The sequence below is a fragment of the Oncorhynchus kisutch genome, linkage group LG9, assembly GCF_002021735.2.
Source record: "Oncorhynchus kisutch isolate 150728-3 linkage group LG9, Okis_V2, whole genome shotgun sequence".
NCBI classification, from domain to species: domain Eukaryota; kingdom Metazoa; phylum Chordata; class Actinopteri; order Salmoniformes; family Salmonidae; genus Oncorhynchus; species Oncorhynchus kisutch.
Window position 1 is genome coordinate 41,670,664 of NC_034182.2, and position 60,948 is coordinate 41,731,611.

The window sequence follows — 60,948 nt, forward strand, 5'->3', positions numbered from 1 at the left end:
AATGAGGGAAATAGCCTTTGACAGAGTTTTCAAAACCCAAGGCCTCTGGCATTTGAGCCAATCTCATGGGTAAGAAGCTTAAGCTGTCAATGTATCTCTGTTTGAAGGCGGGGTCAACAAAGCATAATATTTTACTCCCTTGAGCTATGACACTGGGTGCCACGCCTTGCTGTATCAAAGGGTTCAGAAGCAGATAGGAGTCATAGGCCCTAGCATTGTGAGCTATAAACGTGAAGTTTCTGTACTGGGCTTTTCTAAAATGTTTTAGAAAGAGTCGGGCACAATCGGGTCCCTCGGCCGACCATTTTTCACCCTTGAAAGTCATGGTTGACACAAAAATAGGCAAATGAACCCCTGATTGCTGAGTTGTCTCAAAATCATAAAACACATATTTCTCTGTATGTTCATCTTCAGCCAAGGGCTGAATGTAACACTCATGTGTTACTTCTTGAACTGCTTCCGCGTCTCTGCTTTTCAAAGGACCTTTACAGATTGGGCAGTGTATAATTCCACAAACATGAGGTTTAGGGCTATCTATTTTAAGGTTGTAATTGCAATGACATTTTGGACATTTCTTGTTAATGTCACAACTGCTTACAGATTTACATGCCTTGGGATGCCATGTTTCAGTTTTGTGTTTTTCGTAACAGTAGGCCGAACGACATGTGCGGTGACAATCCGCACAGGGGGTCAAGTTTAGCGGCTGCATAGGGCAATGTTTATCCAGACATACTGAACAGTTGTAACGGCACGAGTGCCCCCCCATGCGTGTGTAGCCGGTATGACAGGCTGGACAGACATATGGCGCGCCTAAAAAGGCTGTGATGTTAGTTACGGCATAGTAATGCTCATTTTGCACATAAAAGTACATAGTCTTAGGATGTGGTTCGGGTATATTTTGGAACTTGAGGAGAGCGTCATTAGCCCTACTGTGGTACAAAACCACAATCTTGATGTTCAGAAAGTTTTCAAATTTGACTATGTCTGAGAAAGCCACAGCATCCTGTATACCGAGACCCACCGCAGTTTGTAGCTCGAGAGCTTTATGTAACGCGGCTTGATCCGTACATCCGGGGCTGAGTAAGTGGGCCAAACCTATGGCAAAACATAGCTTATTACCTGGATTGTGAACGTTTATGAGATAGGCCCTTTTATTGCTTATGATTTCGGACAGCATTAAACTCTCGAGCTTTCGTCTCTGACCCCCGCCCCCTTGTGGTTGGCGTACTAATTGTACTACAAGTTCGAGGGTCCTATCTGCTAGCACGTTTAAATTTGACTGTACAAGGCGTTCTAGCAGTTTAACAAATTGTTCAAGCTCTGCTTCACCATTCTGTAAAATAAGCGATACCTTGCTCTGTAGACTGTCTCCACAAATTTCCAACTGTAAGAGATCCCTAGGTTCGCTATAATCTCTAATCCTCGCTAACAGTTCATTCAAAGTGTCCATAAGCATTACGTAAAACACAGCATATTCCCGAATCTGACCCCCCCATGCGAAATTGAAAAACTGGCGAACCTCAATATTGTTGAATTTATTTCGACGCAAAACATGTACACTTCGATCAAGACCTCCCCCCTCCAGATTTACTAGGCAATTGTCCAACTGTTCAAAAACATCGTATTGGGTTTCAGACTCTTCGGACATTGGTGTTAAAGGCTGATTTATAGGTGTCTGGGGTGCCGAATTAAACCTAGCGCTCTCGTTCTGTACACTGATCTCAAGACCGCCCCCCTCCAGATTTGCTAGACATTTGTCCAACTGTTCAAAAACATCATATTGACTTTCAGACTCTTCGGACAATGTTGTTAAAGGCTGTCTTAGAGGTGTCTGTGGGGCCGAATTAAACCTAGGGCTCGCGTTAAGCTGGGTAATTAGAGATATGATGGTTTCGGGAATCTGTGTTAACATGTTTTCCTCGGAAGGCCCTGACTCATTCATACGTGTAATAATGTCTATGAGTTCGGAGGGAATCTGGGATAATAGATTTTCATCTATTGTCATTATGTCAATTACCCCCGAATCATTCATATGGTTAACTATATCTTGGAGCTCTGTAGGGATCCTGGCTAAGAGTGTTTCAATTGTCTCACTTTGGTCTATAGGGGGCGCCATCTGTCTAATTAAGGATGTGTGTGTGTGTGTGTGTGTGTGTTTACATGTGTGTTTTTTAACGGCGGTATTTGCTTGTTTTAGCCCTAATGTTTTTTAACATACGGGGTAGCTCGCTACGCCAGAATGACACATCCTGATTGTATTGATGCTCGAGTAGAATACACATGCGCCTCTGGAGTAGAGCCTTTCGTGATTTTAAACCCAGGGTAAACGCTTTGAAAAAACGTTCTTGGTCTATTTCAGAATCTGCTGTTTCCCCCACAGAATTGGCCGATTCAAGAAGGTTGGCAGCTTCACAGAACATCAAATCGTCTACCTCAGAAATGTCATTTAAATCTTTGACATCATCAGGTTTCGCTGGTGTCTTTGGAGCCTCCTCGGGGATGCTTGTCTGGGCATCCTCCGATGTTTGTGCGTTGTGTTCATAAGCCGGTGAGGAGTCTGAAATAAAAATAATACATACACAAATAGGTTATTAACCCTAAAATATGTTAAAAATGCCAAATACATTTCAGATATAAGCCTATATATTAACAATACATTAATTAAATACCTCGGCTTTTTTGACGAGGGCTGTTCTGAAGAAGCTCTGAAACCAGGGGCTTTTGTCTTTGTTCAACCTGTATTACAACATCTGCAGGTCCGGTAGATGGGGAGCCTGAAAAAAACAAAAAAACAGCATTAGGCCTTGTTTTAACATATTCCGGCATAAAAAAAATATATAAATATTAAAATAATAATATATATAAATAATAATATATAATTGATTCATACCTAGTCCTTGGAACGACGTCTCGTGAATATCGGCCAAGTAGAATTGTTCGGGTGAAGCGGAACTGTGGATCTGAGCACTAATTATCCTTTGGTGTTTAGAAATATGGGGGACAACGTTGTCCTGGCCAAGGGGAGTTGACCTGCCGTTTAAAGTCTCTGTTCGCTGCTTTTGTGTAAATACATCCTGGGAGTAGGGCAGAATTGTCTCGTAGTCATATGCTTCGCAGAAACCGTTCAGGCTCCATAGGGCATCGTTTAACCTTCTAGGCTTTAGGTCCTCTGTAAACATATAAAATAACTTTTAATATAAGATGCCCACACTTTTTGTTTTTAAGGTATAAATATTTTTATGTATGGAATTCTTGGAGCTTACTTACGTTGACAATTCAGGGCAGGCGTTTGTTTGTCGGCACTTTGTTTCGGAGCCCCATGGGATGATTCGAGCTCAGTTATACCTCGGAGTATCTGCGTGAATGCTTCAGAATCTATAAAACATTCGACAATATTAAAGCTATAATCACTTTAGCTAATATTGCCTTGTTATACGGTAAGCATACTGATCCTAATGATTGTTTAATATTTCTATAACATCCCACGCTTTTCAAACAATTCCCCACAACAATCAAATCTAATAAAGATTTATTTCAAGAACTCACCTTGCGATAGATCCATTAGACTGTTTTCCCCGATTATCTTTTTTAACGCTTCAGTCCGATAACGATTCTTGGAGTTTCTGGAGGTGCTGTTTGCATCGGAACTAAAACGCTGCTAACATTGCCCATGGTTTCTAGCGCTTTTGTACCCTACGACCTAGAGAAAAACCCCTGAATGATTTTTTTACATAGCATTTGGGGTTTGTCGTTTTTTTCGGGCTATACCCCCGCCCATGGTATATTTGACACATTTCAAACACATGGTATTGGGTGTGTCTAAACATTAGGATCCTTTTGGAGCTTCTAAAATCTCTGGGGTGCTAGCACCTAGATGCATGGGGGTGTGTTGTTCTCGACATCGCTGGGATGAATGACTTTTTAGCCCACCTAAAAAAAATAGTTTTATGAAAGGCCTTTAAGATTAGGAGTCGTAAGACACAATATTATTGTTGGGGGGTAGGCATCTGTTTTGCAGGCTAGTGTAAACCTTGGTTTCAAACGACCCACCAGGCATGCATGGGTATTTTTTTAACAAACAACCCGCCCCCCTTTTTCTGTTTTTGAAACACACACACACACACACACACACACAGCCACTACAGAAAACTCCCTCACGCACATGCGCGCGCACATGGCTTTTTCCGCAAGATTTTTCTCAGGGACAGACTGCGCTAAGAGTGAACAAACGCGAGAGTTCATAACGTGGTGAGATTCTGATTTTAAAACCATTTATTTCATTCAAAATATTTAGTACATACATTTTATATCGTTACATTCTTAAGGTATTTTACGATGCCTTTCTTACAGATCCTGGGAGCTTATGCAACCAACCGCAATTGTCCGTGTCGAGTTCACCCTCAAAAGGCAAGGCTCTCTTGCTATGTCCATCAACACATGGTAAGTTTTCACTCCAGGGGTAGATCCGCCGTCGGGCCTTTTGGTCTTGACTCTGTCTCAAGGAAAGCCTCGCCCAGCGCTTTAACTGTTCCCCATTTTGGAAGAGAATGTCCAGCTTATTCATAAGTGTTATGAAAATTGGATAATCCACCCATTTAAAACTAAACACAGGAATAAAAAAGTTTACATGTTTGCGGGCTCTGGAAGCTACCGGAGAATTGACAGACTTTGTAGCATTAGCCTTATCATAAAGGTCACAGGCTAAAATTGTCACTTTGTTGTCAGGGCTATAGTCCATTGAAGCAATTCTTAGAGCCTTGAGATCACTGCGGCCGCAGACCTGTTCTTCCAACGCATATCCTGGCACATTTGTAACACTTAGGACCTGTTCAATTTTACAAAGAGCCAGCCTGATGTTTAGCCATTCTCTCATCCCCAGAGCCGGGGGAAAACTCCCAGGTTTTGCAGGATAAAGGGGTTTGGGTCCACGGTCTGTGAATATCTTTACCGTAGAATCCTCCGGGTGGAATATGTAAGACATGTGGCCCTCACTCGTACCCAAAAATCCTTTAAAACATTCTGGAGCTTCACACAGAACTTCTTCAAGGCTTTGGTCACTGGGTTCATGACAAGCCGAGCATAACATCCCTAAAATTGGCATAGGTGTCATTTTTGTTTAATATTCAGGGGGGTTATCATGTACAGTCTTAAACAGGTATTGTTCAGCGGCTTTATAAGGGGCCTTAACCAACCCAAACCGTGAGAAACAGTAACAGGTTGACCTGACACATGGTCACTTACTCAACCCAGGGCATGCACCCTTCTACATGACATAGGGTCATAAATCATTACATAGGGTCATAAATCAGGCTTGGGTCATCAATCATTAACGGCCTGTCAAAGGGACCCTTACTCACCCCATAGCCCCCACCTAACCAGGCTTGTCTATCAGGCTTGGGTCATCAATCATTAACGGCCTGTCAAATGGACCCTTACTCACCCCATAGCCCCCACCTAACCAGGCTTGCCTGACCAGAAGACATGCACACGTCATCACTACATAGGGTTCACATAGAGTTCACATAGGGTCATCAATCAAAATTTTGACCCGTGACATCTACTCTATTCTCTCTCTACCATTGACTGAGAGAACAACAGTTATTTGCAACCCCTATTACCTCTTTGACAAAAATCTCTGTTTTGCCAAAAATGGGGGGGGGGGGCATTAATCTAACATATGAACATTCAGAGTCTTGTCCCGAAGCCATACCTGTGTTGTCTAGGCTGTGTGCTTAGGGTCGTTGTCCTGTTGGAAGGTAAACCATCCCCAAAATCTGTTGTCCTGAGCGCTCTGCAGCAGATTTTCATCAAGGATCTTTCTGTACTTTTCTATGTGAATCTTTCCCTTGATTCTGACTAGTCTCCCAGTCCCTGCCACTGAAAATCATCCCCACAGCATGATGCTGCCATCACCATGCTTCACAGTAGGGATGGTATTTGCCAGGTGATGAGCGGTGCCTGGTTTCCTCCAGACGTGATGCTTGGCATTCAGGCCCTTTCCAAAACAGACTGCAACTCTTTGTCAATTAAGGGTTTCAGTGACTTCCTTAGCTGTGGTTGCTGATGCATATGTGGTTGAATGATCAGCATACATGGACACACATGCTTTGTTTAATGCCACTGGCAGGTCGTTGGTAAAAATAGGAAAGAGTAGAGGGCCTAGAGAGCTGCCCTGCGGTACACCACACTTTGCATTTTTGACATTAGAGAAGCTTCCATTAAAGAAAACCCTTTGAGTTCTATTAGATGGATAGCTCTGAATCCACGACAGGGCAGAGGTTGAAAAGCCAAAACACATACACTATTTTTTTTAAAAGTTTGGGGTCACTTAGAAATGTCCTTGTTTTCCTTGAAAACATACATGAAATGATTTGCAAAATTAACAGGATATATATTCAAGATGTTGACAAGGTTATAAATAATGATTTTTAATTTAAATAATAATTGTGTCCTTCAATCTTTGCTTTCTTCAAAGAATCCTCAATTTGCAGCAATTACATTCTGGCAGACCTTTGGCATTCTAGTTGTACATTTTTTGAGGTAATCTGAAGAGATTTCACACCATGCTTCCTGAAGAACGCTACAACTTACAAGTTGGATAGGCTTGATGGGCACTTCTTACGTACCATACGGTCAAACTGCTCCCACAACAGCTCCATTATAGACAGAATAACAGCTAACTGCTTCTTCCCTAAATAGTTGTACAAGCATTTCGCTACACTCGCCTTAACATCTGCTAACCATGTGTATGTGACATTTTTTGTTGTTGATTTGATTTAGTTATTGCATAGTTTGGAGCTGTGCTTTGGGTCATTGTCCTGTTGTAGGAGGAAATAAACTCCAATTAAGCTCTGTCCACAGGGTATTTATTGCATGCATATTGGAGTGACAGCCTTCCTTCTTCAAGATCCCTTTAATCCTGTACAATCTCCCATTTTACCACCAACAAAGCACCCCCAGACCATCACACTGCCTCCACCATACTTGACAGATGGTGTCAAGCACCACTCCAGCATCTTTTCATTTTTTCAAACTTAGATTAGTCTGTCAATAACACTTGTTTCAATCTTCCTCTGTCCAGTGTCTGTGTTCTTTTGCCCATCTTAATATTTTCTTTTCATTGACCAGTCTGAGATATGGCTTTTTCTATGCAACTCTGCCGAGAAGGACAGCATCCCGTAGTAGCCTCTTCACTGTTCTCGTCGAGACTGGTATTTTGCGGATACTATTTAATGAAGCTGCCAGTTGCGGAATTGTGAGGCATCTGTTTCTCAAACTAGACACTCTAATGTACTTGTCCCCTTGCTCAGTTGTGCACCGGGGCCTACCACATTCTAATCTGGTAAAATTGCGCTGTTCTGTGAAGGGAGTAGTACACAGCGTTGTATGAGATCAACAGCTTCTTGGCAATTTCTCGCATGGAATAGCCTTCATTTCTCAGAACAAGAATAGACTGATGAGTTTCAGAAAAAGTTATTTGTTTCTGGACATTTTGAGCCTGTAATCGAACCCACAAATGCTGACGCTCCAGATACTCAACTAGTCTAAAGAAGGCCAGTTTTATTGATTCTTTAATCAGGACAAAAGTTTGTAGCAGTGCTAACATAATTGAAAAAGGTTTTGTAATGATCAATTAGCCTTTAAAAAAAATTATAAACTTGGAGTAGCTAACACAGCGTGCCATTGGAACACAGGAGTGATGGTTGCTGATAATGGGCCTCTGTACGCCTATGTAGATATTCCATAGAAAATCTGCCGATTCCAGCTACAATAGTCCTTTACAACATTAACAATGTCTACACTGTATTTCTGAATAACTTGATGTGATTTTTATGGATTTGTAAAATGTTCTTTCTGAAACAAAGACATTTCTAAGTGACCCCAAACTTTTGAACGGAAGTGTACATTTTTCTTCACTAGATTTCTTCCTAGGTTCCTGCCTTTTTAGGGAGTTTTTCCTAGCCACCGTGCGTCTACATCTGCTGCATCTGGTTCTAACAGCAGACCTATAAGCTTGCTGCCAGCTCTTAGCAAACTGTTGGTGGTCAGTAGTATCAAAAATCTAACAATACGGCTCCCACAATCTTCTTATTATCAATTTCTTTCAACCAATCATCAGTCATTTGTGTCAGTGCAGTACATGTTGAGTGCCCTTCTCTATAAGCATGCTGAAAGTCTGTTGGTAATTTGTTTACAGAGAAATAGCATTGCATTTGGTCAAACACAATTTTTTCCAACAGTTTGCACTCAATCCTAGAACCTACTGAAGTGATGAGTCTTTAATAAAGACTTAAAGGTCGAGACAGAGTCTGCGTCTCTCACACATAGGCAGACCATTCCATAACAATTGAGCTCTATAGGAGAAATCCCTGCCTCTAGCTGTTTGCTTTGAAATTCTAGGGACAGTAAGGAGGATTGCGTCTTGTGACCGTAGTGTACATGTAGGTATGTACGGCAGGACCAGAATTAAGAGATAGGTAGGAGCAAGGCCATGTATGGCTTTGTAGGTTAGCAGTTAAACCTTGAAATCAGCCCTAGCCTTAACAGGAAGCCAGTGTAGAGAGGCTAGCACTGGAGTAATATGATCAAATATTTGGGTTATTTTCAAGATTCTACCAGCCGTGTTTAGCACTAACTGAAGTTAATTAGTGCTTTATCCGGGTAGCCGGAAAGTAGAGCATTGCAGTAATCTAGAAGTGACAAAAGCATGGATTAGCTTTTCTGCATCATTTCTGGACAAAAAGTTCCAGATTTATGCAATGTTACAAAGATGGAAAAAAGCTGTCCTTGACATGTTCGTAAAAAGAGAGATCAGGATCAAGAGTAACGCTATAGTTATTTGTGACTACTGTACAACCATCAAGGTGAATTGTCAGATCCAACAGAAGATCTCTTTACTTCTTGCGACCTAGAACTAGCATCTCTGTTTTGTCCGAGTTTAACAGTAAAACATTTGCCTCCTTCCTTATGTCTGAAACACAGGCTTCCAGGGAGTGCACCATGTTTCATTGAAAGGTACAGCTGTGTATCGTCCGCATAGCAGTGAAAGTTAACATTATGTTTCCGGATGACATCACCAAGAGGTAAATATATATATGTAGTGAAAACAATAGTGGTCCTAAAATGGAACCGTGAGGAGCACCGAAACATACAATTGATTTGTCAGAGGACAAACCATCCACAGAGGCGAACTAATATCTTTCCTACAGATAAGATCTAAACCAGGCCAGAACATGTCCGTGTAGACAAATTAGGATTTCCAATCTCTCCAAAAGAATGGGGTGATTGATGCAGTCAATAGCACCACTAAGGTCTACGAATACAAGGACAGATGCAGAGCCTTGGTCTGATGCTTTTAAAAGGTATTTGTCCACCTTCATGAGTGCAGTCTCAGTGCTATGATGGGGTCGAAAATCAGACTGAAGCATTTCGTATACATTGTTTGTCTTCAGGAAGGCTGTGAGTTGCTGCGCAACAGCTTTTTCTAAACTTTTGAGAGGAATGGGAGATTTGATATTGGCCACTCGTTTTTTAAACATTTTCTGGTGTTAAGGTTTGGCTAAAGGTTAAAGAGAGGCTTTATTACTGCTACTTTTAGTGAGTTTGGTACACATCTGCTAGATAAGGAGACATTTATTATGCTCAACAGAATAGGGCCAAGAACAGGAAGCAGCTCTTCCAGAAATGTAGTTGCAGCATGAAGGGTTAGGGTGTATCTGTCAACCAAAAGACTAATTTAAATAAAACAACAATCTCAGGAATGTCAACCAACAGACAAAGTACAGCAACATTCTCAGTTGTGACAACCAACAGACCATATTAACTACAGCAACATTCTCAGTGAGTGTTTCAGAAACGTTTTACTTCTCACTTTTTACATGTGGTTGTTTATATACCTTTGTCGATTGCACCAACTGAAGTCGCTCTGGATATAAGCGTCTATTAAATGACAAATATAAATTTAACTGTTGCAAGCATGCTGGGTATTATTCTAACTTTTAAAAAATGATTCAGCGCTGCAGACTATTACATCTTCAACATCATTAGGACCAATGGCAACCATTTCACCATTCCAACCAATATCAGCTTCCTTCATTTTCTAAATTACACTGCAACCAACAGCGTTTTCTCTATGCCAACAACATCCTACATATTCCACAGCACCATCACAAACTACAACCATTGTGAAATCAACAACTTCAGCCTTTCAGCCAGAATTAGTAGAAAAACAAACTGTGGCCACACATAATTTTTCAGGCTCCCAAATCCCCCCAAATCCTCCCCAGCTGCACCACTTTACAACCAACATCAAACTTGGTTCAGAAGACCCAGAAGGCCCATTTTACCCAGATGAAACACACACCCAAACTGGCTGTTGTTAGGCCCATTTACTTTGCTTATCCAACTGTTGTACTAGGTTCAGACCCCAGTTATTCATGCGTAAATGGAACTTCATATCCTTTTTGCGCACTTTTCTCTGTATGCTTATTCTGACCTTGAACTGAAGCGTAGGGAAATGGCTCGTGCCAACAAGGAACTTGTTGTGGAGGAGGTGTGTCTACTGATACACTGTATTCTGACCTTGATTTAATTCCCTAATAATTATACCACCTTTATGCGCGAGGAAATAATCTCAAGAGAACCTGTCTGTTCCAAAGTGAAAAAGCATCTACTTAATATTTTCTGATAGAAATAACAGCACACTCTGTGTACTGTAATTTATAGATTGATAATGGCTATTGATAAGAGTTATGTCAATTGGTCATCCGTTTGGAGAAAGGGGATTGTAAATATACATAGCAATTGGTTTAGAAGATATCTCCTTATGAAGATATCTCCTTATGAGACGAATGTGAAACCGGTCATATGGAAGCAAACTGAAACTGAAATCAACATGGCATGTATTGCGGCCGTTTTCCACAGTGAATTAGGATATAAATAGTTGTGCTGTTATTCAGAATTTTAATTGTATGCCCTCGTAATTACCGAATCTGCCGAGTTTATTTATGTGCTTTAGAACGTTTTATTTGTATGCCTGGGCTTTTCTCCGGATTATTTTACAATTTGCATCATGTTACATATCAGTCACTATCGGTAGCCACCATCAGTAATACCCACTTATATTTATGACTGTCATTTTACTCTTTGTAGCCTACATTTTTCATCCATCCCGTTCTGTTTTCCTTTCTCTCCTCTGGCACTTCTGTCTAGTAGTTCCTGAGGGTCGCTAGCATCAGTGGATTATATTAGGCTAATGTTGTGCGATAATTTGGGACATGTAGCCTATTTGAATCATTATGGAACGCAGACCACACCTAGCGGTTTAAACGTGGGTCCTGGCGCACAGTTCAGGACGAGTGGACCGTTGTCATACAGTTGCATGATTAGTGAGGATTAGGGTAGATTTATAGGATTATTGTTGTGTGTGGGTGCAAACTACATTATACAGTGTGTGCTATTTGTGTGTGTTTTGCACTCATGTTCACAGGTTAGCCATGCTTTCAGGTTAAGGTATCCAACAACATTCCTCAATCGCACATAAAATACATGCAGGTGAGTCCTCGAAGTTAATTGCCTAACACTTTCTGATGATCTCTACAATTTCACTTGCTGTATTTCTCTATGGAGGAATGGCTCTGTGGTTGTGGATGAATCCCTTACTTACAGTACATTAATTAAGGAACCAGACAGTAGGTCTAAGCAGCACCACAGACATTAGAGATTTGACAGATACAATGAAAACAGGGAAGACCTCTGAACATTATTCCAACCAGCATAATTGCATGCAAGTGCAGACTGAATCATTAAAACAATAGATCATGGTATAAGCCAATACTTGTTCTGTGTGGCTGACTTGCTAGAGCGTGGTGCTTGCAATGCCATGGATCATGGGTTCCATCCATCCATTTTTTAAATGTATTTATGCATGACTAGTGATGTTGCTGTGACCATATTACCGCCACACCCGGTCAGAAGTCATGAAGGCAGTCAAATTCTACGTGAATATTTAGCCACTGTAATTAGTCTTCTCCAAGCTCTGATGCTGCTGATGGTTATTAGTAGCCTACCAAAATTGCTAAGTGCCTTGTACCCCGCACTCTATTGTCCCTCTAATCACTCTGACATCAATGCAAATATAATTGAAAATTGAATCAAATACTTCATGAGAGTCCATGAGCTCACGTTGCGCAACATTTCTATAGGCTATGCAATTGTGCGAGAAAACAGAGTGATGGCCTCTATTAAAAAGAGTTGGATCCCATCAGCTTTCTATAAGCTATGCAATTGTGCGAGAAAACAGAGTGATGTTCTCTATTAAAAAAAGAAGAGGTGGATCCCATCAGCTTTCTATAGGCTTACTATATTAATTTCTCAACATTTCTAATAGTAAGCACATTGCTTATCTTTACAACAGAAGTATAGCCTACCTGGCTGGCATGAAAATGAACCACAAGAAAAGCATCCTCCATTGGCTATTGATGTGTATATTATCATTATACTGTATATATATTTTTGACCTTTAATTAACTAGGCAAGAACAAATTCTTATTCACAATGACTGCCTACCCCATCCAAACCCAGATGACGCTGGGCCAATTGTGCGCCACCCTATGAGACTCCCAATCACGGTCGGATGTAATACAGCCTGGAATCAAACCAGGGACTGTAGTGATGTCTCTTGCACTGAGATGCAGTGCCTTAGACTGCTGCGCCACTCGGTCTATATTTTCCCCTGGCAATGTTTCGAGACAGGTGCATGATAATGGCCCATTCTAAAGCAAAACAAATTTCACACACATAGTTGAAGTTGGAAGTTTACATACACTTAGGTTGGAGTCATTAAATCTCATTTTTCAACCACTCCACAAAACTATAGTTTTGGCAAGTCGGTTAGGACATTTACTTTGTGTATGACACAAGTAATTTTTCCAACAATTGTTTACAGACAGATTATTTCACTTACAATTCAGTGTATATTCCAGTGGGTCAGAAGTTTACATACACTAAGTTGACTGTGCCTTTAAACTGATTGGAAAATTCCAGAAATTTATGTCATGGGTTTAGAAGCTTCTGATAGGCTAATTAAACTAATTTGAGTCAATTGGAGGTGTACCTGTGGATGTATTTCAAGGCCTACATTCAAACCCAGTGCCTCTTTGTTTGACATCATGGGAAAATCAAAAGAAATCAGCCAAGACTTCAGAAAAATAATTGTTGACCTCCACAAGTCTGGTTCATCCTTGGGAGTATTTTCCAAATGCCTGAAGATACCACATTCATCTGTACAAACAATAGTCCGCAAGTATAAACACCATGGGACCACATAGCTGTCATACCGCTCAGGAAGGAGATGCATTCTGTCTCTTAGAGATTAATGTACTTTGGTGCGAAAAGTGAAAATCAATCCCAGAACAACAGCAAAGGACCCTGTGAAGACGCAGAAGGAAACCGGTACAAAAGTATCTATATCCACAGTAAAATGAGTCATATATCGACATAACCTGAAATGCCGCTCAACAAGGAAGAAGCCACTGCTCCAAAACCGCCATAAAAAAAGCCAGACTACGGTTTGCAACTGCACATGGGGACAAAGATCGTACTTTTTAGAGAAATGTCCACTGGTCTCATGAAACAAAAATATAACTTTTTGGCCGTTATGACCATTATGAACACTTTCCCAACCGTGAAGTGGCAGCATCATGTTGTGGGTGTGCTTGGCTGCAGGAGGGTCTGGTGCACTTCACAAAATAGATGGCTTCATCGGGTTGAAAATTACGTGGATATATTGAAGCAACATCTCAAGACATCAGTCAGGAAGTTAAAGCTTGGTCGCAAATGTGTCTTCCAAATGGACACTGACCCCAAGCATACTTCCAAAGTTGTGGCAAAATGGATTAAGGACAACAATGTCAAGGTATTGGAGTGGCCATCACAAAGCCCTGTCCTCAATCCTATAGAACATTTGTGGGAAGAACTGAAGAAGCGTGTGCGAGCAAGAAGGCCTACAAACCTGACTCAGTTACACCAGCTCTGTCAGGAGGAATGGGACAAAATTCCCCCAACTTATTGTGGGAAGGTTGTGGAAGGCTACCCGAAACGTTTGACGCAAGGTAAACAATTTAAATGCAATGCTGCCAGATACACTCAATTTGTATGTAAACTTCTGACCCACTGGGAATGTGATGAAAGAAGTACAAGCTGAAATAAATAATTCTCTCTACTATTATTCTGACATTTCACATTCTTAAAATAAAGTGGTGATCCTAACTGACCTAAGATTTTTTACTTGGATTAATTGTCAGGATTTGTCAAGAGTTTAAATGTATTTGGCTAAGGTGTATGTAAACTTCTGACTTCAACTGTATATAATTTACTATATGTAAAGACAAGATTAACTCAAGAATAGTCTGATGGGTGACAATATTAGCCTATCACATGTGAATTATATTTCATCACTTGTGAATGATGTCCAGCGTAAGGCAAGACACAAAGCCTTTGTTGAATCATAGTCACACACCTCATGTAGCCTACCCATTGGCCTATTTGTTTTGATAAGGTTTGTATCACAACTAAAGTGTCCAAATAAATTCTTAAAATGAAGCACATTAATCCGCTTTACAAGAGGTGTAAAGGCTAACTAGCAGACATAAGCAGTGAGAGAGTGTCATGTTTGGGGGAAGATCATTTTCACCATAAAAATGCACCTTTATAATATAAGCATTACATGCATAATCACATTTGGGGTCACTTTTGATAATGGTGTTTTCCTGTAAATGACTCATGTGCGCTTATAGCCTACTGCCTGAGCATAGCTGTGCTTATAATGTAAAGAAATACCCCAATATTTTATCACATATTAAACTAAATATCCGCCTCATTAAGTAGATCAATATTTTTATGCTTGTGGTTGTATTCATTTGGGATCTATCGCATCCCACACCTGTCCTAGACTATGTTTGGAATATTTATTTATTTAGGTCAACTTTTGTACTAGGGGGGATAATAGATTGAGATAGTGCTTTTGCTGTTCGTTAGGCCTACTCATCTTGATTTTTCTTCCATCAGGGGTTACGAACCAAAATACTACAGCAGAGGACACGGATCCCCTCAATGTGACAATAAAGCCTTGGATGATGTAATTCATTTTTTTTGGAGAAGGAACACGATTAGAAGAGTCTACAGTACACCAGTTTGATACGAGATCCTATACCCAGAGCAGTACTCTGCAGAACCCATTGACTCATCTGAGCAGTACTCTGCAGTAACCATGAACTCATCTGAGCAGTACTCTGCAGTAACCATTGACTCATCAGAGCAGTACTCTGCAGTAACCATTGACTCATCTGAGCAGTACTCTGCAGTAACCATTAACTCATCTGAGCAGTACTCTGCAGAACCCATTGACTCATCTGAGCAGTACTCTGCAGTACCCGTTGACTCATCTGAGCAGTACTCTGCAGTAACCATTAACTCATCTGAGCAGTATTCTGAAGTAACCATTGACTCATCTGAGCAGTACTCTGCAGTATGCATTGACTCATCTGCACGTGAATCTGGAAGACTGTACTCTTGTATGTAACATGGTGGAAGTTGAAAATATGCCTTTATGTGTGACAACTGCAGGTTTTCTGTGAATTTATGTCAATCACAAGGCTTATTTGATTTTCCTGTGGTGCGGGAAAACACTCAGCGACAACAGAGTGATGAAATAAAGATACGACTTCTGTAGGTACAATGGCACCTTGTTATTGAACACAGGAGGAGAGAATTATAATATCAGCATGACTTCCTCCTGCATTTATGTATGAGTGAGAACAAGGTGGCATTGTACATAGTGCCATGAAAAATAATCTTTCTGAATTTCTCAATTTATGCCAATTTTTGATAAAGGGAACCTGAGTTTAAAAATAACACAAAAAAAATCTAGTCATTTTATTTATTTAACTTACAAAAATAGGCAACGCCCAATTCCCCTGTGTGAAAAGGTCATTGTCAACTTACACTCAATAACTGGGTGTGCCACTTTTAGCAGCAATGACTGCAAACAAATGTTTCCCGTAGTTGTTTTTCAGTCTCTCATGTCACTGTGGAGACATTTTGGACCACTCAGGCATGCAGAACTACTTTAAATCAGTGACATTTGTGGGTTTTGTTAAGCAAGAAGTTTTTGTTTTAAGTCCTGTCACAACATTCTCAGTTGGGATTAGGTCTGGACTTTGTCTAGACTTTTTATATTTTAGAATATAATACATGTATTTAATAATTAATAATTAATAATTAACACACTACACAGTTTTGATTTTATTTATATATTTGTTAATCTTTATTTAAGTCAGTTAGGAGCCCAGTGGGTTAACTGCTTTGTTCAGGCGCAGATGTTCAGATTTCTTACTTTGTCAGCTTGGGGATTTGATCTTGCAACCTTTCGGTTACTCATCCAACGCTCTAACCACCAGGCTACCTGCCGCCAGAATAGCAATTTATGAATAGCAATGATGAGCAATTTATTGTTACATTCTATCACAAATTAGCCGATTTTTCAGATCTATATGTCTGTGTCCGATAATTGGTTTGGTCATTGTTAAATTCAAGGAATACTGTAGAGTTATAAAATGAAGGAATGTTGCCAACTAATCACCTACGTTTGTAATGTTTAGTGGACAAATTTGTATTGTAATATAATATTCATGCCTGGATTCTAGGACATCTGATTTCATACTCAAATTACACAATAAGTGCAAACTAACTGTGGCAAAACTAGTACTTTTGACGTGTAAATTTTTTATTGTATATTATGACTGGCACCCCTAATGTAATAATATGCTTTCTGTTTAGCCTAATGACCGGCACACAGAAGTAGAGAACAGGTTAAGGCAGTTAAAAGGAATGCATCAACACAACACCTTAGAAATGAGACACATCGCCTTATATAAGTGCCCACAGTCAAGATTAAGTCATCTAAGGGTGCACCACGGATTCTAAGACAAACTACTCCTGAACTTCTGAATATTGCACTATAGATACTGGATACATATAACTTGGTGTAGCTCTAGTCATATATTTATTACGAAATTATGATATCAACCATTAAGACATTTTAAAATGAACAGAATTTCAATTTCACAATAATGGGTAAGTATTTGAATATTCATTATAATAAGCCACATTTTTACTATTTTCAACAAAAGAAAAATCTGTCAACTCACTTTTAAATACATTTTCTGTCAATGATATAGAAAAGGGTCCTTAGGCTATGCATTATTTCAGTACAATGCCGTTGAAATGATGCATGAAGTTATTTCATGGAATATCTCAGAAACCTTATTTTATTTTAAGGCCAACCACCATAGGCTGAATTTTCTTTTCATCTACTTATCAGTGATCTACAGTGTGCTACCATTTTGGGGACATATGCTCCTACATATGTTGCTGTGCTACCTGAAATTATTATTTGGGAGCACCAGTGACCCTAGAAAAAAACATCACTCAGATAATAAATGTTGTAATGATTTCTTCGCTGTCCCTCAGCCTCAGTAGTAAGCAAACATGTTGTGGCACAGAAAGTTCGGAAAATGGAGATGAGCTTCAAAATGAACTAGGATTCATATAGATCCAATGTAGGATATATCTCAATCTTTAAAAAAATTATGCTGGTGCTCCTAAACCAGCAATCTGCAGATGCTACGCAAAATATAAGGTTGTTTTTCCAATGTTTGTAAAGTAAATGTAAACAAACACTGTATGGCAAGGGGTACCGGAGCTCCAAGTCTAGGTCCAAAAGTCTAATTTTACCCCCAAGCCATAAGACTTCTGAACAATTAATCAAATGGCCACCCTACTCTCTGTTTAATGTCTATGCACAGTCACTTTACCCCTACCTACATGTACAAATTATCTCGACTGTACCCCCGCACATTGACTTGGTACCGAAACCCCCTGTATCTATCCTCATTGTTATTTTATTGTTACTTCTTTTTACTTTAGTTTATTTCTTAAATATTTTCTTAAATCCATTTTCTTAAAACTGCCTTGTTAGTTAAGGACTTGTAAGTAAGTGTTTCATGGTAAGGTCTACCTACACCTGTTGTATTTGGCGCATGTGATAAATAACATTTGATTTGATTCAAACTATAATGTTGATATCATGGATGAACAGACTTTGCATCCATAGCTGTGTTTATGAATTGGAGTGTGGGTATATTTCTCCAGCACCATCCTTCAATCTTTTACCAGATTGTCGCTTTAATACCTCACATACTTTTCACTGTGCTCCTAAATACATGTATATGTTCCTACATTTTTCAACTTATGAACACATGTGCTCACCATAGAACCCTGATTATACATTTTGGTACTTAAATTTTTTATTTTACCTTTATTCAACTAGGCAAGTCAGTTAAGAACAAATTCTTATTTTCAATGACGGCCTAGGAACAGTGGGTTAACGACAGATTTGTACCTTGTCAGCTCGGGGATTTGAACCTGCAACCTTCCGGTTACTAGTCCAACGCTCTAACCACTAGGCTACCCTGCCGGTCCAAGCACACCAAGACTTGCAAACTAGTCCACTAGTTTAAAAAAGAAACATAAAAATGTCAAAAACCTGATAAAGGTATATTGTCTTTAATTTATCATACTATAGCCCAGTGGCAGTTCTAACTTGTATGGCTCCCTGGGCGAACCCCCCCAATTCAGTGCCACCCCCCCAAAAAAAGCATCTGTCACAGTCGTGTGTATAGGTGGCAGGGAAGTCAGGTGCAGGAGAATCAAAACTTGGTGGAATGGAGTATTTTAATAACTTAAAAATCCTAACTCCAAAACTATGTGATACAATGAAACAAAGTGGGTACGAGGACCTGTCACACACCAAATACAAAACACGAATACTGAACATGTAAACAGGTTTTCCTTAGGTGAAAGAGAGTCAGACCAAAATGCGGCGTGGCTATTGAGATCCATGTTTAATGAGACCAAGTAAACCTGATCAAATACAAAAACAAATAAACGTAACACGAAAACCAAAACAGCCCAATACTGGAGCAAAGTAACAGAGACAGAACAAGGACAACCACCCACAAAACCCAACATCAAACAGCCTCATACTGGAGCAAAGTAACACAGAACAAGGACAATCACCCACAAAACCCAACATCAAACAGCCTGATACTGGAGCAAAGTAACAGAGACAGAACAAGGACAACCACCCACAAAACCCAACATCAAACAGCCTCATACTGGAGCAAAGTAACACAGAACAAGGACAATCACCCACAAAACCCAACATCAAACAGCCTGATACTGGTGCAAAGTAACACAGAGACATAACAAGGACAATCACCCACAAAACCCAACATCAAACAGCCTGATACTGGAGCAAAGTAACAGAGACAGAACAAGGACAATCACCCACAAAACCCAACATCAAACAGCCTGATACTGGAGCAAAGTAACACAGAACAAGGACAATCACCCACAAAACCCAACATCAAACAGCCTGATACTGGTGCAAAGTAACACAGAACAAGGACAATCACCCACAAAACCCAACATCAAACAGCCTGATACTGGTGCAAAGTAACACAGAACAAGGACAATCACCCACAAAACCCAACATCAAACAGCCTGATACTGGTGCAAAGTAACACAGAACAAGGACAATCACCCACAAAACCCAACATCAAACAGCCTGATACTGGTGCAAAGTAACACAGAGACAGAACAAGGACAATCACCCACCAAAACCCAACATCAAACAGCCTGATACTGGTGCAAAGTAACACAGAACAAGGACATAAGGACATAAGGACATAAGGACATAAGGACATAAGGACATAAGGACAATCACCCCAACACCCAACACCAAACACCAAACCCCAACACCAAACAGGCTACCTAAATATGGTTCCCAATCAGAGACAATGATGAACACCTGCCTCTGATTGAGAACCATATCAGGCCAAACATAGAACTAGACAAACTAGACAATTAACATAGAATGCCCAACCAGATCACATCCTGACCAACCAAAACATAGAAACATACAAAGCAAACTATGGTCAGGGTGTGACAGAACATAAAACAATCTCTGACAAAGACATGAGAGGAAACATAGGGTTAAATACACAACAGATAATGCATGGGATTGAAACCAGGTGTGTAGGAAGACCAGACAAAACCAATGGAAAATGAAAAAATGGATCAATGATGGCTAGAAGACCGGTGACGTCGACCGCTGAGCACCGCCCGGACAACGAGAAGCAACGACTTGTCGTGACAGCCCCATTCTGCACTAACTAGTTTTTATTCAGACATTTGGAACAACACAAATAAATAATCATAACATTTAAAACTATATAGATATAAAAAATATATACAAAGATAAGACTCATAAATATAAAAAATATATACAAAGATAAGACTCATAAATATAAAAAATAACTAACATAGACAAGTAGAAACAAATTTGTGTTGATTTGGCACTCGAGCATCAATACATTACCCATTCCCCAACACTGTCATCTAAGAGCCAAGACTAAACCCATTCACCTTAGTGGTGTGCAGCTTGTTTTTATGTTATTCTTAACGATTTCACACAAACCAGAAAGAAATGCAACAATATGTCTGTGAAACTATATTTTCACAGTATTATGAATGAATTGTGGTTCATTTGGTAGCATTTCGTTGTGTGACTGATTTTACTAAATGCATTAGTACTGTACAAAGTTAGGAGTGCGGTATTTGATAGATTACCCCGCTCCCCCTATCTCAGGTTTTCAGTGGGGAGACCTGAGGTCAACCTACCCCCGCCCCCCTATCTCGGGCTTCCAGAGGGGAGACCTGAGGTCAACCTACCCCCGCCCCCCTACCTCGGGCTTCCAGAGGGGAGACCTGAGGTCAACCTACCCCCGCCCCCCTACCTCTGGCTTCCAGAGGGGAGACCTGAGGTCAACTTTCCCCCGCCCCCCTACCTCGGGCTTCCAGTGGGGAGACCTGAGGTCAACCTAACCCCGCCCCCCTACCTCTGGCTTCCAGAGGGGAGACCTGAGGTCAACCTACCCCCGCCCCCCTACCTCTGGCTTCCAGAGGGGAGACCTGAGGTCAACCTACCCCCGCCCCCCTACCTCTGGCTTCCAGAGGGGAGACCTGAGGTCAACCTACCCCCGCCCCCCTACCTCGGGCTTCCAGAGGGGAGACCTGAGGTCAACTTTCTCCCGCCCCCCTACCTCAGGCTTCCAGAGGGGAGACCTGAGGTCAACTTTCCCCCGACCCCCTACCTTGGGCTTCCAGAGGGGAGACCTGAGGTCAACCTACCCCCGCCCCCCTATCTCAGGCTTCCAGAGGGGAGACCTGAGGTCAACCTACCCCCGCCCCCCTACCTCGGGCTTCCAGTGGGGAGACCTGAGGTCAACTTTCCCCCGCCCCCCTACCCATCTCGTACTTCTGAGTGGGAGACCTCCCAGTCAGTAGCCTGCCTATCTCACTAACTAGAATCAGGGACGCCCACTCGGACAAGGTTTATTGACCCACAGTCCCACACGGTGACACGATATCATTGATGTGACGTGCAAATGAGCGATAGAGAACCGATCTCGCAAATGTCACAATCCCGAAATGTTGGTGCAGCCGCTCCGTGCCGCTCCCGGCAAGATGCCGCCCCAGGCGGCTGCCCTTGTCGCCTATACCTAAATCCGCCACTGCTACCGTCACCAAAATGTCATTATTTTTACCCCCTTTAAAATGTACATACATACTTTCAAAGCTCACTATATTCAATCCCACATAATGTAAAACCCAATTTCATAGAGAATGTTACAAACTGGACTATATGTAGTAACTTTGGATTGGATCTAAATTAGCATTTGGCAATTGGTAGGCTAAATTCTGTTTGATTTTCTTTAACTGACATTTCCCATTTCTCAGCTACATTCACCAACGTTTGTGTGATTACCTTTAGATCATGTCAGACTTTTACTGATGGAATTGTTTATATGTTGTCAAATTTGTATCAATATAACATTTTCTTTGAAGAAATGCAATAAAGAGAATATACGTTTTTGCATTTTAGAGATTTAAAGATGAAAAAGTGTTGATCCATAATCTGCTGGTTAAATCCCTATACTGGAATGTCTTAATATTGATTTAGATTTTGCCAAATATTTCCTTTTAAATACAATATTTCAGAAAATGTGTCATAAAAAAAGTATAATATTTATATCTACATTCGACTGGTAAAAATGTATTGTGATTTAGGGGGGGGGGGTGTACCTTTAGGATAGGATAACTGCAGAACTCATTTAGCTGAAGGCTGTCTCAATTCATTATTGTGGAATTATACTATATCTTAAGCTATAGCTACAGTGGTTGAAACACGAGATGCAGTAAGTGAACTGTCAATTGATTTATGATCTTATTGCTAGTTTGTATGTGGTTTAACTTAATTAAGGATCGGACCATTTTAATAAAATGTTTTGGCTAAAATGACAAACTGTCAGTAACTCAGGACCTGAAGCAAGGATATGAATACTATTGATACCATTTGAAAGGAAACACTTTGAAGTTTGTGGAAATGTGAAACTAAAGTAGGAATAACACATTACATCTGGTAAAAGATAATACACAGAAAAATAACTTTGTTTTCTGTATTTTTTTTGTTCCATCATCTTTGAAATGCAGAATATATATTTTGGCCACTAGATGGCAGTAGTGTATGTGCAACGTCTAGCTTAGATTGTAGGACAGACAGACAGGGTGTTAAGCATGTCCCAGTTTAGGTCACTAACAGTGCTAACTCTGAAGATAGATGGGAGGCAATCAATTCACATATGGTATACAGGGCACAGCTGGGGGCTGAAGGGGGTCTATAACAAGTATCAACAGTGAGAGACTTGTTACTGGAAAGCTGGATTTTAAATGTAGGAACATGAATTGTTTGGGTACAGACCTGGAAAGTATGACAGAACTTTGCAGGCTATCTCTGCAGTAGATGGCAACTCTGCCCCCTTTGGCAGTTCTATCTACTTGGAAAATGGAAAATGTTATAGTTTGGGATGGAAATGTCCATTTTTTAGTGGCCTTCCTAAGCCAGGATTCATACACTGCTTGGACATCCGGGTTGGCAGAGTGTGCTAAAGCAGTGAATAAAACAAACTTAGGGAGGAGGCTTCTAATGTTTACATGCATGAAACCAAGGCTTTTACGGTTACAGAAGTCAACAAATGAGAGCACCTGGGGAATAGGAGTAAGAGGAGTGGTGCAGGGGGCTGCAGGGCCTGGGTTAACTTCTACATCACCAGAGGAACAGAGGAGAAGTAGGATAAGAGTACGGCTAAAGCCAATAAGAACTGGTTGTCTAGTGCATTCGGAACAGAGAGTAAAAATGATATGGTAATAAAAAAATGTAAGTTTACACACTCCCAGAAATTTCATAAATGATGCATAATTAACTGTTTTCTAGTTTTTCCCGATTTCGACCTTTCTGCCTGCCCTGAGCCTGCCTGCCATTCTGTACCTTGCCACACCACACTGGATTATTGACCCCTGCCTGCTCTGACCATGAGACTGCCTGCCATTCTGGACCTTTTGAACCCTATCTGGATTACTGGCCTCTCATTTTGCCTGCCCCTGTATTAGTAATACACGTTTGTAACTTTGACACTGTCTGCATCTGGATTTGAAACGTGATAGTATGAACTGGCAATGACTGACCCAGCAGACTAGGACCATCTCTGCAGTGCCATCTCCTCCCAAGGAGCCACTGTTGGAAGGCACCAGGAGTTGCTTCGTGGTCTTATGGAAGAGTTCAAGACCTTGGCCCGAACGCCATGACCAAGCGTTGAACACATTGCTGGAGCAATTCCGCAGGGTTGTCTGTTAGGCAGCCTACCACGATGGTAATCTCCCAGCCCTTCAGTAATCCGGCTGTTAGCAGCGCCACCTCCCCGGTCACCCCCAGAACCCAGCTTACCTTTCCCGGAACGCTTCGATGGAGAGTTGGGCACCTGTCGAGCGTTTCCCACTCAGTGTTCCCTCATCATCGAGCTGCAGCCCTCTTCCTTCCCCTTGGACCGCTCTCATCACACTGATGTCCTGGAGGGATCTCGCTACGGCTACAGGGCTACGGCAGTATGGGAAGAGCTGTTTGACATGTTCCTGCACTGAGTATCAGAGGAAGTAAAGGATGAGCTTGCAGCCAGGGAACTACCGACGGATCTCAACTTGTTCATTGCCTTGGATATTCGGATCGATGGGCAACTAAGGGTACGAAGGAAGGAGAGGAGAGTCGATTCCACCTCGCCTCCGAGGCATCCCGGAAGTCCCCAATGGATCCATTGCTGAGAGAACCCGAGGCTACCCAAGTTCCTCCGAGAGCCTCCGAAGACTGCCGATTCACCTCTTCCCGAGCCTATGCAATGAGACAGCTGTCTCCAGCTGAACAGCTATACAGTCTTCACACTAAGAGTTGCCTGTATTGCGGGACTGCTTGTCATTTCATCTCATCTCATTTCAGACTCACCGGTAGTACTCTGACGAGCCATATGGAGAACTTTTCCTTTCCCCTTACTCGCACCACTTTTCATACCATTTTGCTGTGGCAGAACCAGTCAAAATCTCCCCAGGTACTCATTGACTCTGTGGCCGATGAGATCTTTATGGACGCTACCCTGGCTTCTGAGCCGGACATCCCCACTCAGCCCCTCTCCATTCCCACGGACGTTAGAGCACTGGACGGGCGCTCTATAGGCCGGGTCAACCACAATACCACCCCCATCAATTTACGTGTGTCAGTGAACCACAGCGAGACGATTCAATTCCTGCTCATTAAGTCTCTTCAGGTTCCTGTATTATTGGGATTCTCCTGGCTCCAGTGACACAATCCTCTCACTGATTGGTCTGCTGGCGCCATCATGGGCTGGAGCCCATTCTGCCATGCCCATTGCCTGAATTCAGCGCAGCCTGCCCCGGGACGTCTTCCTGGGGGCTCGGAAGTTGCCCCGGACCTTTCCGCCATTCCCATGGAGTACCAGGCCCTCCGGGAGGTGTTCATTAAGGCCCGGGCTACTTCGCTTCTGCCGCACCGACCCTATGACTGCGAGATTGACCTTCTCCCATGGACCACTCCGACCCGGGGACGACTGTGCTCTCTGTCAGGTCTAGAGACCAAGGCTATGAAGACCTACATTGAGGACTCCCTATCTGCAGGGTTCAACGGTCCTTCTGCCTCCCCTGCCGGTGCAGGGTTCTTCTTTGTGGAGAAGAAGTACAAAACCCTGAGCCTGTGTATTGACTACCGGTGTCTCAACGACATCACGGTGAAGAACCGCTGCCCGCAACCAGTCATCTCCTCGGCCTTCGAGCCGCTCCAGGAGGTGACCATGTTCTCCAAGTTGGACCTAGGGAATGCCTACCACCTGGTGCGGATACGGGAAGGGGAGGAGTGGAAGACTGCCTTTAACACAGCCAGCAGTCACTACGAGTATATGGTCATGTGATTTGGCCTTACCATCCCCCCTGCTTTGTTCCAGGCTCTGGTTAATGTTCTCCATGACATGTTGAACCATTTGGTCTTCGTCTTTCTCGATGCCACCCTCGTCTTCTCCCTCTCCACCCAAGAACATGTGTTTTACGTCTGACAGGTTCTCCAACGCCTCCTGGAGAACCACATTTTTGTCAAAGCAGAGAAGTGTGAATTTCATCACTCCACCATTCCCTTTCTGGGTTACATCATTGCCGCAGGGAGTATACAGAATGATCCCGGGAAGGTGAGAGCGGAAGTGGATTCACAGCAGATGCGGACGTGCGATATCAGTGTATTTGGTCGATTGAGACATTTCCAATGCAAACCCCCCGAATATATTAAACTGCTAGATTTTTATGGAGAGTTCTTATTATGCTAATTAGATTTTCGCAGGGGGCATGGACATCGACTCTAGGGGGTTTAATAGCTGTGATAGGAGAAAACAGAGGATGGATCAACAACACTGTAGTTAGTCCATAATACTAACCTAATTAACAGATTGGGATGGCAGGGTAGCCTAGTGGTTAGAGCATTGGACTAATAACTGAAATGGTTGCAAGTTCAAATCCCTGAGCTGACAAGGTTGTTCTGCCCCTGAACAGGCAGTTAACCCACTGTTCCTAGTCTGTCATTGAAAATAAGAATTTGTTCTTAATTCTTAACTGACTTGCCTGGTTAAATAAAGGTTAAAAAAAGAAGGAATCCTGTACATAATGGAAATATTCTGTTTGCAATAAGGCACAAAAGTAAAACTGCTCATTTGCAAATAAATGTACTTTATATCCTGAACACAAAGCTTTTGGTTTGGAGCAAATCCATCACAACACATCACGAGGTAATTCTCTTCATATTTTCAAGCATGATGGTGGCTGTATCATGTTATGGGTATGCTTGTCGTCGGCAAGGACTAGGTCATTTTTTAGGATAAAAATATATGAAATAGAGTTAAGCACAGGCAAAATCCTAAAGGAAAACCTGGTTCAGTCTGCTCTCCAGCATGCGCTGGTTCCACGACTTCCGCCGAGACGAACAAGGTGAGGGACCGACTTCGGCGGAAGTCGACGTCACCGGCTTTCTAGCCACCACCGATCCACTTTAATTTTCCATTTGTTCTGTCTTTGTCTTATCACACCTGGCTTCACTCAACCAATTACTTGTTTCTTATTTAACCCTCTGTTCCCCATGTTGTGTTTGTGAGTGATTGTTTATTGTAATTCGGTCCGTCTTTGTGGGCTCGCGATGTCACTTTGTAAATGTGTCTTTTTGAGTAAAGTACGTTGATTACTCATATCTGCTGTCCTGCGCCTGACTCTCTACACCAGCTACGCACAGGACCCTTATAGCTGGAGACAAATTCACATTTCAGCAGGACAAAAACCTAAAACACAAGGCCAAATATACAGTATACTGGAGTTGCTTACCAAGACGATATTGAATGTTCCTAAGTGGCCTAGATACAGTTTTGACTTAAATCGGCTTGAAAATCTATGGCTGTCTAGCAATGATATTTATTTGATATTTACTACCCCACAAGACATGCCACCAGGGGTCTTTTCACAATCCCCAAATTCAGAAAAAAATCAAGAAAGCGTACAGTATTATATAGAGACATTATTGCATGGAACTTCTGTCCATCTCATGTTGCTCAAATGAACAGCAAACCGGGTTTAAAAAAACAGATAAAGAAACACCTCACGACACTACGCCTCTCCCCTATTTGTCCTAGATAGTTTGTGTGTATATATTGATATGTTGTCTTCGTGTGCCATTTTTAAATTGATATACTTTTGTCCTTGAGCTGTTCTTGTCTATTAGTGTTCTGTATTATGTCATGTTTTATGTTTTGTGTTGAACCCCAGGAAGAGTTGCTGCTCCTTTCGCAGCTGCTAATGGGGATCCTAATAAAATACCAAGTTATCAACAACCAACTTGACAGAGCTTGAAGAATTTTTAAAATAATAATGTGCAAATATTTTAAAACCCAGATGTGCAAATCTCTTAGAGACTTACCCAGAAAGACTCACACCTGTAATCATTGTCAAAGATGATTCTGTACCGCTTTGAAATATGAATCTAAAATGTATTAACGCAGGGGTGTGAATACTTATGTAAATTTGATATTTCTGTACTTCATTTTCAATAAATTAGCAAACATTTTGAGAAACATGGGTATTGTGGTATCTTTATGGGGTATTGTGTGTAGATGGGTGAGAAAAAAAACATATTTAAACCATATTTAATTCAGTCGGGTTTGAACTGTACTGTATTTTGGTCAAGGCTCATCCTATATAACTACTGCTGTACACACCTTTCTATGGGATGGCAGGGAGCCTCGTGGTTAGATTGTTGGGCGAGTAACCGAAAACCTGTTGGAGTGAATCCCAAGATGACAAATAAAAAATCTGTTGTTCTGCCCTCTGACCAAGGGGCAATGATGCCGTCATTGAAAATAAGATGTCACGTTCTGACCTTTATTTCCTTTGTTTTGTATTCGTTATTTAGTATGGTCAGGGCGTGAGTTGGGTGGGCAGTCTATGTTTGATTTTCTATGATTTGGGGTTTTCTATGTTTCGGCCTAGTATGGTTCTCAATCAGAGGCAGGTGTCATTAGTTGTCTCTGATTGAGAATCATACTTAGGTAGCCTGGGTGTCACTGTGTGTTTGTGGGTGATTGTTCCTGTCTTTGTGTTTGCACCAGATGGGACTGTTTTAGGTTTTCTCACATTTGTTGTTTTTGTTAGTTATCTCATGTGTAGTTTCTTTATAAATGAAAGAATATGAATAACCACCACGCTGCGCTTTGGTCCGCCTCTCCTTCAGATGAAGAAATCCATTACATAAGAACTTGTTCTTAACAGATAGATTTGCCTAGTAAAATCAATTCCTGACATGGCTCGTTCTGATATTTCTTAATTTCTTTATATTTATTTGGGGGATTTATGTGTATTGATTTCTATTGTTAGTTATTAATGCACTGTTGGAGCTAAAAACATAAGCATGTCGCTGCTATAACATCTGCAAAATATATGTACGCAACCTACACATTTTTATTTTATTTGGGTATTGACTGAAGTGATTAGGGAATCTGATTTGATTAGTGAAAACATGACCTATTTGGATATATTTGTGTTGAGCTAGTGATGGAGCAGTTTATATGTGGAGGTAGCTAATAGGTCACAAGCACTGTAGGTCATATTTTCATGGTATTAGAGTTACCTCTCCCAATTTGAACAGTTGTTGTGCTTTAACCAAATCCATTGTATTGTATATTTATGTCTTCAGATCATAATTCTCAAAGAACACATATGATGAGTCTATACCAGGTTATAGCAACAGCGCTCCTTCTAATGGGTAAGGGACGTGTATTCATAAGAATTAGACATTTTGGAATATATATCTATGATGTCATTGTTACAATTTTAATCAGATACATTTTACTCTGTTTATGTTGAACAATAGTGGCCATTACTATGAATCCTACAACTGCAACAGCTACAACCGTCAAAGATGCATCAACAACTGGTGAACCCTTTACAACCATCAAAGATGCATCAACAACTGGTGAACCCACTAAAACCGTCGCTGATGCATCGACAAAAACTGGTGAACAACTACAAACGTCACTGATTCACCAAGAACAACTCGTGATCCCACTACAACTACCAATGAGTTATCAAAAACTAATGGTGAACCCATTACAATCGTTTCTTGTTCATCGACAACAACTGGTGAACCCACCACAACGATCAATCATTCATCCAGAAAAACTGGTGAAAAAACTACAACCGTCACTGACACATCGACAACGAATGGTGAACACACTGCAACAGCCATTGATGCATCGACAAAAACAGGTGAGGCCAATACAACCGACAATGATTCACCACCAACAACTGGTGACCCCACTACAACTGTCACTAATGCATCGACAACTATTAGTGAAATCACTTCAAAAGGCACTGGCGCATCAAAAACAACTTATGCACCGACTACAACCAAAACAGGTGTTGTTATCAAAAACAACTAGTGAACCCACTACATCCGTCACTGAGACAACAAAAACAACTAGTGAATCCACTACAACCGACACTGTTTCATCAACAACTGGTGAACGCACTACAACCATCACTGTTTTGTCAACAACAACTGGTGAACCCACTACAACTATAACTGAGTCATCATCAACAACTGGTGAACCCAATACAACCATCACAGAGTCAACTAAAACAACTGATGAACCCACAACAAAAGTCACTGCTGTGTCGACAACAACTGGTGAAACAACTACAACCGTGAATGGTGCATCGACAACAACTGTTGAACCCACTACGACTGTCACTGAGTCAACGAAAACACCTGTTGATTCCACTACAACCACCACAGAGTCAACAAAAACAACTGGTGTACCCACAACAACAGTCACTGTTGTGTCAACAACAACTGGTGAACCCACTACAACCATCACTGAGTCTACAAAAACAACTGGCGAACACACAAGAGCAGTCATTGGTTCAACCACAACAACTGGTGAACCCACTACAACCATCACTGGTGTGTCAACAACAACTGGTGGACCCACTACAACCATCATTGATGCATCGACAAGAACTGGTGAACCCACTACAACCATCGAGGAGTCATCAAAAACAACTGGTGAACCCACAACAACAGTCAGTCTTGTGTCAACAACAACTGGTGAACTCACTAAAACTGTTACTGGGGCATTGACAACAACTGGTGAACCGACTATGTACGTCTTGGTTTCATCAACGACAACTGATGAACCCACTACACCCATCACTGAGTCACCAAAAACAACTGGTCAACAAACTAGAGCAGTCACTGGTTCATCTACAACAACTGGTGAACCCACTACGACCATCTCTGAGTCAACAAAAACAACTCTTCAACCAACAACAACAGTCACTGCTGTGTCGACAACAACTGGTGAACCCACTACGACAATCACTGGTGATTCTACAACAACTAATGAGCCTTCTACAACCATCACCGGTGTGTCAACAACAACTGGTGAACCCACTACAACTATCATTGAGTCTTCATCAACAACTGGTGAACCCACTACAACCATCACTGGTGTGACATCAACAACTGGTGAACCCACTACAACCATCATTGATGCATCGACAAGAACTGGTGAACCCACTACAACCATCGAAGAGTCAACAAAAACAACTGGTGAACCCACAACAACTATTACTGGGGTATCAACAACAACTGGTGAACCCACTACGACCATTACTGAGTCAACAAAAACAACTGGTGAACCCACTACAACTATAACTGAGTCATCATCAACAACTGGTGAACCCACTACAACTATTACTGAGTCTACAAAAACAACTGGCGAACACACAAGAGCAGTCATTGGTTCATCAACAACAACTGGTGAACCCACTACAACCATCACTGGTGTGTCAACAACAACTGATGAACCCACTACAACCATCACTGGTGTGTCAACAACAACTGGTAAACCCACTACAACAGTTACTGGTGCATCGACAACAACTGGTGAACCAACTACGACCATCACTGAGTCAACAAAAACAACTGTTCAACCGACATCAACAGTCACTGCTGTGTCGACAACAACTGGTGAACCCACTACAACTGTTACTGGGGCATCGACAACAACTGGTGAACCCACTACAACCATCACTGAGTCAACAAAAACAACTGGTCAACAAACTAGATCAGTCACTGGTGCATCGACAACAACTGATGAACCCACTACAACCACCACTGAGTCAACAGAAACAACTTTTCAACCCACATCAACAGTCACTGCTGTGTCGACAACAACTGGTGAACCCACTACGACCATCACTGGTGTTTCTACAACAACTGGTGAACCCACTACAACCATCACTGGTGTGTCAACAAAAACTGGTGAACCCACTACAACTATCATTGAGTCTTCATCAACAACTGGTGAACCCACTACAACCATCACTGGTGTGTCAACAACAACTGGTGAACCCACTACAACCATCATTGATGCATTAAAAAAAACTGGTGAACCCACATCAACAGTCAAAGCTGTGTCGACAACAACTGGTGAACCCACTACGACAATCACTGAGTCTTCATCAACAACTGGTGAACCAACTACAACCATCACTGAGTCAACAAAAACAACTGGTGAACCCACTACAACCATCACTGGTGTGTCTACAACAATTAATGAACCTTCTAGAACCATCACTGGTGTGTCAACAACAACTGGTGAACCGACTACAACTATCATTGAGTCTTCATCAACAACTGGTGAACCAACTACAACCATCACTGAGTCAACAAAAACAACTGGTGAACCCACTACAACCATCACTGGTGTGTCAACAACAACTGGTGAACCCACTACAACCATCACTGGTGTGTCAACAACAACTGGTGAACCCTCTTCAACAGTCACTGCTGTGTCGACAACAACTGGTGAACCCACCACGACAATAACTGGTGTTTCTACAACAACTAATGAACCTTCTACAACCATCTCTGGTGTGTCAACAACAACTGGTGAAACGACTACAACCATCATTGAGTCTTCATCAACAACTGGTGAACCCACTACAACCATCACTGGTGTGTCAACAACAACTGGTGAACCCTCTACAACCATCATTGATGCATCAAAAACAACTGGTGAACCCGCAACAAAAGTCACTGCTGTGTCGACAACAACAGATGAAACAACTACAACCGTGAATGGTGCATCGACAACAACTGTTGAACCCACTACGACTGTCACTGAGTCAACCAAAACACCTGTTGATTCCACTACAACCATCACAGAGTCAACAAAAACAACTGGTGAACCCACAACAACAGTCACTGCTGTGTTGACAACAACTGGTGAACCCACTACAACTGTTACTGGGGCATCGACAACAACTGGTGAACCCACTACAACCATCACGGTTTCATCAACAACAACTGTTGATTCCACTACAACCATCACAGAGTCAACTAAAACAACTGGTGAACCCACTTCAACAGTCAAAGCTGTGTCGACAGCAACTGGTGAACCCACTACAACCGTCACAGTTTCATCAACAACAACTGATGAACCCACTACAATCATCACTGAGTCAACAAAAACAGCTGTTCAACCCACATCAACAGTCAAAGCTGTGTCGATAACAACTGGTGAACCCGCTACAACTGTTACTGGGGCACTGACAACAGCTGGTGAACCCACTACATCCATCACGGTTTCATCAACAACAACTGATGAACCCACTACAAGCATCACTGAGTCAACAAAAACAACTGGTGAACCCACATCAACAGTCAAAACTGTGTCGACAACAACTGGTGAACCCACTACGACAATAACTGGTGTTTCTACAACAACTAATGAACCTTCTACAACCATCACTGGTGTGTCAACAACAACTGGTGAACCCACTACAACTATCATTGAGTCTTCAACAACAACTCTTGAACCCACTTCAACAGTCACTGCTGTGTCGACAACAACTGGTGAACCCACTACAACCATCACTGGTGTGTCAACAACAACTGGTGAACCCACTACAACCATCACTGAGTCAACAAAAACAACTTGTGAACCCACTACAACCATCACTGAGTCAACATCATCTGGTGAACCCACTTCAACTGTTACTGGGGCATCGACAACAACTGGTGAACCCACTACATCCATCACGGTTTCATCAACAACTACTGATGAACCCACTACAACCATCACTGATCCAACAAAAACAACTGGTGAACCCACTGCGACAATAACTGGTGTTTCTACAACAACTAATGAACCTTCCACAACCATCACTGGTGTGTCAACAACAACTGGTGAACCCACTACAACCATCACTGAGTCAACAAAAACAACTGGTGAACCCACTTCAACAGTCACTGCTGTGTCGACAACAACTGGTGAACCCACCACGACAATAACTGGTGTTTCTACAACAATTAATGAACCTTCTACAACCATCACTGGTGTGTCAACAACAACTGGTGAACCCACTACAACCATCACTGGTGTGTCAACAACAACTGGTGAACCCACTACAACTGTTACTGGAGCATCGACAACAACTGGTGAACCCACTACATCCATCACGGTTTCATCAACAACAACTGATGAACCCACTACAACCATCACTGATGCAGCAAAAACAACTGGTGAACCCACTACAACCATCACTGGTGTGTCAACAACAACTGGTGAACATACTACAACTATCATTGAGTCTTCATCAACAACTGGTGAACCCACTACAACAATCACTGAGTCAACAAAAACAACTGGTGAAACAACTACAACCGTGAATGGTGCATCGACAACAACTGTTGATTCCACTACAACCATCACAGAGTCAACAAAAACAACTGGTGAACCCACTACAACCATCACTGATCCAACAAAAACAACTGGTGAACCCACTTCAACAGTCACTGCTGTGTCGACAGCAACTGGTGAACCCACTACATCTGTCACAGTTTCATCAACAACAACTGATGAACCCACTACAATCATCACTGAGTCAACAAAAACAACTGTTCAACCCACATCAACAGTCAAAGCTGTGTCGACAACAACTGGTGAACCCACTACAACTGTTACTGGGGCATCGACAACAACTGGTGAACCCACTACATCCATCACAGTTTCATCAACAACAACTGATGAACCCACTACAACCATCACTGATCCAACAAAAACAACTGGTGGACTCACATCAACAGTCACTGCTGTGTCGACAACAACTGGTGAACCCACTACAACCACCACCGAGTCAACAAAAACAACTGGTGAACCCACTACGACAATAACTGGTGTTTCTACAACAACTAATGAACCTTCCACAACCATCACTGGTGTGTCAACAACAACTGGTGAACCCACTACAACCATCACTGAGTCAACAAAAACAACTGGTGAACCCACTTCAACAGTCACTGCTGTGTCGACAACAACTGGTGAACCCACCACGACAATAACTGGTGTTTCTACAACAATTAATGAACCTTCTACAACCATCACTGGTGTGTCAACAACAACTGGTGAACCCACTACAACCATCACTGGTGTGTCAACAACAACTGGTGAACCCACTACAACTGTTACTGGAGCATCGACAACAACTGGTGAACCCACTACATCCATCACGGTTTCATCAACAACAACTGATGAACCCACTACAACCATCATTGATGCAGCAAAAACAACTGGTGAACCCACTACAACCATCACTGGTGTGTCAACAACAACTGGTGAACATACTACAACTATCATTGAGTCTTCATCAACAACTGGTGAACCCACTACAACAATCACTGAGTCAACAAAAACAACTGGTGAAACAACTACAACCGTGAATGGTGCATCGACAACAACTGTTGATTCCACTACAACCATCACAGAGTCAACAAAAACAACTGGTGAACCCACTACAACCATCACTGATCCAACAAAAACAACTGGTGAACCCACTTCAACAGTCACTGCTGTGTCGACAGCAACTGGTGAACCCACTACATCTGTCACAGTTTCATCAACAACAACTGATGAACCCACTACAATCATCACTGAGTCAACAAAAACAACTGTTCAACCCACATCAACAGTCAAAGCTGTGTCGACAACAACTGGTGAACCCACTACAACTGTTACTGGGGCATCGACAACAACTGGTGAACCCACTACATCCATCACAGTTTCATCAACAACAACTGATGAACCCACTACAACCATCACTGATCCAACAAAAACAACTGGTGGACTCACATCAACAGTCACTGCTGTGTCGACAACAACTGGTGAACCCACTACAACCACCACCGAGTCAACAAAAACAACTGGTGAATCCACAACAACAGTGACTGCTGTGTCGACAACAACTGTTGAACCAACTACAACTGTTACTGGGGCATCGACAACAACTGGTGAACTCACTACATCCCCCATCACGGTTTCATCAACAACAACTGATGAACCCACTACAACCATCACTGAGTCTTCATCAACAACAACTGGTGAACCCACTTCAACAGTCACTGCTGTGTCGACAACAACTGGTGAACCCACCACGACAATAACTGGTGGTTCTACAACAACTAATGAACCTTCTACAACCATCACTGGTGTGTCAACAACAACTGGTGAACCCACTACAACTATCATTGAGTCTTCATCAACAACTGGTGAACCAACTACAACCATCACTGAGTCAACAAAAACAACTGGTGAACCCACTACAACCATCACTGGTGTGTCAACAACAACTGGTGAACCCACTACAACCATCACTGAGTCAACAAAAACAACTGGTGAACACACTTCAACTGTTACTGGGGCATCGACTACAACTGGTGAACCCACTACATCCATCACGGTTTCATCAACAACAACTGGTGAACCCACTACAACCATCGATGATCCAACAAAAACAACTGGTGAACCCACTACAACCATCACTGATCCAACAAAAACAACTGGTGAATCCACAACAACAGTGACTGCTGTGTCGACAACAACTGTTGAACCAACTACAACTGTTACTGGGGCATCGACAACAACTGGTGAACTCACTACATCCCCCATCACGGTTTCATCAACAACAACTGATGAACCCACTACAACCATCACTGAGTCTTCATCAACAACAACTGGTGAACCCACTTCAACAGTCACTGCTGTGTCGACAACAACTGGTGAACCCACCACGACAATAACTGGTGTTTCTACAACAACTAATGAACCTTCTACAACCATCACTGGTGTGTCAACAACAACTGGTGAACCCACTACAACTATCATTGAGTCTTCATCAACAACTGGTGAACCAACTACAACCATCACTGAGTCAACAAAAACAACTGGTGAACCCACTACAACCATCACTGGTGTGTCAACAACAACTGGTGAACCCACTACAACCATCACTGAGTCAACAAAAACAACTGGTGAACACACTTCAACTGTTACTGGGGCATCGACAACAACTGGTGAACCCACTACATCCATCACGGTTTCATCAACAACAACTGGTGAACCCACTACAACCATCGATGATCCAACAAAAACAACTGGTGAACCCACTACAACCATCACTGATCCAACAAAAACAACTGGTGAACCCACTTCAACAGTCACTGCTGTGTCGACAGCAACTGGTGAACCCACTACATCTGTCACAGTTTCATCAACAACAACTGATGAACCCACTACAATCATCACTGAGTCAACAAAAACAACTGGTGAAACAACTACAACCGTGAATGGTGCATCGACAACAACTGTTGATTCCACTACAACCATCACAGAGTCAACAAAAACAACTGGTGAACCCACTACAACCATCACTGATCCAACAAAAACAACTGGTGAACCCACTTCAACAGTCACTGCTGTGTCGACAGCAACTGGTGAACCCACTACATCTGTCACAGTTTCATCAACAACAACTGATGAACCCACTACAATCATCACTGAGTCAACAAAAACAACTGTTCAACCCACATCAACAGTCAAAGCTGTGTCGACAACAACTGGTGAACCCACTACAACTGTTACTGGGGCATCGACAACAACTGGTGAACCCACTACATCCATCACAGTTTCATCAACAACAACTGATGAACCCACTACAACCATCACTGATCCAACAAAAACAACTGGTGAACTCACATCAACAGTCACTGCTGTGTCGACAACAACTGGTGAACCCACTACAACCACCACCGAGTCAACAAAAACAACTGGTGAATCCACAACAACAGTGACTGCTGTGTCGACAACAACTGTTGAACCAACTACAACTGTTACTGGGGCATCGACAACAACTGGTGAACTCACTACATCCCCCATCACGGTTTCATCAACAACAACAACTGATGAACCCACTACAACCATCACTGAGTCTTCATCAACAACAACTGGTGAACCCACTTCAACAGTCACTGCTGTGTCGACAACCACTGGTGAACCCACCACGACAATAAATGGTGTTTCTACAACAACTAATGAACCTTCTACAACCATCACTGGTGTGTCAACAACAACTGGTGAACCCACTACAACTATCATTGAGTCTTCATCAACAACTGGTGAACCCACTACATCCATCACTGAGTCAACAAAAACAACTGGTGAACCCACTTCAACAGTCACTGCTGTGTCGACAACAACTGGTGAACCCACTACAACTATCATTGAGTCTTCATCAACAACTGGTGAACCCACTACAACCATCACTGGTGTGTCAACAACAACTGGTGAACCCACTACAACCATCACTGGTGTGTCAACAACAACTGGTGAACCCACTACAACCATCACGGTTTCATCAACAACAACTGATGAACTCACTACAACCATCACTGATCCAACAAAAACAACTGGTGAACCCACTTCAACAGTCACTGCTGTGTCGACAACAACTGGTGAACCCACTACATCCGTCACAGTTTCATCAACAACAACTGATGAACCCACTACAAGCATCACTGAGTCAACAAAAAATACTGTTCAACCCACATCAACAGTCAAATCTGTATCGACAACAACTGGTGAACTCACTACGACAATCACTGGTGTTTCTACAACAACTGGTGAACCCACTACAACAATCACTGAGTCAACAAAAACAACTGGTGAACCCACTTCAACAGTCACTGCTGTGTCGACAACAACTGTTGAACCCACTACGACAATCACTGGTGTTTCTACAACAACTGGTGAACCCACTACAACAATCACTGAGTCAACAAAAACAACTGGTGAACCCACTTCAACAGTCACTGCTGTGTCGACAACAACTGGTGAACCCACTACAACTGTTACTGGGGCATCGACAACAACTGGTGAACTCACTACATCCCCCATCACGGTTTCATCAACAAGAACTGATGAACCCACTACATCCATCACTGAGTCAACAAAAACAACTGGTGAACCCACTTCAACAGTCACTGCTGTGTCGACAACAACTGGTGAACCCACTACAACTATCATTGAGTCTTCATCAACAACTGGTGAACCCACTACAACCATCACTGGTGTGTCAACAACAACTGGTGAACCCACTACAACCATCACTGAGTCAACAAAAACAACTGGTGAACCCACAACAAAAGTCACTGCTGTGTCGACAACAACTGGTGAAACAACTACAACCGTGAATGGTGCAACGACAACAACTGTTGAACCCACTACGACTGTCACTGAGTCAACCAAAACAACTGTTGATTCCACTACAACCATCACAGAGTCAACAAAAACAACTGGTGAACTCACAACAACAGTCACTGTTGTGTCAACAACTGTTACTGGGGCACCGACAACAACTGGTGAACCCACTACAACCATCCATGTTTCATCAACAACAACTGGTGAACCCACTACAACCATCACTGAGTCAGCAAAAACAACTGGTGAACCCACTACAACCATCACTGATCCAACAAAAACAACTGGTGAACCCACTTCAACAGTCACTGCTGTGTCGACAGCAACTGGTGAACCCACTACATCCATCACAGTTTCATCAACAACAACTGATGAACCCACTACAAGCATCACTGTGTCAATAAAAAATACTGTTCAACCCACATCAACAGTCAAAGCTGTATCATCAACAACTGGAGAACCCACTACAACCATCACTGAGTCAACAAAAACAACTGGTGAACCCACTATAACCATCACTGAGTCAACAGCATCTGGTGAACCCACTTCAACTGTTACTGGGGCATTGACAACAACTGGTGAACCCACTACATCCATCACAGTTTCATCAAAAACAACTGATGAACCCACTACAACCATCACTGATCCAGCAAAAACAACTGGTGAACCCACTACAACCATCACTGATCCAACAAAAACAACTGGTGAACCCACTTCAACAGTCACTGCTGTGTCGACAACAACTGGTGAACCCACTACATCCATCACAGTTTCATCAACAACAACTGATGAACCCACTACAAGCATCACTGTGTCAATAAAAAATACTGTTCAACCCACATCAACAGTCAAAGCTGTATCAACAACAACTGGTGAACCCACTACGACAATCACTGGTGTTTCTACAACAACTAATGAACCTTCTACAACCATCACCGGTGTGTCAACAACAACTGGTGAACCCACTACAACTATCATTGAGTCTTCATCAACAACTGGTGAACCCACTACAACCATCACTGGTGTGTCAACAACAACTGGTGAACCCACAACAACTATCATTGAGTCTTCATCAACAACTGGTGAACCCACTACAACAATCACTGAGTCAACAAAAACAACTGGTGAACCCACAACAACAGTGACTGCTGTGTCGACAACAACTGTTGAACTCACTACAACTGTTACTAGGGCATCGACAACAACTGGTGAACTCACTACATCCCCCATCACGGTTTCATCAACAACAACTGATGAACCCACTACTACAATCACTGGTGTGTCAACAACAACTGGTGAACCCACTACAACTATCATTGAGTCTTCATCAACAACTGGTGAACCCACTACAACCATCACTGGTGTGTCAACAACAACTGGTGAACCCACAACAACTATCATTGAGTCTTCATCAACAACTGGTGAACCCACTACAACAATCACTGAGTCAACAAAAACAACTGGTGAACCCACTTCAACAGTCACTGCTGTGTCAACAACAACTGGTGAACCCACTACAACTATCACTGGTGTGTCAACAACAACTGGTGAACCCACTACAACCATCACTGAGTCAACAAAAACAACTGGTGAACCCACAACAAAAGTCACTGCTGTGTCGACAACTACTGGTGAAACAACTACAACCATGAATGGTGCATCGACAACAACTGTTGAACCCACTACGACTGTCACTGAGTCAACGAAAACAACTGTTGATTCCAACACAACCATCACAGAGTCAACAAAAAACACTGGTGAACCCACAACAACAGTCACTGTTGTGTCAACAACTGTTATTGGGGCATCGGCAACAACTGGTGAACCCACTACAACCATCACTGTTTCATCAACAACAACTGGTGAACCCACTTCAACAGTCACTGAGTCAACAAAAACAACTGGTGAACCAACAACAACAGTCACTGCTGTGTCGACAACAACTGGTGAACCCACTACAACTGTTACTGGGGCATCGACAACAACTGGTGAACCCACCACATCCCTCACGGTTTCATCAACAACAACTGATGAACCCACTACAACCATCACTGAGTCAACAAAAACAACTGGTGAACCCACTTCAACAGTCACTGCTGTGTCAACAACAACTGGTGAACCCACTACAAACATCATTGATGCATCAAAAACAACTGGTGAACCCACAACAACAGTCACTGCTGTGTTGACAACAACTGATGAACCCACTACAACCATCACTGATGTGTCAACAACAACTGGTGAACCCACTACAACCATCACTGAGTCAACAAAAACAACTGGTGAACCCACTTCAACTGTTACTGGGGCATCGACAACAACTGGTGAACCCACTACAACCATCACTGATCCAACAAAAACAACTGGTGAACCCACTTCAACAGTCACTGCTGTGTCGACAACAACTGGTGAACCCACTACATCCATCACAGTTTCATCAACAACAACTGATGAACCCACTACAAGCATCACTGTGTCAATAAAAAATACTGTTCAACCCACATCAACAGTCAAAGCTGTATCAACAACAACTGGTGAACCCACTACGACAATCACTGGTGTTTCTACAACAACTAATGAACCTTCTACAACCATCACCGGTGTGTCAACAACAACTGGTGAACCCACTACAACTATCATTGAGTCTTCATCAACAACTGGTGAACCCACTACAACCATCACTGGTGTGTCAACAACAACTGGTGAACCCACAACAACTATCATTGAGTCTTCATCAACAACTGGTGAACCCACTACAACAATCACTGAGTCAACAAAAACAACTGGTGAACCCACAACAACAGTGACTGCTGTGTCGACAACAACTGTTGAACCCACTACAACTGTTACTGGGGCATCGACAACAACTGGTGAACTCACTACATCCCCCATCACGGTTTCATCAACAACAACTGATGAACCCACTACTACAATCACTGGTGTGTCAACAACAACTGGTGAACCCACTACAACTATCATTGAGTCTTCATCAACAACTGGTGAACCCACTACAACCATCACTGGTGTGTCAACAACAACTGGTGAACCCACAACAACTATCATTGAGTCTTCATCAACAACTGGTGAACCCACTACAACAATCACTGAGTCAACAAAAACAACTGGTGAACCCACTTCAACAGTCACTGCTGTGTCAACAACAACTGGTGAACCCACTACAACTATCACTGGTGTGTCAACAACAACTGGTGAACCCACTACAACCATCACTGAGTCAACAAAAACAACTGGTGAACCCACAACAAAAGTCACTGCTGTGTCGACAACTACTGGTGAAACAACTACAACCATGAATGGTGCATCGACAACAACTGTTGAACCCACTACGACTGTCACTGAGTCAACGAAAACAACTGTTGATTCCAACACAACCATCACAGAGTCAACAAAAAACACTGGTGAACCCACAACAACAGTCACTGTTGTGTCAACAACTGTTATTGGGGCATCGGCAACAACTGGTGAACCCACTACAACCATCACTGTTTCATCAACAACAACTGGTGAACCCACTTCAACAGTCACTGAGTCAACAAAAACAACTGGTGAACCAACAACAACAGTCACTGCTGTGTCGACAACAACTGGTGAACCCACTACAACTGTTACTGGGGCATCGACAACAACTGGTGAACCCACCACATCCCTCACGGTTTCATCAACAACAACTGATGAACCCACTACAACCATCACTGAGTCAACAAAAACAACTGGTGAACCCACTTCAACAGTCACTGCTGTGTCAACAACAACTGGTGAACCCACTACAAACATCATTGATGCATCAAAAACAACTGGTGAACCCACAACAACAGTCACTGCTGTGTTGACAACAACTGATGAACCCACTACAACCATCACTGATGTGTCAACAACAACTGGTGAACCCACTACAACCATCACTGAGTCAACAAAAACAACTGGTGAACCCACTTCAACTGTTACTGGGGCATCGACAACAACTGGTGAACCCACTACAACCATCACAGAGTCAACAATAACAACTGGTGAACCCACTTCAACAGTCACTGCTGTGTCGACAACAACTGGTGAACCCACTACATCCATCCCAGTTTCATCAACAACAACTGATGAACCCACTACAACCATCACAGAGTCAACAATAACAACTGGTGAACCCACTTCAACAGTCACTGCTGTGTCGACAACAACTGGTGAACCCACTACATCCATCCCAGTTTCATCAACAACAACTGATGAACCCACTACAAGCATCACTGAGTCAACAAAAACAACTGTTCAACCCACATCAACAGTCAAAGCTGTGTCGACAACAACTGGTGAACCCACCACGACAATAACTGGTGTTTCTACAACAACTAATGAACCTTCTACAACCATCACTGGTGTGTCAACAACTGGTGAACCCACTACAACTATCATTGAGTCTTCATCAACAACTGGAGAACCCACTACAACCATCACTGAGTCAACAAAAACAACTGGTGAACCCACTATAACCATCACTGAGTCAACAACATCTGGTGAACCCACTTCAACTGTTACTGGGGCATCGACAACAACTGGTGAACCCACTACATCCATCACAGTTTCATCAAAAACAACTGATGAACCCACTACAACCATCACTGATCCAGCAAAAACAACTGGTGAACCCACTACAACCATCACTGATCCAACAAAAACAACTGGTGAACCCACTTCAACAGTCACTGCTGTGTCGACAACAACTGGTGAACCCACTACGACAATCACTGGTGTTTCTACAACAACTAATGAACCTTCTACAACCATCACCGGTGTGTCAACAACAACTGGTGAACTCACTACAACTATCATTGAGTCTTCATCAACAACTGGTGAACCCACTACAACCATCACTGGTGTGTCAACAACAACTGGTGAACCCACAACAACTATCATTGAGTCTTCATCAACAACTGGTGAACCCACTACAACAATCACTGAGTCAACAAAAACAACTGGTGAACCCACAACAACAGTGACTGCTGTGTCGACAACAACTGTTGAACCCACTACAACTGTTACTGGGGCATCGACAACAACTGGTGAACCCACTACAACCATCACTGAGTCAACAAAAACAACTGGTGAACCCACAACAAAAGTCACTGCTGTGTCGACAACTACTGGTGAAACAACTACAACCATGAATGGTGCATCGACAACAACTGTTGAACCCACTACGACTGTCACTGAGTCAACGAAAACAACTGTTGATTCCAACACAACCATCACAGAGTCAACAAAAAACACTGGTGAACCCACAACAACAGTCACTGTTGTGTCAACAACTGTTATTGGGGCATCGGCAACAACTGGTGAACCCACTACAACCATCACTGTTTCATCAACAACAACTGGTAAACCCACTTCAACAGTCACTGAGTCAACAAAAACAACTGGTGAACCAACAACAACAGTCACTGCTGTGTCGACAACAACTGGTGAACCCACTACAACTGTTACTGGGGCATCGACAACAACTGGTGAACCCACTACATCCCTCACGGTTTCATCAACAACAACTGATGAACCCACTACAACCATCACTGAGTCAACAAAAACAACTGGTGAACCCACTTCAACAGTCACTGCTGTGTCAACAACAACTGGTGAACCCACTACAACCATCATTGATGCATCAAAAACAACTGGTGAACCCACAACAACAGTCACTGAGTCAACAAAAACAACTGGTGAACTCAAAACAACAGTCACTGGTGTGTCGACAACAACGGTTACAGCTGCACCCACTACAACTGTCACTGTAGAATCAACATCAACTGTTGGTCTTACTTCATCCATCATTGGTGTGTCAACAACAAGTGATGCATCAACAACTACTGTTACGGCAACAACAACTAAAACTGTCACGGATGTGTTGACAACAACTGGTGAACCCACTGCAAATGTTACTAGTGTATCGACTACAACTGGTGAACCCACTACAACCATCAATGTTTCATCAATAACAACTGGTGACCCCACGACAACAGTCACTGCTGTGTCAACAACAACTGGTGAACCCACTACAACTATCATTGAGTCTTCATCAACAACTGGTGAACCCACTACAACCATCACTGGTGTGTCAACAACAACTGGTGAACTCACTACGACAGTCACTGGTGTGTCGACAACAATTACAACCATCACTGAGTCAACTAAAACAACTGGTGAACCAACTAAATCAATCATTATTTCATCAACAACAACCAGTGAACCCACTACAACTGTTACTGGTGCATCGACCACTACTGGTGAACCCACTAAAACCATAACTGAGTCAACAAAAACAACTGTTCAACCCACATCAATAGTCAAAGCTCTGTCGACAACAACTGGTGAACCCACTACGACAATCACTGGTGTTTCAACAACAACTGGTGAACCCACTACAACTATCACTGGTTCATCGACAACAACTGGTGAACCCACTACAACTATCACTGGTTCATCGACAACAACTGGTGAACCCACTACATCCATCCCAGTTTCATCAACAACAACTGATGAACCCACTACAACCATCACAGAGTCAACAATAACAACTGGTGAACCCACTTCAACAGTCACTGCTGTGTCGACAACAACTGGTGAACCCACTACATCCATCCCAGTTTCATCAACAACAACTGATGAACCCACTACAAGCATCACTGAGTCAACAAAAACAACTGTTCAACCCACATCAACAGTCAAAGCTGTGTCGACAACAACTGGTGAACCCACCACGACAATAACTGGTGTTTCTACAACAACTAATGAACCTTCTACAACCATCACTGGTGTGTCAACAACTGGTGAACCCACTACAACTATCATTGAGTCTTCATCAACAACTGGAGAACCCACTACAACCATCACTGAGTCAACAAAAACAACTGGTGAACCCACTATAACCATCACTGAGTCAACAACATCTGGTGAACCCACTTCAACTGTTACTGGGGCATCGACAACAACTGGTGAACCCACTACATCCATCACAGTTTCATCAAAAACAACTGATGAACCCACTACAACCATCACTGATCCAGCAAAAACAACTGGTGAACCCACTACAACCATCACTGATCCAACAAAAACAACTGGTGAACCCACTTCAACAGTCACTGCTGTGTCGACAACAACTGGTGAACCCACTACGACAATCACTGGTGTTTCTACAACAACTAATGAACCTTCTACAACCATCACCGGTGTGTCAACAACAACTGGTGAACTCACTACAACTATCATTGAGTCTTCATCAACAACTGGTGAACCCACTACAACCATCACTGGTGTGTCAACAACAACTGGTGAACCCACAACAACTATCATTGAGTCTTCATCAACAACTGGTGAACCCACTACAACAATCACTGAGTCAACAAAAACAACTGGTGAACCCACAACAACAGTGACTGCTGTGTCGACAACAACTGTTGAACCCACTACAACTGTTACTGGGGCATCGACAACAACTGGTGAACCCACTACAACCATCACTGAGTCAACAAAAACAACTGGTGAACCCACAACAAAAGTCACTGCTGTGTCGACAACTACTGGTGAAACAACTACAACCATGAATGGTGCATCGACAACAACTGTTGAACCCACTACGACTGTCACTGAGTCAACGAAAACAACTGTTGATTCCAACACAACCATCACAGAGTCAACAAAAAACACTGGTGAACCCACAACAACAGTCACTGTTGTGTCAACAACTGTTATTGGGGCATCGGCAACAACTGGTGAACCCACTACAACCATCACTGTTTCATCAACAACAACTGGTAAACCCACTTCAACAGTCACTGAGTCAACAAAAACAACTGGTGAACCAACAACAACAGTCACTGCTGTGTCGACAACAACTGGTGAACCCACTACAACTGTTACTGGGGCATCGACAACAACTGGTGAACCCACTACATCCCTCACGGTTTCATCAACAACAACTGATGAACCCACTACAACCATCACTGAGTCAACAAAAACAACTGGTGAACCCACTTCAACAGTCACTGCTGTGTCAACAACAACTGGTGAACCCACTACAACCATCATTGATGCATCAAAAACAACTGGTGAACCCACAACAACAGTCACTGAGTCAACAAAAACAACTGGTGAACTCAAAACAACAGTCACTGGTGTGTCGACAACAACGGTTACAGCTGCACCCACTACAACTGTCACTGTAGAATCAACATCAACTGTTGGTCTTACTTCATCCATCATTGGTGTGTCAACAACAAGTGATGCATCAACAACTACTGTTACGGCAACAACAACTAAAACTGTCACGGATGTGTTGACAACAACTGGTGAACCCACTGCAAATGTTACTAGTGTATCGACTACAACTGGTGAACCCACTACAACCATCAATGTTTCATCAATAACAACTGGTGACCCCACGACAACAGTCACTGCTGTGTCAACAACAACTGGTGAACCCACTACAACTATCATTGAGTCTTCATCAACAACTGGTGAACCCACTACAACCATCACTGGTGTGTCAACAACAACTGGTGAACTCACTACGACAGTCACTGGTGTGTCGACAACAATTACAACCATCACTGAGTCAACTAAAACAACTGGTGAACCAACTAAATCAATCATTATTTCATCAACAACAACCAGTGAACCCACTACAACTGTTACTGGTGCATCGACCACTACTGGTGAACCCACTAAAACCATAACTGAGTCAACAAAAACAACTGTTCAACCCACATCAATAGTCAAAGCTCTGTCGACAACAACTGGTGAACCCACTACGACAATCACTGGTGTTTCAACAACAACTGGTGAACCCACTACAACTATCACTGGTTCATCGACAACAACTGGTGAACCCACTACAACTATCACTGGTTCATCGACAACAACTGGTGAACCCACTACGACCGTAACTGGTGTGTCAACAACAACGGTTACAGCTGTTCCCATTACAACCGTAACTGGTGCATTGACAACAACGATTACAGCTGCAACCACTACAACTGTAAGTGTTGCATTGACAAAAACTGAAGATCTTACTTCAACCGTCCCTGGTGTGTCGACAACAACTTTTGAACCCACTTCAGTCATCACTGGTGTGTCGACAACAACTTTTGGACCCTCTTCAGTCATCACTGGTGTGTCGACAACAACTTTTGAACCCTCTTCAGTCATCACTGGTGTGTCGACAACGACTGCAACAGCTTTACCCACTACAACCATCACTAGTGCATCAAATGCCACCACAACTACAACGGCTACTCCTGTCATCACTACTGCTATCATCACAGCCACGACAACTGCAACTACCGCTGTTGCAAACTCTAGGGTTCCTGTGGTGTTCAGGTCCAGCGGAGAGACATTTACCTCTGACCTATCAAATCCATCTTCTCAGGCCTTTCAAACCCGAGCATTACTGATTAAAACTCAGGTGAGCCTCCCAAAACAATGAAGATGTGAATGTCCTAACGAGAGGGGTAGGTTACAGCAATACAGTCAACTTTTAATTGACAGTAAGTTGTTTGTATAAAAATCATCTGTTTCTTGTTTTGCCTTCCAGCTTGAACCTTTCTATCGATCGGCTTTCACCTCTTTCAACAGTTTGGATGTGACAGAATTCAGGTGATTTTTTTGCATTACATGTTGTGTGTTGATTTAAATTGATCTCACTTTCTATCTAACATGTTGTCTCTCATTTGTTCTCAGCTCTGGATCCATCATCAATACTGTAAATGTAGCATTCAGCTCCCCCTCGGTCCCTAATATCACAGAGATTGGCACTGTTTTGATCAATGCTGCCCCAAACATCACAGCTTTCAATATTGACCCCAACTCAGTGACGGTCAACAGCACAGGTAAACACATTTATTAATTCAATTCCATTTTATTATGTGGTAAGTTATTATTAAAAAAATATTGGAGCATCACAAATCTATTTGGAACAGTAATTGGTGAAGCGATTTATTTCAAACATTGAGTTTAATATAAAATGAAAAAATACAAATAAAATGACGTACATTTCAGCTCTTGCTCTGTAATGCACATGTTGCTAATAATGTGAGTGTTCTGTCTCAGAATGCCACAGTTCTTCTCATTCTAATGCTTCGAACTGTGTGTTTGTAGCATCCACAGTGCATTCAGAAAGTATTCAGACCCCTTGAATTTTTTCACATTTTGTTACGTTACAGTCTCATTCTAAAATTGATTAAATGTTATTTTCTTCGTCATCAATCTCCACACAACACCCAATAATGACACTGCAAAAACAGTTTTTTAGACATGTTTGCTAAATTATAAAAAATAAAAAACTGAAATATTACACTTACATAATACATTTACATGTAAGTATTCAGAACCCCTTTCAGTACTTTGTTGAAGCACCTTTGGCAGTGATTACAGCCTTGAGTCTTCTTGGGTATGATGATACAAACTTTGCACATCTGTTTTTGGGGAGTTTTCCCCCATTCTTCTGTGCAGATCCTCTCAAGCGCTGTCAGGTTATATTGGGAGCGTCCCTGCACAGCTATTTTCAGGTCTCTCCAGAGATATTCAAATGGTTCAAGTCAGGGATCTGGCTTGGCCACTCACGGCACCTGTTCAGAAGCCACTCCTGTGTTTTCTTGACTGTGTGCTTAGGGTCATTGTCCTGTTGGAAGGTGAACATTCACCCCTTTTTGAGGTCCTGAGCGCTCTGGAGCAGGTTTTCATCAAGGATCTCTCTGTATTTTGCTCCTTTCATCTTTCCCTCGATCCTGATTAGTCTCCCAGTCCATGTCGCTGAACAACATCCCCACAGAATGATGCTGCCACCACCATGATTCACCGTAGGGATGGTGCCAGGTTTCCTCCAGATGTGACGCTTGGCATTCAGGCATAAGAGTTCAATCTTGGTTTCATCAGACCAGAGAATCTTGTTTCTCATGGTCTGAAGGTCTTTCGATGACTCCAAGCAGACTCCGGGTTTACTCCAGACGTGACACTTGGCATTCAATCCAAAGAGTAAAATCTTGGTTTCATCAGACCAGAGAACCTTTGTTTCTCATGGCAAACTCCAAGTGGGCTGTCATGTGCCTTTTACTGAGGAGTTGCTTCTGTTTGGCCACTCTACCATAAAAGCCTGATTGGTGGAGTGCTGCTGAGATGGATACTCCTTCCATTTAAGAATGATGGAAGCCATTGTGTTCTTGCGGACCTTAAATGCTGCAGACATTTTTTGGTACCCTAGCCCAGACCTGTGCCTCAACACAATTCTGTCTCGCAGCTCTATGGACAATTCCTTCGACCTCATGGCTTGATTTTTCATCTGATGTCCACTGTCAACTGTGGGACCTAATATAGACAGGTGTGTGACCTTCCAAATCATTGAATATATCACAGATGGACTCCAATCAAGTTGTAGAAAAATAGGTAGGTAGGGCAAAGATACAGGATGGTAGGCAGGCTCAGGGTCGGGGCAGGCAGGCAGGCAGGAGTGACAAAAACTGGGAAACTAGAAAACAGGGACAAGGAGACAATCACAAAGACTGGTGAAACCGGTGACGGTCCGCTTGTCATCGATACTTAGAGGTTGTCTTGAGAAAGGCCGACCCGGCTCTCTTCCAGGTACGACTACAACGGTGGACAAACATCTGGACCGAAGGTATGCCGACCTCTTCCTCTTGCTTGGAGAATAATGGGGGCTGGGATAGCCCAGAGAACACTCAAAGGGCGAGAGACCAGTGGTAGAGTAAGGAAGGGTGTTGCGGGTGTACTCGACCCACACCAGTTGCTGACTCCAGGTGGTGGGGTTGGCAGAGACTAGGCAGCGAAGGGTCATCTCCAACTCTTGGTTGGCTCGCTCCGACTGGCCAGTGGACTGAGGGTTGATCCCGGAGAACAGTCAGGCCGATGACCCAATGAGCATGCAGAAAGCCTTCCAGGACTGGGATGAGAACTGAGGACCCTGGTCGGAGACCATGTCCACCGGGAGTCCACGGATCCGGATGACGTGCTGCACCATAAGCTGGGCCGTCTCCTTGGCCGAGGGTAGATTGTGTAGAGGAATGTATTGGAAAACCGGTTGACCACAGTCAGGATGGCAGTGTTTCCCTCAGACGGGTGGAGACCCGAGACGAAATCCAGGGATATATGGGACCAGGGACGGTGAGGGACAAGCAGTGGTTGAAAAAGACCAGCCGGAGGTTGCCGGGGAGTCTTGTTCTGTGCACAGACCGTGCAGGCGGCAACAAATGCGGCCAAATCCGGAACCATTTTAGGTCACCAAAAGCGTTGTCGCACGAAGACCAGGGTCTGATGGGAGCCCGAGGGGCAGACAAACCTGGAGGAATGGGCCCACTCCAGGACCGCGGAGCGGACAGAGTCAGGCAAAAACATCCGGTTATCTGGGCCCCCTCCAGGGTTCGGCTGGGACCGCTGCGCCTTCCGGAACCTGTTTCCCAATACCCCAGCTGAGTGCCGTCTCCAGGCACAAGGTGGAAAGGATGGTCTCGGGCTCTGGGGTAGTAACAGTGGAACTATAACAGCGATTGATGTGGATTGAGGTGCTGGGCGGTGCGGAGATACTCCAGGCTTTTGTGGTAGGTCCACACAATGAACGGATGTTCCGCCAATTCCAGCCAGTGCCTCCATTCCTCTAATGCCATCTTCACGCTCCCGATTCCCCACATCGTAGTTCCTCTCCGTGGAGTTGAGACGGTGGGAGAAGAAGGCACAAGGATGCAGCTTAAGGTCCAGGGCAGAATGTTGGGACAGAACATCCCCCACTCTGACATCTGAAGCATCGGCCTCCACCATGAACTGATGGGAAGGGTCAGGATGAACCAAGATAGGACCAGTGGTGAAGCGGTGTTTGAGGTAACGGAACATCCGGTCAGGGGCAGAGGACCACGTGAACGAACCTTGGTAGAGGTGAGTGGGAAACCATGGTGCTGTAACCCCAGATAAAGCGGCAATAAAAGTAAGCAAACCCCAGGAAACGTTGCAGCTGCACCCTGGACGTAGGCTGGAGCCAATCCACCACTGCTCTCACCTTCCCTGGACACTCCCAGCAGACATGAAGAAACCCAGAATGTGGATGGTGGAGAGATGGAACTCGCAGTTCTCCGCCTTCACAAACAGCTGATTCTCCAGAAGGTGGTGAAGAACCTGTCATACGTGGAGCACGGGGTCTTGGTGGGAGCAGGAGAAGAAGAGGATGTCATCAATATAGATGAAGACGAACTGGTTCAACATGACGCAGAGAACATCATTTACCAGAGCCTGGAACACTGCAGGGGCATTGGTGAGGCCAAAATGCATGAACAGATACTTGTAGTGGCTGCTGACCATGTTGAAGGTGGTCTTCCATTTGTCCCGCTCTCGTATCAGCACCAGGTGGTAGGCGTTCCGTAGATCCAGCTTGGAAAAAACAGTGGCCCCCTGGAGCGGCTCGAAGGCTGAGGAAATGAGTGGTAGCAGGTAACGGTTCTTCACAGTAACGTCATTGAGTCCCCGGAAGTCAATGCACGGGCGCAAGGTCTTGTCCTTTTCCTCCAAGAAGTAGAACCCGGCGCCGGCAGGAGAGGAAGAGGGATGGATAAATCCTGTGGCTAGGGAGTCCCCAATGTAGGTCTCCATAGCCTTGGTCTCCGGGCCCGACAGAGAGTACAGACATCCCCGGGGCGGCATGGCAATAGGGAGAAGGTCAGTCCTGTAGTCAAAGTGTCGGAAGCAAAGTGGCCCGGGCTTTGCTAAACACCTGAAGGTCCTGGTACTCCGCGGGAATGGCGAGAAGGAAGGCGTCCCGGGGCAGGTTGCGCTGACTTCAGACAATGGGCGTGGCAGAACGGACTCCAGCCCCTGATAGCGCCAGTAGACCAGTTGATGAGGGGATTGCGTCGCTGGAGCAAGGAGAATCCCAAATCCATGGGAATCTGAGGAGACTTGATGAGCAGAAATTGAATAGTCTCGCTGTGATTCCCTGACACCCATAGATTGATGGGAGTGGTAATATGAGTGACCCGGCCTATAGAGCGCCCATCCAGTGCTCTAACATCCATGGGAATGGAGAGGGGCTGAGTGGGGATGTTCAAATCGGAAGCCAGGGTAGCGTCCAAAAAGCTCTCGTCGGCTCGAGAGTCAATGAGGACGCAAAGAGATTTGGACTGGTTTCCCCACAGTAGAATGGCATGAAAAGGGGTGCGAGTAAGAGAAGCAGAAAAGTTCTCCATATGGCCCACCAGAGTACTCGCTCCTACCGGTGGGCCTGTTCTTTTAAAGGACAAGAGGATACAAAATGACCAAGAGTCCTGCAACACAGACAACTCTTCGTGTTGATCCTGTATTGCCATTTCGCTGGCGACAATGCTCCAGCAAAATGTCCATAAGGTCACGAAGCAATTCCTCGTACCTCTCTAAGGTGGCTCCTTGGGAGAAGATGGCGTTGAGAAGCTGGCCCAGTTGTGGCCAGTTTGTACTAACACATTTCAGGTAAGGCCCAGACGCAGACAACGTTGAAGTAAAAACAGTGTATTAATCCAACAGGGGCAGGCAAGAGACAGGTCAAGGGCAGGCAGGGGTCAATATACAGATAGGGAGAGCAAAGGTACAGAACGGAAGGTAGGCTCAGGGACAGGTCAGGCAGAGGTCAGTAATCGAGATAGGTGGGGCAAAGTTACAGGATGGAAGGCAGGCTCAGTGCAGGCAGGAATTCAAGGGGTCTGAATGTACTGTAAACATTAGAAATGGTTTTCAGCTGAAGTGGTCCATGTGAAATGTTGCAACCTGTTTACAGGCTGCAGGATGTGCATTACATTAAAGCCCAACATTTACTGATTTAGATGTCAATATAAGAATATCATGATATACTTCCATCTGTTACGATGACTGTGTTATACTGCCACACAGCCTTAAAGAGATGTGGAAATGTCCATTTTATTTTTTAACTTAGCTGCTCCTGCAACAAGTACTGTTCCTCCTACAACTTCTGTTACTACCACTGTGGCTGGTACTACCACCACAACAACTGGAGAACCTGTCCCTGTTCGTGCTACCGTTCCTACAACGAGACCCACAACTACAACCACTACATATGTGGCCCCCACAACTACAGTGTCAAGGACAGCATCACCACTGTCAACAACTACCAGCACAGCTCCAACTACCACAACAACCAATGCACCAACCACTACAACAACACATACTACTACGACAAGTACAACAACAACCACAACTGCACATCTTCAACCTGCTCCAGTGGTGTCTTTCGTCATACAACAAGTGTTTGTCGGAGCTTTAAATGACCCTCAAAGTACACAATTCCAAGAACTTGCAGTAACTATTACTGCAGTGGTAAGTCCTAGAAATTCAGAGTTGGTTTATATTGGGTGTATGACCATCAATAATGTATGGCGATTGTTGGAAAATCTATATGTTAAAGTACATCTTTCATTTGTTCTAATCAGGCGACAATTAGTCTCCATCACTACAGATCTATTTATATTCCCCAATATCTATCTTTAATAACTAGGGCTTAGCTATGTGGATTGGAATATATAGAAATGTTTTTGTGTGTGTTAAATCATTCAAATGTTCTCCTGTTTGTACCATTCCTTACAGTTCGATGTGATCTACAAAGCAAAATATGGGATCCTCTTCATCCGGACGATTGTTCTTGGATTCACGTAATATTCCATTATATTCTATTCTATTCTTTTTAACCTTTGGCATGCCACTGTTCATGACCTTTTATGACCTTTTGCAGACCTATTTTCCATTCCCGTATGGATGCAGAAACACAGGCAGAGGTCCAACTGGTGTTCAATGAGACCTCCACTCAATCTGTCCCTGAGGTTACTGACATTAGGGATACACTGAAAGAGGCTGTGACCAATCCAAACATTACCTTTGGCAACCTCTCTGTGGATGTCACCACCATCATTGTTCAAGGTGAGTAAACCAAGTTGGGTGAACAAAAACGATTATACACAGCAATTTCTCCAGTGTTGAATGAAATCTGAGTGTTACATTTAATGCTTACATATGTACATGTAGTTCAACTAATAATTTAACTACATTTTGCAGTAGCTTGGTGGTAGTTGCACCGAATTCATATCTAATTAGTGTTTTCAGTAGTTAATTACATTTCTTGCCGTGTAGCTAACTACTGGAACTATACTACTTTTTTATGACAAATTGGGGGGAGGGGCAGGGAGGTGTCCAGACGTCCAAAAAATAACAAGGTACAAAAAGAAAAAGTAACCCTCAGTCATTCAAAGTGCAGCCAGAACCCTACTCCAGGTTAGTGTTAGAGCCCAGGTACCTGAGAGAATGGAACTGCTGCAGCTAGCTATTTTTGTGAACAATTATTTGATTTATTTTCTATACAAGACAACAAATAAGCAGTACAAGCAATACCTAGTTGGAGCAACCACGCCCAAAAAATATAAATATTTTAAAGAAAAAATTAAGTGAAGAATAAAAAAATCAAACACAGAACAGACAGTGTAAAGCATTAGCTTGTACAGTAACTTTTCTGCTCTTTTGACTTCAAAGTGCCCACCACAAATAACAACACAACTACAACGGCTACTCCTGTCATCACTACTGCTATCATCACAACTACAACCACTGAAACTACCGTTGTGGCACTCACTAAGGTGACTGTGGTGTTCCGGTCCAGCGGAGAGACATTTACCTCTGACCTATCAAACACATCTTCTCAGGCCTTTCAAACCCGAGCATTACTGATTAAAACTCAGGTGAGCCTCCCAAAACAATGAAGATGTGAATGTACTATTGAAAGGGGTAGAATACAGTTACATAGTCAGCTTTTAATCAACAGGAAGTTGTTTGTTTAAACTTCATCTGTTTCTTGTTTTGTCTTCCAGCTTGATCCTTTCTATCGATCAGCTTTCACCTCTTTCAACAGTTTGACTGTGACAGAATTCAGGTGATTTTTTTTTTGCATTACATTTTGTATGTTGATATAAATTGATCTCACTTTCTATCTAACATGTTATCTCTCATTTGTTCCCAGCTCTGGATCCATCATCAATACTATGAATTTAGCATTCAGCTCCTCCTCCGTCCCAAATTCCATGGAGATTGGCACTGTTTTAATAAATGCCGCCCAAAAAATCACAGCTTTCAACATTGACCCCACCTCAGTGAGAGTCAACGACACAGGTTAACATATTTATTTATTTATTTGTATTCTATTATAAGTTAAATAAATATACAGTGGGGCAAAAAAAAGTATTTAGTCAGCCACCAATTGTGCAAGTTCTCCCACTTAAAAAGATGAGAGAAGCTTGTAATTTTCATCATAGGTATACTTCAACTATGACAGACAAAATGAGAAAAAAAATCCTGAAAAACACATTGTTGGATTTTTAATGAATTTATTAGCAAAATATGGTGGAAAATAGGTATTGGTGGCTGACTAAATACTTTTTTGCCCCACTGTATTGTCTAAAAATATAATTATTGTATTTTCTTCACCATTGTATCATATGCCATTATCTCTACATGAATCAATAATTTATGAGTTGTGTTCCAGTTGTATTTAGCAAATCAGCTGTCTCACTAATCACATTACAGGGCAACAAACACTCTTCCTATTTTCAGTTGAACATGTTTCCCTTTTCTCTTTCCATCCCAGCTGTGACCTCAAGTGGAATAAGCAGCAAGACCAGTCTCTGCACAGCATTCTTTCTGGTGGTTCTGTCGCTGCTACTGTCAAGCCAGCATTAGTCTCAGTGGCAACGCCCACTAAAAACACTATTTCACTCACTGGCAAGCAACAGAACTAAATAGTGTGTGTAGTCATATTTTCACTTTGAGAACTTCCCACACATTCCAACCCCTACTCCAATTCCACCCATGATTTGAATAGTGTCCAAAAATGATCAAGTCTTGTATGCTGACATAAGATACACTATTTGTGGCAGTTGAACACAACGATGTGATATAATTACTGCCTATTCAATCAAAATGTGTATGTGTATGGGGTCCGTCATAAGTCGATGTTATTTCCATGCAATGAAAAATAATGTTTGATTTAATATGTACTTAAGGTTATTTTTGATTCGCTCTGTTGCTGATATGAACTAAAACGTTGATTCACTCTGTTGCTGTTATGAACTAAAACGTTGATTCACTCTGTTGCTGTTATGAACTAATGAGAGCAATATTTTATTTTCTATTTTGACTTAACCAGTGAAACCTGGATAACTGATTTAAATAAGGCCCTTTTTGAGCAAAATGTTCATCAATTTAAACTATTGTCAATGTAGTTTTCATTCTGTTTTCTATTCTTCGTCATGTATAACTATCTATTATACCAATGTCTTACTGCTGTTGAGATTCAGGCCATTGTAGTGTTTACTATTTGTTGACTAAATGAGTGGTTTGAATGACAAGGTACAGTACGGCTCCAAATTGTGATGTTTATCTGACTATCTGGCCTTAAAAAACTGGAACAACAAGACTACACTAGATCAGCCCAACACTTCCACATGGTACACAGTGAGAGAGTGTTGTGTCCCACTGGTCTGGACAGCAGCTAGTTTTGTTGGTGCAATATTTGCCCTCCCAGAAATTATGCTTTGATTGGTTCTCACATGCGAGATATTCGCATGCAAAACGCTCCTCGCTTCCTAATCAATTCGCCTCGCCCCAACTAGAGACAGACAAACAGGTAGCTAGTTTAATGATTCTTTCAATTTGAAAAGGGGATACCAGCGTAGCACGTTGAAGTCGCAGCCCCTTCATTATCAATGCAACGTGCCGACAACATCCAAGAGCCTTCCCAGACTCTGGAGAAGACAGACATGTATCTTTCGCCAGACTAACACTAGATGCAATTCCACAAATATCGCTCAGATGTATAAAGTTTGAAGCGTACAATATCTCTGAAAAGCTAAACTCAACAAGTGTTAAGACAGGATACATTTTGTATTTTATTTCCTTAATTTTTTTCTTTTATTTCCTCTATCCAAAACATAGAAAATTAACATAGAATGCCCACGCTAGTCACACCCTGGCCTAACCAAAATAGAGAATAAAAACCTCTCTATGGCCAGAGCGTGACACATATGTATATACTGTATTCTATTCTATTATATTCTATACTATCTTAGTTTATGTCGCTCTGACACAGCTCATGCAAATACTTACATATTCTTAATTCCATTCCTTTACTTTAGATTGTGTGTATTGTTAGATATTACTTGTTAGATATTACTGCACTGTTGGAGCTAGAAACACAAACATTTTGCTACAAAACCACAAAAACATCTGCTAAACACGTGTATGGGACAAATAACATTAGATTTGATTTGAAATACCTCACCCCCTCATGCCTTATTGCTTAATCACGCATCATCATATATCTTCAAAACAAAAACAAGTTCTGTATCCTGTGAGCTCAATTGTAAAATGATTCCATTCTAGAATGAAAGAGGGGTATAAATAAATCAATCATGGTCAGAATTTAAAAAAAGTATTTAATAAAGTTGTTGTGTCATTGAACAGGAGTTTTACTGTGTATTGTCTTAAACACATACTGTCACATCAATCGAAGGAAGATTTCAAGAACAGAGAACCTGTTTTGATGGATCAGTTTATGCTGTCCCTTAGTTCCGAACCCCCCCTGTTATAATCCAGGGTGATTATAGGATACCGTAACATCATTCCACAGGGTCAAACTCCAGTTCCCATGGGCTGCCATATATGCAGGTTTGCATTCCTCCCTTACACAAATGTAATTGACTGAGGAGTCTACAAACCCGAGGAGTATACTAATAATGGGATAAAGATGTTCATGAGCTAACTTTGGTCAATTCTGAACTCAACTCAGGATAACCGTTGACACGAAGGTGGCTCACCATTCAGGTAAACCAAAGACGGCCATATTGACAGTCTAGTGAAAGAAAGGCTGCACTTCTAATAGCCTATTTGCAGCAATAGCCTGAATTTGCAGGATAACTTATTTGTTTTCCTTTTGATTTAGGCAAAAACTTAGTTGTCCATGGAATGCGTTTTTTAACATTGTCTCAATGAAGATATTGGCATTCGACTCACTGGGCTTTCCACGCAAGGTATACACACAACAATACAGGCCTGGCTTGAGTTAGTTACAGGTGTTGGATCAATATCCTTCCTTTGTAGCGTGGTTGGAGCCTGAATTGGAATGTGAAGCTAACTGAAGCTAGCTATAGAAAAGGTGGCTTAAAAAATTCAGAATAGATCTAGCTAGCATCACACTATAGGCCTACTGCTCTGGTTTCCCTAAATCAGACACTCATTAAGTTAAATGATAAGAATGAAACCAGCAGATGCTGCAGCCATGCAGAAATGTAGTTTGATAACCTAAATTACACAGTCCTCCTCAGCCCTCCATGGTTTATACATAACTCAAACTCCACAGCCCTCCACGGTTTATACATAACCCAAACTCCACAGCCCTCCATGGTTTATACATAACCCAAACTCCTCAGCCCTCCATGGTTTATACATAACCCAAACTCCACAGCCCTCCACGGTTTATACTGAAATGTCATTGTAACCAATGTTACCTCAAAACAAATTAGGCACTGAACAAATTTCAAGTCTGCTGAGCGCAAACTTGAATGATGTGAAAGTTCTGTGCAACTTCGAGTTTGCGTTTACTGTGAACACTAAGGCTGTACCCACTTTAAGTTACAGTTTTAACAGTGGCCAAGTAGCTTACTGTGGCTATTTGATAATAATGTTATCAGAACTCAGGATAAGACCCAGATGCAGACAGCTAGAGTCACAAATGTTTATTGACCGAAACCGAGGGCATGCAAAAAACAGGTCAAAGGCAGCCAGAGGTCCAAAATCTGAGTAAGCAGAGTAAACTGCCTCCTACTCAGTCCTAAAAGCTAAAGTTTCTAAACTGTTTGAATGATGTCTGTGAGTATAACACAACTCATATGGCAGGCAAAAACCAGAGAAAAAATCCAACAAGGAAGTGGGAAATCTGAAGTTTGTCGTTTTTCAAGTCGTTGCCTATCGAAAATACAGTGTCTATGAGTTCATATTGCACTTTCTCTGGCTTCCACTAGATATCAACAGTCTTTAGAACCTTGTTTGATGCTTCTACTGTGAAGGGAATAAGAGCTGATTGGGGTCTTGCGTGAGCTGTTGTATCTTTTCTGAATTTTTATAATGAGTATTTCTGTATTTGAATTTGGCGCTCTGCAATCTCACTGGATGTTGGCCAGGTGGGATGCTAGCGTCCCACATACCCTAAAGAGGTTAAAAACAGTTTCCCATGCTTGTTCAATGAACCATAAACAATTAATTATTGAACATGCACCTGTGGAAAGGTCATTAACATCTTATGGCTGCAGGGGCAGTATTGAGTAGCTTGGAGGAAGGGTGCCCAGAGTAAATGGCCAAATAAGAATTTGTTCTTAACTGACTTGCCTAGTAAAATAAAGGTAACATTTTTTTTTTTAAGAAATCCAAACAGAAAGGAATTTGAGATTGGTTGATTTTCAACCCAGTCCCTGGGAATTCAACCCAGTCCCTGGGAACCCAGTCCCTGGGAATTGAATTCACAGTGGGATATGGATGAAGTTGCACTTCCTAGGGCTTCCACGAGATTTCAACTGTCTTTAGAAACTTGAATGAGGCTTCTACTGTGTTGTGGGGCTCAATGGGAGCTGAATGAGCCAGGTCTCTGGCAGAGAGCCAATGGCTGGTCATGCGCAATTCACATAATAGTGACCTGCTTTCCATGGCTTCTCTATAAACAAAGGAATTCTCCGGTTGGAATTGTATTGAAGATTTATGATAACAACACCTAAAGATTGATTCTATACTCAGTTTGACAAGTTTCTTCGACCTGTAATATTACTTTTGAAGTTTTCGTCTGACGGACGTACCTGCACGAGCGTCTGGATTTGTGTACTAAAAGCGCTAACAAAAGTAGCTACTTGTACATAAATAATGGACATTATCTAAGAAATCAAGCATTTATTGTGGAACTAGGATTCCTGGGAGTGCATTCTGATGAAGATCATCAAAGGTAAGGGAATATTTATAATGTGATTTCTGATTTCTGTTGACTACAACATGGCGGATCATTTTATTTATTTTCTGAGCGTCGTCTCAGATTACTGCAAGGTTTGCTTTTTCCGTAAAGTTTTTTTGAAATCTGACACAGCGGTTGCATTAACCTCTTGGAACTGTAGAGGCAGTAATG

The 60,948-nt window shown here is 42.6% G+C and overlaps 1 long non-coding RNA gene across 1 annotated transcript; it reads left to right on the plus strand.

The window, feature by feature from the left end:
- Window positions 1-46,762: 46,762 nt before the first annotated feature.
- On the plus strand, window positions 46,763-58,244 carry LOC116375312 (uncharacterized). Its single transcript, XR_004211075.1, has 10 exons — window positions 46,763-48,165; window positions 48,295-48,356; window positions 48,441-48,589; window positions 53,662-54,062; window positions 54,330-54,394; window positions 54,475-54,659; window positions 55,266-55,471; window positions 55,601-55,662; window positions 55,750-55,898; window positions 56,374-58,244. It is a non-coding gene; the product is annotated as an uncharacterized LOC116375312 (long non-coding RNA).
- The last annotated feature ends 2,704 nt before the right edge of the window (window positions 58,245-60,948 follow it).